Here is a 72,089-nt window from a genome sequence, read left to right as displayed (position 1 = left end):
CTAAGGGCATACTTATAAGAAAAACATATTATAAATACTTGATATACCTTTAAGAGTGTTGAGTAATGCACCAAAAGGCACACACAAAAATGTTAATAATGAAATATTAAAGGGACACTATAGTGACCTGAACAACTTTAGCTTAATGAAGCAGTTTTGGTGTATAGAACATGCCCCTGCAGCCTTTTAGGAGTTAAATGCCTTTGTTTATGAACCCTAGTCACACCTCCCTGCATGTGACTTGCACAGCCTTCCATAAACATTTCCTGTAAAGAGAGCCCTATTTAGGCTTTCTTTATTGCAAGTTCTGTTTAATTAAGATTTTCTTATCCCCTGCTATGTTAATAGCTTGCTAGACCCTGCAAGAGCCTCCTGTATGTGATTAAAGTTCATTTTAGAGATTGAGATACAATTATTTAAGGTAAATTACATCTGTTTGAAAGTGAAACCAGTTTTTTTTCATGCAGGTTCTGTCAATCATAGCCAGGGAAGGTGTGGCTAGGGCTGCATAAACAGAAACAAAGTGATTTAACTCCTAAATGACAGTGAATTGAGCAGTGACATTGCAGGGGAATGATCTATACACTAAAAAAATATATATATATATGTATATATACAAAACAAAAGATAATCTTGCACTCCTCTTGTATGAATGTTGAATGCCCGGTGCTTGTCAGCCAAAATTCAAAAAAATATATCCAAGATAGCACTCCAGGGACTTATATAAAAATTAACTTTTATTACCTTCCAGTAAAAACAGCGAACATCCGATGTTCGCTGTTTTTACTGGAAGGTAATAAAAGTTAATTTTTATATAAGTCCCTGGAGTGCTATCTTGGATATATTTTTTTTATATGTATATATATATATATATATATATATTTATTTGTAGTCGGGGACATAAGATAATAGTAATATAAGATAATAATAAGTAAGCACAAGTCGGTTGTGTTGTGCCGGAACCGATGTATGGGGTAGACCTGTAATAAAAGAGGGCCTACCCATTGAATTGTAATAAAGGGTAGTGGTGGGAGGGAGTCCGGTAGGGTGACAGTTCTGTCATGGAGGGGGTCTGAGTTTTAAAAGCAGGTAACCCCTCCCACAATTACAGGCTATGCCTTCATTGTTGTAGTCAGGGACATAAGCCGTAACAGTAAGATAATATAATAATAATTAGAAGTAAGCACAAGCAAGTCGGTTGTGGTGTACTGGAACCGATGTATGGGCTAGACCTGTAATAAAAAAAGAGGGCAAAAATGTATGTATACAAATAACTAGACATGTGCAATTCGTTTCGGTCTGAATTAAAATTCGGCCGAATATCATGTAATTCGGACATTCGGGTGATTCCGAATGTCCGAATAGTTGAATTGCCGAAGTGCCGAATTGCTGAAGTCCCCGAAGTGCCGAAATTACCGAATTTCCGAAGTGTAATAGTGCCGAAGTTCCGAGGTGTCAAAGTGCCAAAGTTCCGAAGCACAGTATTGCCTAAGTACGCATATACGTGAAAGAAGAAGAATATTACATTGTATACAATTTTAAATAAAAAGTATACAAACATAGCAAGGATTCAGCTTTAAGCATTTGCAACACTTACAACAATCAAGTAACACACTTTCATATAAAATGTAAGTTACTTAGCCAGTCAGTGTAATGACAGGAATGAATAAGTAGATAACTCCCTAATTCCCACGGTATTAGGGAGCTATCTACTAAAAGGCTGAAAGACCTAAATTGCCTTTCAGCCAAATTTACTAATACTAAGTAAAGATTACTTAGTATTAGTAAATTATGCCCCTACTTGCTATACCGCGAGTAGGGGCATGTCTATTAAACAAAAAAAGGGTCCTCCCTCCCTGAGCAGGTGGGGACCCTAAAGTAAAAAAAGGGGGGAGGACCTATTGTCCTCCCCACCGGCCCCCACCCCTGAGCGGTGGGTGGGGGCCCTAAACAAGAATAAGGGGGGACCTAATGTTCTCCCCCTGGCCGCCACCCCTGGGCGGTGGGTGGGGGCCTCAAACAAGAATAAGGGGAGGACCTAATGTCCTCCCCCCTAGCCCCCACCCCTGAGCGCTGGGTGGGGGCCCTAAATACAACTTGGGGGGGGACCTAATGTCCTCCCCCTGGCCCCCACCCCTGAGCGGTGGGTGGGGGGCATAAACAAAAATAAGGGTGGGGGGGACCTAATGTCCTCAGCCCTGGCCCCCACCCCTGAGCGCTGGGTGGGGGCCCTAAATACAACTTGGGGGGGGACCTAATGTCCTCCCCCTGGCCCCCACCCCTGAGTGGTGGGTGGGGGGCATAAACAAAAATAAGGGTGGGGGGGACCTAATGTCCTCAGCCCTGGCCCCCACCCCTGAGCGGTGGGTTGGGGCCCTAAACACAAATTGGGGGGACCTAATGTCCTCCTCCCTGGCCCCCACCCCTGAGCTGTGGGTGGGGGCCCTAAACAAGAATAAGGGGGGGACCTAATGTCCTCCCCCCTAGCCCCCACCCCTTAGTGGTGGGTGGGGGCCCTAAATACAAATTGGGGGGGACCTAATGTCCTCCTCCCTGGCCCCCACCCCTGAGCGGTGGGTGGGGGCCCTAAATACAACTTGGGGGGGACCTAATGTCCTCCCCTCTGGCCCCCACCCCTGAACTGTGGGTGGGGCCCTAAACAAGAATAAGGGGGGACCTAATGTCCTCCCCCCTAGCCCCCACCCCTTAGTGGTGGGTGGGGGCCCTAAATACAAATTGGGGGGGACCTAATGTCCTCCTCCCTGGCCCCCACCCCTGAGCGGTGGGTGGGGGCCCTAAACAAAAATAAGGGGGGGACCTAATGTACTCCCCCCTGGTCCCCACAACTGAGCGGTGGGTTGGGGCCCTAAACACAAATTGGGGGGGGACCTAATGTCCTCCCCCCTGGCCCCCACCCCTGAGCGGTGGGTGGGGGCCCTAAATACAAATTGAGGGGAGACCTAATGTCCTCCCCCCCCTGGCCACCACCCCTGAGCGGTGGGTGAGGGCCCTAAACAAAAATAAGGGGGGGACCTAATGTCATCCCCCCTGGCCCCCACCCCTGAGTGGTGGGTGGGGGCCCTAAATACAAATGGGGGGGACCTAATGTCCTCCCCCCCTGGCCCCCACCCCTGAGCGGCGGGTGGGGGCCCTAAATACATATTTAACCCCCCTCCCCCCAGGTGACTAGGGGTCCAAAAACCCCTAGTCACCCTCTCCCCCAAAAAATAAACTCCTACCTACCCCCCTCACCCTAAAAATAATGAGGGGGACCGTTAACTAAATAAAAATAGAGCCTTGCCACGCCCTGCAATTAGGCTCAGAGCACTCTGATGGGTTTAAGCCATCCAATCAGAATGCTCTGACAGGTAAATGAAGAGATTGACAGGTAAGTCTCTACATTTACCTGTCACAGCACACTGATTGGTTGGTTTGAAATCCCTCAATCAGAGTGCTCTGTGTCATTTTACACAGCGTGGGAAAGTTCTTTGGAATTTGACTCATAACTCTCTGATTGGTTACTTAATCCACCAATCAGAGTGTTATGAGTCAAATTACACAGCGTGGGAAAATTCCGAAGAACTTTCCCACGCTGTGTAAAATGACACAGAGCACATTAGGTCCCCCCCTATTTTTGTTTAGGGCCCCCACCCACCGCTTGGGGTGGGGGCCAGGGGGGAGGACAAGAGGTCTCCCCATTTGTATTTAGGGCCCCCACCCGCCGCTCAGGGGCGGGGGCCAGGGGTGAGGACATTAGGTCCCCCCATTTGTATTTAGGGCCCCCACCCGCCGCTCAGGGGTGGGCGCCAGGGGGAAGGACAATAGGTCCTGCCCCCTTATTTTTGTTTAGGGCCCCCACCCACCGCTCAGGGGTGGGGGCCAGGGGGGAGGACAATAGGTCCCCCCCTTATTCTTGTTAAGGGCCCCCACCCACCGCTCAAGGGTGGGGGCCGGTGGGGAGGACAATAGGTCCTCCCCCCTTTTTTTACTTTAGGGCCCCCACCCGCTCAGGGACAGGGGACCCTTTTTTTTTTTTTTAAACAGTGAGCAGCTCACTATTTAATAGACATGCCCCTACTCGCGGTATTGCGAGTAGGGGAACAATTTACTAATACTAAGTAATTTTTACTTAGTATTAGTAAATTTGGCTGAAAGACCAATTTAGGTCTTTTAGCCTTTTGGTAGATAACGCCCTAATACCATGGGAATTAAGGAGTTATCTACCAAGTGGCTACAACAAAAGTCCCGAAATGCCGAAGTTGCCGAAGTTGCCGAAGTTCTGAAGTGTCTAAGATCCGAAGATCCGAAGTGCCGAAGTTCCGAAGTGCCGAATTGCCAAAGTCCCGAATTGATATAGTCCTGAATTTCAGAATGCCGATCCGAGCCGAATATTTTCCCCATGCACATGCCTACAAATAACCTTTATTACATACATGTTACAAAGCTAAACCTTTAAATGCTAATCTCAATTCCTGTTCTGGTTGTGGAATATAACTGGTTTATGCTGCTGATTTCCAGCATCCGAGTCTTTTAATTATATGAGCAGGGACATTGTAGCTGAAGCAGCACCAATTCTGAATAAGTGGCCAGAAAAAGCCAAGGGGCACAAAACCGAGGCTAATGAAAAGAGTTCTGATGTAGGATATGAAGTTCGTAGTGGTCAGGTTGCCACATAACGGAAGTAATGGTGTATAAGGGTTAAGATCGACTAGAGCTGAACAATATGTGTCCAGTAATTTAACAGGACACCATTGATTACTGGTGGGATAATAGCATACTTTAGTAGGGGGGCCTAACTGGTTTGTTTTTGTGTGATTGATGGAAAGTACGTAATGCTCAGTATCTTTTTGTAGGCTCATAATTCTCAAGTGCCGTAAGAAGCCATAAAAGGCTTGATAAGCTGCTGTTTTCATTAACAGATTAGTGTTCGTTTAAAATGGTCTGGTGTCCAGAATGTCTGGAAGTGCACAAGATTTAGGCCTGACAATAGGAAGTCTGGTAGTGGGTTTGTCTAAGCGTTGTATGCCTTTCAGTATATTCTTAACGGGATAGGTAGACATGAAAGGGTTTGTGCTAGGGTAGGCACTTAGGATGTGATGCTGTATTCCTGTGAGGTAGAGTTTTATGGTGTGTAGTGATAACTTTAAGTTAAGGTGGCAAAAGAAGATAAACGCCACTATGGAGTCTAGAGAGTGTGTGTCGCTTATCTGGTAATCTAACATGAATTTGGTCTAGAGGGTGAATGCTCTTTTGTATGCCCATGATGTATTGGTAGAGAGGGCAGAGCTGGACAGATATCTGCTGTGTGTAAAGAGGTGTTCTAGCCCAGGGTGTGGTCCTGGTATGAGGGGGTGCGGACCGGACTAATGTTAGCTTTAGGATTGGCTATGAAGAAAACCTGCACATTAGATCGAGAATGCGTATGCGGCTGTATTGTACTGTTCTGGGACGTGTATACAAGTAATGTGAAATTGCAGCGTAGCCGCTAACCAAGTCACTTGTCGAATTAGTCTCATAATGGTAAGTGATGAGGATCTGCCCTTATTTATGTCACAAGCTGCTTTATCAGAGAAGCATTTTACTGCTTTCCCTTCCCATAGGTGCCCTCATACTTTGGAGGCTGCCACTATTGGATAGATTTTGAATAGAGCAGTTGTAGTGTGAAATGAGGGTAGACCATGGATCTCAACTGGCCAGAAATCTCAACCAGGAGTCACTGCTGCTGCATCGGTCCATATGAGAGTCTGAGTAGGGTGAAAGAAATCTAAGCCACATGTGTAGGTCTGCCTTAGAGTGTGCATCTAGGGTTACAGTGCTTTTTTCAGTATTGAGAAGTTGAAGAAGGCACAGCGATCTAGAAATAAAGTCCTGGCCCCTGTGGAATAATTCTCATGGCGAAGTTCAGCACGTCCAGTAAGGATTGTAGGTCTGTTCCGGTACACGTGCCCTTAGCCAGAAAACCTTCCATCGACTATCTGATAAGCTGTACCTTCACCATAGGTAAAACGGCTTGTAATGAGAATGTGTGTAGGTGGATTCCCAGGTAATTCACATTAGTCTTAGAGCCTACAGTTGTCTCTTGCGACAGTGGATCTCCTATTGTGGAGAATAAAGCCAATGTTTTATGAATGCTAATGGGAGTGAACTGAGGTAATTCTATAGTGAAAAAGTTGTATAGATAATGTAAGACTGAGGGGCATTCGGCAATGTTGAGGAGCAGCCAACATAACGTGTCGGCAAATATGTAAAACAATATTTTGGCCCCAAAAGTTAAACAAGTTGCGAAGTAGTACTTATGTTTCCACGGAATGCAATTAAAACGTTAGTTTTCCCTGACCAAGCTCCTGCCCCGGCCCTCAGAATGACATGAATAGCATCATCAACTGTGGTGTATTGTAGGGAGAACTCTTCAGAGGGAATTAATGAGTTGATGCTAGGGGTAGACAAAGAATGTCGAGCCGAAAAAAGTAAATTAGCCTTTATTTTTTTATTGTTGAACTTCCCAGTGGCTATAACTATGGGATTGATACACCAGCTTGAAAGGGGGGATTTAGAGAAAGGACCTAATATGAACCTGTTTGCTCAACTCTTTCATTAGTAGCATCTCTGTGGTGACAGGGTCAAGAAGGGCAGAAAGTATGTTAGGACATTCGTGACTACCAGTGGGGAGTGTGACCAGGCCAATCGGTGAAAACATTAACCGAGTAGGTGATGAGATGGGTGTGCCTGGAGGTAATACACCAGGTTGTTGATGCTAACTTCGGTTAGTCATTGTTTCTGGTACAGATTGTTAGGACAGCTAAATCCACAACTGCCAGAATTAAAGTTGTTGCAGATTTGAACTTTCCCTAGCTATACTATGGGTCTACCCAATGGAGGCACACAACGGTTTTTGATCAGCAAAATGGCGACAGAATAATTCTGTATCAAGCCTACTACAGTTGGTGTGGGTATTAAATTGGGTGAGGGATGCCGCTGCTTTAGCCAAAAAAGATTTATGAAAGTCATAAAACGAGAAACCACCATACTTGTGCATGTATAAATCCAGCTCTTCCCAATGGTGAGGAGAAGTGGAGACGATTAAGTCACGGTAAAGCCCAAAGGCAAGGACAAATTCAGGTATGGTAAGTTTCAGTTACCATAAATTCAGGTATGGTAAGTTTCAGTTACCATAGTCTGGGGTCTCTGGCTTTCAAAAACAACCAACGATTACCATAGAAGTATGCTTTGTTCTCAACCACATCCTGAGAGGCTATAAGCAATGAGAAGTTTATGTCCTTGTCTTCCAGGATATCTTTGCAAATGGTCAGGGGCACAAAGTGGGCGGGCGTGATGATGTGAGTGGAAGTGCTATGTATTGGGTTTGTGGTGGTGTCGTTACCGTAAGAGGGAGCTGGAGTGTGAATCTCTATGGGTGCGACTGCGGTCAATGGTTGAGGGGATTCCAGTTTTTCGAGACTAACACTGATAGTGCTAATGGAAGCAAGAAGGGACAACATTAAACCCTTGATTTCCGTATAGTGGTCGGGTGGAGGGACTACACCCAACTGTGGAGTACAGCTGCTGGTGATAGCCTATAGAGTTTGGCTTTGCGAGCTGTAGCCGGGAATGGGACCCCCATGCGTCGTACCCCAGCCGCAAGCCTGGTGATAGCCCACGAACGTAGGGAATACGGGCTGGATGCTTCCAGATTCTCCGAAGGAGTGCTTGAATCGGCCGGGGTCTCTGGTAAAGTGAGATCCTCCTCTTGTTCTAGAACTTGCAACATACTAATAATATAGACATGGGTTAGGAGGACTTTGGTTATGAACGAGTGCCTGTGTCAACAGGCTCTAGCCAAGCCCATGGCGAAAAATTATCTGGCCTACCATGACGATTAAGCCCTGCTAGTGCCAAGTGGCGAGAGAGGCTCTAACTATGAGGATGGCCGAGTGGGCTGGGGGCCACAAATGCTGTCATAGGGACGTTGGCCTCTCGGTGACAGTAACAAGACCAAATATAAGGGGGCATGACATGGTGAGGCCCTGACTAATAACAGACAATGGTTAATGTTAGGCTCAAACTACGCGTTGGGCCGAGGGGCATATAGCTCTGATGAGGATTAGTGTTGGCCTCACAGGAGTAGATAACTTTATAACAAGACTAGGGACAAAAATGCAAGTAACAAACAGCCAGCTGACCAAACCCCTAAGCTATAGCAAGATAGGAGTAGAATGTAAGATTGAGACGTACCTAGCCTGATGAAATAGAAAGATTCTGTTCAGACAAGGATGAATGCTTGAGAACAAAAAAAATGTGTACGGTTAGGTTGTATTTGGGCCTAATTCTAGCCCCTTATTGTGAGAAACTTACCTGTTGAATGATGACCGTGATTCAAAGAGAGTTGCATTTAGTAGTTATCTAAGGATAAAACTATAGTTATCCTCTATCAATATAGCAAGTATAGAATGGCAAAATATCATAACACTAGATATACCTGGAACGTGAGTAAAGCAATAATCCAATGAATTCCCCAATATTCTGGGAAGGGAGTAGTAACAATATCACTAACCTAAAATAGAGTATGGACAAGTGTAATAAACATGTGGTAGCTCCCAAGTGTGATGTGTGAAGGAAATAAGACATAACCACAAGGAATATCCCTGGGTGTGCTAGAAATAATACCCCAGATATCCAGTTTACTTTGTGCTTGTCGCAGAATAGGGGAAGGGGTGGCAGGGCTCGCTATGTTTAGGAGTGTGGCCGTTGATAGCCATTGAAGTAACATTCTGCATAATCATGCTACTGAAAGTAAAGCAGGCATATTTAACCAGAAAGCTTTCAGTAGTTGTGGCTTAATTTTTCATGTGTGGCTTACAGTGAGTCAAGTAGGCCACTAAATACGGTCCCAGGCTGACATACTGAAGTACTGGCTACCAGTAGATAACTGGATCATTCCAGTATTAGTGTGTATCAGGCAACATAACTTAATCTAAATAAAGTTATGGTGCCAGGTGGTTCCAGGGTGCACTCTTACCTTCATGGGTTAAACTGTTCTCAAACGTTTTAACCCCAAAGTTGCCTCCACCACCGATCTCAACTCCTTCAGTCGGCATCAAGCTTCTGAAATTTCAGTTTTGTTGCTGGGCAGGGACGCCGCTGATTGGTTAAGAGCAGTCTGCTAACGATCTTAGCCAATCAGTGGCTCCCCATTCACAGACCAGGTTTGGTAAAGGTACATTTCTTTCCAAGACAGTTTTGTAAATGGAGCTTCACCGATTGGCTGAAAGCATCATCTAACCACTCTCAAACAGCCAGATGCTACCGAAAGGGGTAGTTGATATTGGCACTGGATCTGCCTTTGGGGTTAAAACATTTAAGAACTGTTTAACCCCTGAAGGTAAGAGTGCATCAGGGGGCCCCGTGCACCATCCCAACTTAATTTAGATAAAGTTTTTTTGGTGCGTTGAGTGCCCTTTTAAATGAAGTCAATGGCGTAGGACACTAGAGGAGACTCACTGTTAAATGTATTCTTTGCCAACTTCAACATAGATCTGTTAGCACTGATAAAAGCTTTGTACCAGTGTCTTAAATCAGTCCTTCTGATCAGTCTACTGTAGAACAATATAAGAAACCATTTACATTTAACTGGTCTTGAACATTTTGAACGATAACATTCTAAAAATAGAGAAAGAAGAGATCTAGCCTTTGAAGGAACAAAGACAGTTTAATCCATATTTCATAATTTAGTACTGTTGATTTTTTCCAAAGACACTGCTGATAGCAAAATAGTTTGAGCATTACATTTTATATACAACATTTAAGAGGATCACTAGTAATCAAGGGACAGTTCAATTATTACAGCACCTCATGAAAGACACTGGTTTATGATACCTGCCACATTTTAGCACTAAGCTTCAGCAAATGACCCCTGGAAAAATGAAGAAATTTAAATATAGACTGCAATAGGGGAAGAAAAGCAAAAGCTTACCTATTTGCAAATGTCCTGAAAATATAATAAACTGAAAGAGTGGCTAAAGCAAATCAATTTAAGTGAACAGGAAACTGGTAATTTGGTGAAATTGGTAACTATAGGACACATTTATAAAAGTGTAGCACATAGAAATACAGGAGGTGATCATTTCTAAAAAGAATGCAAACCACTATGGCAACCAGAGGAATGTCCCCATTAAGTCCCATTGGTTTCCACGGTGGTCCAATTTTTTTCATTACTTTTCAATTCGGAACATTTTTGTAAATTTCTTTCCACGGATTACCATTTTGAGTATGAGAGAAGAGGAGGGGGGGGGGACGCTTTGTGCTGTTAGGTTAACATGTGAAGGTTGTTAACTAATCTTCATACTACAGCTACTTCCTACATGTATATATCAAAGGGTTGTTTCTATAAGGGAAATGTCATTGCAGATTAATTTGTCTACTAATGTGACCAATCACACATCAAATTCAAATCACACACACCTGTGTGAAAAGCCTCAGCTTACTGAATGTTAAGTCAGAGTTTAATGAATAAGTCATTTTTTTATTGTGAAATCAAAACTTTAAACCTTGATTTGTAACACTAATTAAAGCAATACTGTAGCATTAGGAATATAAATGTATATTCCTAATTCTATAGTGCCCCGATTTCCATTTAGTTGAAAAGCCACCACCTGCTAGGAGGAGGTAGGAGGTAAATTACTTACCTATTTTTCCAGGCAGTACTAGTCTTCGTCGTTGGTCTCCCCTCCTTGGCTGAGATAATCGAGATTGATTATCTCAACCTATAAAATGCTATCCAAAGGTAAGCATTGGAAGGCTAGTGAATATGCATTTTAGTCTACTTCTAGTTTGCGGTCACTCACCACAACCCAGTTAGTGAATATTTATTAAAAAAAATCTCTGGAAGGCAGTCATGTTGATACTTATTTCTAACCTGATCTATTAATGAACAGAGTTATTTACTTAAGTGAAATCAAAATAAATGTCAAATTTAAGGCCAAAAACAACAGAACTGAAAGCATAGCTGATTGGGAGAATTTTTGCAATTCAGTTTTTTGGCCTTAAATTTGAAATTCACTTTGAAATTCCTGATAATTAACACTTTACTAAAGGGTCTGTAAATATGCACAACTGTTGCATCCACAGCTGTGCATGAGAAAGGTGAAAAAAAAGACTACATATTGTACATCAAAAGCATGGAGTGGAGAGGCTTGAAATGAGGAAACTAATTGTTTCATTATACAGCTAATCAAAAATCATGGCAGTTGAGCAATGGCTGTTGGGGGTATAAAAGCTATTCTATCTTGTTTATTATATTTGCTTCTGTAGCTACTGCATATGAAATAAACTGAAGCAGCAACTCCTAAATACAAGCATTACAGGACTATATTTAGGAAGGCAGAGCCTGTAAAATGGCCGAGTGTTGCTTTCTACAGGACCAAGAAACCAATGCCTATATATTCTGAAGCAGGCATGACAAAAATGCATCTCTCCAAGATACTGTATAAATACATTTCCCACAATGCTTTGCCAGCCTCCGTAATTTTACAACAGCATGGTTCTCTACCTTTCAACCACACCTGTTCTTCCAGGTGCTTGGAATAACCCACACTGCATATTTGTCCAGCACTGGTATTCAATATCCTAAAATGTATTTCTGGATATGTTCATTACTAATGCATACTATGTGTGGAGTGAACATGGGCCCTTTTTATTTACTGATTTGATAGAAACTTCCTGCTCTGCTTTTTAATATTTATTGATGTAATTTGAACATTACAGAGGAATTGCTTGGTGCCAGTGTTCTATTTATCTGCTATGTTAAAATTCAGCTTGGAATCCCAGATATTGGAGCACTCCAAAGTAGTGGTAGACTTAACGCAGTATAGGTCTATGAGGAAACTAAATCCCAACTAAACTTTAAAACTTGCGCAGCGTCCTGAAACATTTCAGAAATAGTTTGTTGTAAACATAAAAATGCTGAACCTAAGCAGTTAAAGGATCAGTCTAACTGTACATAAAGTGGTCTCTACGCCAACATTTTTTATGTACTCTTTACAAAGCATGCAGTCAATATTCAAGGAGGGATGTTGGTCATTCTCCACCGTTTCAACTTGCATACACAGAAGGGGGTTTAAAAAAATAAAAAAATTATACAAATATACACACACAACACATTTATACGAACTTGCACAAGCCTATGGCATTCTGGAATGCTCTCAGGGCCTAGATTAAATCTAGCTACACTTTTAGAGTGTACATAGATTTACATGGAATAAAAAAATACACACAATTACAGCGGATATATGAAAGTGCCAACAAATGATGAAACATACTTCATTGGAAAATAATGACCATCCCATATAACTAGAAATGCAACAGCTGCTGCTCAGATCAACTTAAAAACACATGCAGACCCTCCACTTCCCAGAAACATGATTTTGTTTAAAGATCATAAGAAACAGGAAAGCAGGACCATAAATGTATACGTATGTTTTCTTTTTCACTTATAAATTGTGCGCAAGTTTAAAAAGACACCCCCTCCCATGTGCTTTTTAGGGCAAGACAAACATTTGGACACACAAGGAGTTTGATATGAGAATCGAGGAAAATCTATCGCTCGTTTGAAGACACAATTAAAAGTGAGCACTTCCCTTGAAAGGCTAGATATGTCTTTTTTTTGTGTAAATAATGACATCATCTCATGTTACATATTCTGCATCAAAGACGTTTTATGGCTGGTAACAGGGTTGTTAAAAAAAAACATACTATCTTCAACATTAGATTACAAACAAACAATGAAAAGGAGTAACATTGTAACAGTCCCCCTGCCCCGACCCCAACATAAAATCTGTAGCTCCCTGGAAGACCACCAAGTACATGCTTCGCTAAGACACAAGAAAATGCATTGAACTTATATAACTCACTAGCAAGCTTGATGGGCACTAGATGAGCATTCAATGTTTTTACTGAAACTCGTCATTAGATTTGTCAAGATTACCAGTTCAGTAAATGGAATGCCATCTAAGAAACTAAATAGTTTTTATTAATCCAATTTGGTCTCTTAAGAAGTACACGTCTGACTTTTAGCTATTAAAGTTTCAACTTGAATGTTTCTAATGTTGATAAGGTTCTGTCTATTAATGTTTCACAAATCTTATTGCCGTTTGTGCTGTACGTCCCTGTTTTCATGGTAAGGGATTCACATTGCCAAATAATTGTGTATAATTTAAATGCCTTGCCCTAATGTGCAAGTAGATTTCGATCTTACTGGAAAGTTTGTAGTACCATCAAGAGGTATGTGCAATTACAGTTAGAGCTACTGGTGGTCACTGATTGTGTAGTTTAGTACATATTTCTAGCTCTTGTGTATGTAACCACACTTATACCATAAAATACCAACTGTCCATTGGAGAAGTTTAGTTACTTTAACTGGGGAAAGTTTTTAGGCAATTTAAGAAGCAGAAGAAAAACAAACAACAAATAGCCAATGGTATTCAATTATGATAGCTACATATAAACACTCACATTTAAGTGTTAGAATTCTAGGACTGCACTGTCTCAAGGGGCAAGACGTCCTAATAAACTATTATAAATCAACATGCTGGACTGAGACGTCACTATCAAGTCACATATTAGAAGCCATTTAATATAGGCACATTACATGACATGTGATCAATCATCCTCACCAGCTTATTGCCATGACAGCTCATGATGTATGAACAGGTTGATATCAAACCACTAGCATGGAGTTAATATGAAAAGTTCCTCTATTTTATATTTTGCATTAAATAGGTTACTAGGTACTTTAATAATGCATTCTCTCTTGCAAATATTCCTATCAATGTTTATGTGGTCATTTGGCTGGAAAAAAGGAAAAAGAAAAAACAAAACAAAAAAACACAACACACCTTTCGGAAGCATTACGTATGAATGACTGAAGTCAGACAAAACTGACTTCACAATGCTCACATAAAATGAAAGCACGGTGTCCGTCCATTATTATAGTAGTCTGTGTTTAGCTTTTAATAGAGGTGACCAGCTCAAAGCGTCAAGCAATCTAAAAGGTAACCGATGCCAAACTCAATACTACAGAACACTAGACTTTTCTATATAATTCACCATATGATAGTTATGTGCAAAATAACATCATGCAGAATCCGTGCATGAAAGAGGACACAGAAATAAAGAAGGCACAACAGATTTTTAAAAGATGGGGAATCCAACATATTCATATTCTGCCACTAACAATATGCAACCTGTACAAAGCTGGGTGCAAGAAAAGTTATGCTAGACATCTTTGTTTTGTAGTGTGTATTAGAACTCCGCATTTACTTTCAAACACCTGCATCAAAAAGTCCAGCATAAAAAAAACAAAAAAAAACTGCAGACCTTTTAGTCCAAAAATATATTACACCAAACATCATGCTTCATTACTCGAAGTTTGATAAGATTTTACAAGAAAAGTCTGTTGGGATTAAACCAACCACTTAACTAGCAACAAAGATGTACTGAATTTTAACCAGATTTAGATGGAAAGAAGCTAAGAGGATGGGAAAGTCTTGAAGAGCGTAATCTAAAAGAAATGTATAGAACTAAACAATTGCTAAAACAAGGTTCGAGGACCTAAAAGCAGAATCTCAATTTGTATGTGTGCACGGGCAAAGAAGAAAGGTCTCAATACTGATATCTTCACACATTTTCATTGCACCTACAGTTGTGATAGCCAAAAGGAAAAGGGGGTTATTTATAAAATTGAACTACTGGGCAAAGTACTGTGTGCAATCAATATTACCATTCTGTTTCCATACTAACCTCTTAATTTGTTTGAACTTTGACCTTCAACTGCTCTTTATACATAATTCCCAATAATATGATCCTAATCTCTGCGTTTCTAAAAACTCTACTAAAGTACAACATATATATTACACTGGAAGAATCAAACGTTTTGGTCTTTGTTCATGGGAATGTCAAGATCCATTGGACAAGGAACAAAAGCAGATTCCTCCAGAAAATAACTTCAGGTCCAAATGGATTTGTATATTGAGCATGTTCATGGCACTCTGGTTCCGAACGGATGTACTGCCTCTTTTTTATGTATATTTTGTATATACATATAGTAGTTTTTGTTCTTTATTTTGGCTTGATTAATTCCACTCAATGTTACTGTACATGAAAGCAAAGAAAATTGGACAAGGAAAAATAAAACTGCCTGAGATGGAGAATTTAAGCAGCCATTACAGATATAGATATATATATATATATATATATATATATATATATATATATATAGTAAATTAAAAAATAGAATTTACATTGAAAAGACACCATCCCAAGATAGCAGTTTTATACCTGAACCATATTAGCAATCTAACAAAATCATATTGCAAAAAGAGTAATGGCAAAAGATAAAATTTAAAAGGATTAAAATAACATTTACAAAAAACATGTTTAAACTTCGTAAAACCACAAAGTATGATTACAATTTGTTTCCATTAAGGAACGAATGTATGACAGACATTTGTTGATGATGTTATATGAATATACAATTCTGTCCCATAGCCGAAGAGTTTTTCCTTTATTCTGTTTGTCTAATTGTTGGATTATTAAAGGCGGTAAGCCTACAAGATGCTGTACACAAAATAGCCATGTTGGGCCAATGCTACCAATGATATGGTAGGTAAACAACTTTCTGGCCAGGAAGAAAAAGAAAAGAAAAAGGTGGGGGGGAAGTGGGAGGTGAGCACTTCATGCTTTAATTTACAAGATGAACTTCCCTAAAAAGAAACCGATGAAAATAGCAGCAATAACGACAACAAGTGATGGAATAGGGTTGCCTTGTTCTCTTAGCATTGCTTTGGATGACTTCTCTGTAACGGCCTTCCTCATCCGAAGGCTTTCATCCTTGAAAACAGGAAGAAAAAAAAAAAAGTGGGTTTTACTGAACAACAAAGGAATAAAATACATATTAATATAGAACTCAATGAATAGTGCGCATGTATATGCAAACAGCCTTTTGTCGTCTTTATCATTAGCAATAACGGAGTTATATATTATAGGAAAAAAAATAAAAGTTATGCACACAAACATTTATTTAGGAGTGTCCCTCCCACAAAAATAACACCTATTTTGAATACTGTAAAGCAAGACATTTATGATGAGCAATCCACTTTTCCTTTATGTCTCCAGCTAGAAGCTTCATCAAGAATAATATTTTATAAGATGCCTACCACAAATTAAGCATAGCAAAGCTAGAGAACTTACACAATCCAAATAGAAATTATAGTTAAAATGTAACCAATTGCCTAGTGCTCATTCAAGACTCCATAACTAAAACAGTGGTCTGAGGAAAGTGCCACAAAAGAAACTGAAAATTTGTATTGGAAAGTCAGAATGCCAGACCTGTGTAAGTACTGCCTCTGAATTGTATGACTTAATCATTCAGGACTTAATCATCAGTTCTTTAGCACATCTTAAAATTAGGTAAATACAACCTTAGATGAAAGGTAGCACATGACCTATTACATCAGGTCATGATTTATTTAACAAAAATAAAGCCAAAATGGAGAAGCCATGTGTGAAAAACCAAGTATAACTCATAATTCAATAGCTTGTAGTACCACCTTTAGCAGCAATAACTTGAAGTAATAATTTTCTGTATGTTTTATTAATATCTTACATCGTTGTGGAGGAATTTTGGCCCACATACAACGTTGCTTCAGTTCATTGAGGTTTGCTGGCATTTGTTTATGTGCAGCTCTCTTAAGTTCCTTCCATAGCATTTCAATTGGGTTGAGATCTGGACTTTGACTGGGCCATTGCAAAACTATGATACTTTCTTTTACAGCCATTCAGTTGTAGAGTTGGTGGTGTGCTTGCAAGAATTGTCCTGTTGCATGACCCAATTTTGGACAAGCTTGAGTTGTCAGACAGATGGCCTCACATGTGACATGTGAGGAGTTCACGCTTGACTCAATGACTGTAAGGTTCCCAGGTCCTGTGGCTGCAAAACAAGCCAAACGTATCACCTCTCCAAAGTGCTTGACAGTTGGTATGAGATGTTTGCACGGATATGTCCAAAGGACATTGTTCCAGAAGTCTTGTGGTTTGTTCAGATGCAACTTTGAAAACCTAAGCAGTGCTGTGTTCTTTTTTTTTTGCTGATGATCAGTTCAAGGGCATTTGATTAGCTGCATCTGACTGCTACTCAGCCTCTCAATTCCATTGGACCAGTAAGTTTGTACTTCGTTTTTCATTCATGGCTTCTCCATCTTGGCTTTATTTTTGTGAGGTGAATAACAACACATGACATATTAAACCATGTCATGATGTATTTAAGGTTGGATTTATCTAATTTTAAGACCTGCTGAGGTTCAGATGATTGTTATTATGCCCTGATCTGTAAAACCATACAATTCAAAGAGGGTGTATTTTCTTTTTCCCATGACTCTTCATGTACACATACGTACATACACATAGAAATAAAATAAGTCACAAGAATGGTGTCTTACTTTCAGAACTTGATTTTCCTCCGATAGTTTCATTATCTCAGACTGATATCTCTTACACTCCTCCAATAGTTTTCGTGTTTCAGTGTCATCCATGGAAGCACTGCCACCTTTTGGTCCAGGCAGACTAGAAAACATTTTGTTGGAGTCATGTACCTGTAAACAAAAATGTCAGGATTTATGCTAAGCAAACAAATGGCAAAGAAAATACACACTAGATACACATACTATAACAGAGACTCAGAGAATATCTGTCTGTATTTATTGATGAATTATTGTGTGCTTCTGTAAGCAAATAACATTACTTATCTTTCACTCACGAAGAAGCACAAACTTAAACTTTGTATTTAGATCTTAATCATGTTCTGGTATTTGAAACATATGTATGGCTGCAAATAGGTAATAAAACAGTCACTAACTGTATTTCACCATATTTGAGAAATACGTTTCTCAATGTGGACATGATCCTCCTCTGAAAACAAAGACTAATATTGCTACACTTATTTTCATAAAAGCATAATAAAACCAATGTATAAGCATACATCAGTGCCTTCTTTCAAATCATGTACCCATACGTCTCAAGGCTGTCTGTTAATCTCCATTTTTGTTAACAGCTGCTGAGTACCAGACAATATTTAGAAAATGCTCAAGATGTGGTTAATAATATATGCTTTCATTTGCCATTAAAATAAACTTACCGCCTTCTCATGTTCATGTGGCATATCAAACACGCATCTTAACTTTGAATCCATGAGATCATCCGGTTTTGCTTCTTTCCACTGCAGTAGGAAAATCAGAAGTTTAGAGGAACCACTTTTTATCTGCTACAAATCTATAAAGATTTAAAACAAACAAAAACTGCATTACGAACTTACGAACAGAGCCAATAAATAAAAATTCTTTATATCCTTGCAGGCCATGTAATGGTCATAAAAAGTATGTCCTAGAAATGGATTTAACGGTTGAACCAAAAACAAATTGCTGGAGCCACTTGAAGTGCAAATGAGCCATGTTCAAATGAGCCATGTTCATGTTCAAATGAGCCATGCCAAAATAAATAGAGTGATTTTAGGCTAGAATAGCATTTAATTCTAGTGCATCAATATCACACCCCTTACAGCTTAAAATGTTAACCCCAATTACCACTTCCGCTTTTAGATGTGGTCATGGTGATAAGAGGGGTTGTATGTGCAGCTTGAAACACTGCACATATAGAGATATTTGCCCTTTTGTGCAGGATGCATCCTCGGCACACATGACTTGCGCAGCCTAGGCTTCTGAGCCTGTAAGGGAAAGCATGATCTCCCCTCCATCTGTGTGCTCCCTGAGACACAGCCCTTCTGTTAATAGGATGTGTTTATTTTTATTTTAAACATCCCTCTCGCTCCCTTGCCCAGCCCCCCACTACTTCCTCTCACATGCACTGCGAGCTGGTAAAACGGTCTAATCAAATGCTTCTCTTTTTGAAACATTCAACAGGACCACGGGAGAGATGCTTTGACTACAGATAGAGCGTGGAAACAAAAAAAGCGCACAGTTAAAAAAAAACATCTTGTTAAATGTGCAAAGACTGGCATAAAGAATGTTAAACGGTTTACGACTTTTGAGTGAGTGTGTGTGGATGAGTGAGTGAGTGAGGACAGTGGGAATTGTACTATTGAAGAAATGTATGAGCTCGCAGCAAACTTCTATAGATGCTCTGTTTTGCAGATGTTCAATCACCCTAGGCATCGTTTGGTGGGGACGTTCCCCTGAATAGCGGAAGTTTTTATTTTAATTTTACCTTCAGTCTGTTGCACTATGCTTCAATATGATTTACTGGGGTGAGATAAGATACCATCACGTCCACTTCAAACATAGAAAGCAAAACATTTTTTTATTTTTTTTACATAGAATTAAAGATTACAAGGTGATGGAGAGTCTTAAACACAAATTGCCTGCCATTTTGTCAAATAGTTTAAAAAGGAACACTCTAAACATCATAACCTGTAAAGGCCATTGTAGTGGTTATGATGCAAGGAGTCACAGTAAGTTGTCAAACCATTTTAACACTGTAATTTGACTATGGTCCGCACCCATCGTCATAGCACCTGTATCTGTTCTACTACAGGATGATACTGCTGGAAAATGCTCATTGGTTGAGAAAATCTGAGCACTCAATCAATGAACACTGTCCTAGACTGGCATTGCTTTATTCTACACCTTACTAAAAATGATTAAATAACTTGGTGTGGGACAGTGCCAGGGCACCCCAGCACACTAATCCCTACTAGCTATAGTGCTTGTAGTGGTCGTTTAATTAACCATGTGATTAATAGCGCTACCTTTTGACAAGAAATCTGTAGAGATTTCAAAAAAGTGGAAACTTTGATTTTGGGCCAGGATTCCCTTGCTCAATCCCACATGGGAAAAATAAAATACAACAATAGTCATAAATCTCATCATAAATCTCAAATCTGAATCTTAGCCACACAAGAAAGCAGGGAAAAGACACAATCAATATTCCAAAAGTAACGAAAAGGAAAATAAATATTCTGCTTAGAAAGCCACATACATAACATTTGAAAATATATTAAAGATAAGGTACACAAGCAAATACTGGCTCTCATTCCTTACTTACCACAGCTTCCATATCCGTTGTGTTTGATGGCGCAAATATTGTCTGTACCATAAACTTATGTTTACTCTTTTCACTTGGGTCATATTCAAATGGCTGTAACATTACTAAAGATGACAAAAAACACCAATTCAAAACTACAGCACAAAACCAAAAACATTTTTGAAAATTTGCCAACAATACTAATAACTCACATTTTTAGTTTGGAATCATGAATTAAATAAGAGGCATTTTACTTTTTTTTGTTTCTTAAATTAAAACACTATGATAAAGATTAGTTGTAATGTAAATAGCAATTATATTGGCTTCCATGGTTATTGCCATAATGTAAGCGGTGTCTTGTTTGCTGAAGCTAACTCCGTTTTAGTGTAAAGGGCAACTTACTTCCCAGGATTTGTATTGGGTTTACTTGCATGGAGATTTAAAAAAAAAAAAAAAAAAAATATAGAAAGCTATACCGCTATCGTGAAACATGGTAGTTCCATCTTGGCTCACTGTCAATCATGATTAAAATGGATTTTAAAATGTAAGGAATACTAAGCTGTATTCCTTACATTATTCCCCCCCCCCCCCCTTAGTATCCTTCAGGTGATTATTTTAGGATACTTAACCCCATCCAGCACGTTCTCTCGATTGTATCCTCCCATTTTTTATTATTATTTTTGTTTTCTGTATTCCTATTGTAGGTATATTTTTATACAGCAATTATTAAAGGTTATGTTTTATCCTCTGTATATATGTATTGATATTTACTAGGGGGCGCCCTATTTTCTCTGACCCATCAGGTCTGCTTTTCTATTTCCAAGTCACCATAAACCCTGTACATAGGTGGTACTGTTTTACTCGGAAGACTTGAACGATGATATTGTCAGTGAAAGTGAAATTTTTATGCATTTTTCACACCAAAATGGCACTTACATGGACAATATAATTGTTGGGATACATTTTACGGTTTTGAAACACTAATATTTGTGTTCTGCGAAGTCTCCCGAGTATAACAGTACCTCTCATGTACAGGTTTAATGGTGTTTTCAAAAGGTAAAGAGTCAAATATAAGGCTTGCGTTTCAGTTTTTTCACATTGAACATTGGTTACGTTGCCTTTGAGACCGTATGGTAGACCAGGAATGAGAATCACCCCAATAATGGCATACCATTTGCAAAAGTAGACAACCCAAGGTATTGCAAATGGGGTATGTCCAGTCTTTTTTAGTAGCCACTTAGTCACAAACACTGCCCAAAATTGACGTTCAAATTAGGTTTTTGCATTTTTAAATATTAACACTAACTTTGGACCGTGTTTGTGACCAAGTGGCTACTAAAAAAGACTGGGCATACCCCATTTGCAATACCTTGGGTTGAGTACTTTTGCAAATGGTATGCCATCATGGGGGTCATTCTCATTTGTGGGCTACCATACGGTCTCAAAGGCAACATAACCAATCTGGCGAATTTCAATGTGAAAAAAATGAAAAATGTAACATGCTATATTTGACCCTGTAACTTCCCAAAACACCATAAAACCTGTACATAGGGGATACTGTTTTACACGTGAGACATCGCTGAATACAAATACGTGTATTTTATTGCTGTAAAAGCAAACCGTATTATGACATTCACAGTTAGAAGGTCACATAGAACTAAAAAATGTTTTTTACAAAATCTAATTTTCTTCCCTTTTTTTTATATTTTATTCATATTAAATTAGGTTTCATACCTAAATATTTTATGTTAAATGAAAGCACTGTTTCCCCTGAATAAAATGATATATAATAAGTGTGGGTGCACATAATATGAAAGAGGCGAATTACGCCTTAACAGACATATAGCGCAAATTCAAGTTTTTGTTTACGTTTTGTTTTGATCACAACGTGTACATTTGGCTCAGTCCTTAATGGGTTAATTTGGGAAGATTCAGAGTTTAATAAAAAACAAAGCCAAGCAGACCCAGGTTTGGGTCTCCAAACATTTTAATTTGAAACAATTTTGTGTCAGGACAAGTAGACTGTCATGACAGACAAGTAATTTAAGCTACAACTTTAGTCCCTTGGACAGGTAGTAGTAGAATTTTAAATTTATTTTAAATCCACACCACTGAGCAAAGAGAAAGCATACAGAGGAAAATTGAAAACTTTACTTTCTCCTCTTCATTTGCAATACTTGCTCAGTCTAAACTAGATAATGCTGTAAATTGCTAAATTAATATAAATTTAAAATAAAGTTATAGGTGATCGGCATAAATTAAAAGAAGTAACAATTAAGTGACTGAAGTCCCATGACGATTAAAGTGTGTTGCTCTACCTTTACCTAATATTTTTACCGTTACAATTATGTACAGAATATATATTACAAAAATGAAATTTGTTTAAATAAGCAGCAAACCTGTATTTGGTTTTATAAAACAATCCATTTTTACTACACTTTGGACTGTAAAAACTTTAAATTTCACAAAGGATGTTGAGTTTTCTAAAACCTTTCTAGAAATATATTAAAAAAAAGATTGAAAACAAACAAACAAAAAAACGGATCTCTCTTACTGCTGGGAGAAAACCTTACCAAGGAAAGTCTGGAGCAGGTTAAAATAAAAATTGTATCTCTTTGCTGCTGAATTCATTGCTAGAAAGACTTTCTTCAGTAAAACAAATGTCATCACTCTGCAATGTTCTGGTATATCAACAAAGGGATATAGTTTTCAGAGTACACGGTTTTCGCCTTTTGCTTCCAGTCTGGTGATTCTTTACTTTTGGCAGCATTGAATCACTAATATTTTTTTTAAAAAATGAATACAGCAGTAAAATGGCAAACAAAACCCACGCAACATATATAATATAAATAAATACTATAAAGTAGTTTACAATGGGGAAATAAGGGGTTTTAGATTCCCACATGAATCCAGATTACTAGCATACAAGACTTCAGTTGTCACTCAATATTAAATGCTATATGCACTTGAAATGTTGTGCCTTCTGTTAAATGCAAGTTACATTTTGTTTCATATAAAACGTTAGTAAAAGTGAGAAGCTATTTCAACAGTATGCCACCTGAAATGTTTCTTCCATATGCTGTTTGTAAAGTACTAGACTAGATCATGAAATGAAGAAATGCAATGTTACTGGTCTCTAAGGCACTTGTAGCCTAGCTCTATTGACATTTATTTCATTGCTGAATGGCATTAGTTTTTTTACATTTATAATACAAATCAATCACACCATAATGAGTTGGTTAATAATGGTCTCTTGTAACCAGTCTTCAAAGCCAGAATGCAACCATGAAGAGTTCATGATAAGAGCTGGGTTTTTACATTCAATGGATTATATAATAGATTTAGCCAACTAGACCTGCTAAATCATCTGATGTGATATTTAATCTGTTAACAGAGGAAGTGTTATTCTGGGTTTTACACATCTACAAATCCCCTTAGCCTACTAGCTGAAGAATCTAGTTTTGCTAAAACATGTTTTTGTTGTAACCCGATAGTACTAGTAGCAATAATTGCCTGAAACATTCTATTGATGCCATGTGCAGCAGCCAGCTTCAGTGAGTTGCTACAGGGGCTGCCTTCCTTACACACATAATGCATGGAAACTAAGAGGTTTCTCAGGTTTTCAGAGCAAATTGATACATTTATCCCAGTGTTCAGAACTAACACATATCAACTAGATTTGAGATTGATTTTTTAACTAGGAAAAGATTGGTTCCTGTAAAACTATTAACACCATTGAATAAAATATCAGTGTCCTATAACCTGTAACTATAGTCACCCAAACAACTTCGGTTCACGAAGCAGTCATGTCCCTGCAGTCTCGCTGCTTAATTCTCTGCCATTTACGGAGTTACATCCCTGTTTATGCAGCTATAGTCACGCCTGCCTGCATGTGACTTACAGCCTCCTTAAACACTTCCTGTAAAGTGATCTAATGTTTAAACTTCCTTTAATGCACAGTCTGTTTAATATAGAATTTATTATCTCCTGCACTGTTCATAGATTGCTAAATCATGGAGGTATGCTCTATATACAAAAACCGAAAGTTGTTTTGGTGACTATAGTGCCGCTTTAGCCTATTTGCACAAGATTCTGAAATTTCTTTCAAACTTATATTGAAGATTTTGCAAATTACATCATAGTCCAGTTCAGACAAGGCAATCCCAGGGCAAACACTGAAAATGAAAAGTAGATTTAGAAACACTGGGGTTATGTATAAAAAGTGCGGGCTCTGACATATAGTGCAAACACGGAAGTCACTAATGTTAAGTGCCTACTGGTTTACATTGGTGACAGGTCCATTTTTAATTTCAGAATATTACACTTTCTCTACATTGTTCTTTTTTAAAAAAAAAAAAGACTGAGAACAGTTGCAAAATAACGAGGTGTGCATTTTTACATTAAAATATATATATATATATATATATATACATACACAAAACTGAAGGAATTAGTCCAGTGATGTAGATGTATAAAACGGATAAAATTCGTATCTTGTAATACCTTTTTTTATTGGACTAACAGAATTTTTTTATGACAAGCTTTCAGGAGAAACTCCCTTTCGACACATAGAATTCAAAGTTGAGTTGTGATACAGGGGTTAAAGAAAGATATTTATGACCCTCTGCAAGAATGGTGTCTATTTTCTAACAAATCTGTATCTTATCTGCACTCATGTCGCTTTAAACCCTGTATCACAACTCAACTTTGAATATTATGTGTTGTATTAGTCCAATAAAAAAGGTATTACAAGATACAAAATTGTATCTGTTTTTTTACATACATACACATAATATGTATACATACACACACACACACACACACAAATGTATATGTATATGTGTGTGTTAAATGTAGGGATAGTATTACAAATCTCACAAAGTGAAACTCCAAAACAGACTTACATTCTAGGACAGAAAAATCTAAACAAACAATTTCTTTGGTAAATGCTTTAACAATAGATTTGCTTTTTTTATTATGGTAATTATAAAAAGGACTGAGGAATACATAGCATACTAGCACACTGATCAAATATGCTCAGCCTTTATTGTCACCATTGGAATTATAAATATAGTTTTACAAACCTTAATCAATGTTCCGCCCTTAAAGTCAATATATTTATAAGGCTCAGTCACAGAATGACAACACACATCACATGTGTTGTAATAGATAGTTTAGCATAAAAGTGAACAAAAATTACCAGAGACTGTTACTGTTGTTCCGGGGTCTATTGTGCCACTATTTGGTCGCACACAATAACGGCGCGGTGCTGTAGTTTTAACTTTAAAGCACACCCTTCTGTCTGATGGATTCCGAAGCTTGAGATTTGTGGTGACAACATCTGTAAACGGACCTGTAAGTAGAAAGTAATAATTGACTGAGTAAAAAATATACTGAACACATGCATTTCATTCTAGAAACATTGCATAACAAGATGTTAATGAAGTATGTGATCTCTATCATATCAAATACTGTGTGTGTATATATATATATATATATATATATATATATATATGCAGAAAAATGAAAAATCAAATCAGGTTCGAAACGTCGATTGATTTCTGTACACCGTATATATATATATATATATATATATATATATATATATATATATATATATATATATATTTTTGGCATCTTTTTATATGTAACAAATAAAAGTTATATTTTATAAAGACCGAGAGTGCCGGACCATCAACTCTAGCTTTGCATGTTTGGATGATCCAGGCCCAGCACCCGGCATTTCTATCCAGCCTGAAGTGCAAGGAGACCATGGATTAATATATATATGAATGAAAGATACCGGCACTCCAGGGGAGGCGAGGGGGGGGGGGACCTATCTTTCAAGATTTTTTTTATCCAGAAGACTCACACAGTGATATCCTTGGTGGGGATAATACCACCCAAGCGCTTTGGGATTGAGCAATACCTCCATTTGCGAGTATTTCTTGTTTTATTTTTATCCTTATTTTTAACATATAGAGAGCACTATATTCTGATTGTATTTCTTCTCCTGCATACTGAGGATACCTCCCTGCCAGGCTACGGCACTACCACTAAAAGCACAAAGAACAGCACCAACTAATAAGCACGAGGACACACTACCATATCCATAGACAGGGATTATTCCGTCCATGCGCATAAATCAGGAGCTGAACATAAGCTCCAGAAAACTGTAAGTATAACCTTTGTCCTTGTTAAGATATCAGAACTCCTGACATACTACACTACATTACGTTCTCTGTTCGTATTTCACAGATTACCTTGGATTTGAGAACAACACCACAGGCGCTGCCCTCCCTGCACCTTTTTCTACACATCAACCATCTCACCAGAAAGAAGAGACTCTGGTTAGGGGAGTCAAAGCTGCCACACATCCAGAATACAAGCGCCAAAAACTCCACCTCCTCATACATCTATACTATATTGTTGTAGTTCTTCCATTAAATTTAGTAATGGACTCAATGGATTTGTTATTGTTAAAAAGAGCATAGTCTGCATATAAACTAATTTTAAGTTGTTTTTGTTTAATGGAGACTTTGATATTTTGATTACTTCTAATTCTCATTGCTAGGGGTTCTATTGACAAAATATGTAAGAGACGAAAGTGGACATCCTTGCCTAGTTCCGTTTTTTTATAGAAAACAATTCAGACAGAATACCATGGCCCATTGTTCTTGCTGATGAAGTGTGATACATAGACATAATTGCTTGCAATATCCAATCCTGGATACAGAAACTTTGCAGAGATGTTCTTATAAATCCCTAACTGACCCTGTCATATGCTTTTTCAGCATCTATTGACAAGGCCAAGAGGGGAATCCCTGGTCTCTTTACTAGATCCAATATGTTAAGCAGTCGTCTTACATTTGAGCATGAAAATCTGTTAGGCACAAAGCCTATTTGATCTGGATGTATTAAATTGTTTAAAACTTGTTTTATTCTATCGGCAAGAATGGCTGCAAATATTTTAATATCGGTGTTTAAAAGAGAAATCAGAAGTTTATAAAAGATATTGCTTGATCCATCTGGTCCTGGGTTTTTTTTAGATTGAAGTTCGGAAATACTTTGATCTAATTCTTCCAAAGTAATAGGAAAGTTTAGCATTTTTTTTGTGTTTGTGAAAGTTTTGGGAATTCTAAATTTTGAAAATAGTTAACTATCTGATGCTTGAGAGTAACTATTATAAAAGATTTATGCAACTTAAATAGTTATCTCCTGAAAGCATAGGAAAAGCTTTCAATAATAAAGTTTTATTGTTTAGTATCAGTTTAGAAATTTTGGATTTAGAATCATGTTTTTCAAGTCTGTACGATAATTTATCCGCTCTATTTCCTTTGGCATAATATTTGATTTTCATTTTATAGAATTGATTTTTGTCTTAGTTTGAGATTCATTTGTTCTTGGATTCTTAAAATTTCTGAGTAAGTTTGGTTTGATGAATGTAGTTTATTTTCATTAGCTAAATTTGAAAAAGTTATATATAAATCGGCCATATTTTTAAACAAACACTACCTCGTATCGGGGCATGTCATTTTTGTTTGCTGGAACTCAAGCCTGGCAAAGAAGCTACATAAATATAGCAATTTAATGGTGAAGCAGTAGAAACAGAGCAGGAACCAGAAGTGTTTATTGTCCAAGCAAAGCTGCCTTAACACCCCATGGTGGTTGTGAAACGGGATTGCAAGAACCACATGCAAATATAAACTAGCCCATGGAATAAATGGACACATTATTGTAAAACTCTAGTAAATATACAAATTGTATCACATACGGTATGTGTGTATGCTCTTTCCCACCAGGGGTTACCACAGTGTGGCAGGGTGCATTATCCTGCTATAAGAGGCCACTGCCATGATGAGGCATAAGTGGTCTGTAAAACTCTAGGTAGGTGGTACAAGTCAAAGTAGCATCCACATGAATGCCAGTACCCAAGGTTTCCAAGTTTTCCAGCAATTTGAGCTACAGGAGCTAGTCTGTGTGATCGGAGCCTTTGCTCCCCAAGTGCATCAATGAGCCTTGGGCGCCCAAGACAACCACATCGGTTACCCATCGAATCCCCATTCGGTAGAAACAAAGTACCGAACAAGTGAAGCAATATACTGGTGAAGTTAAGTGTGGATGGCTAATATTACTGTCTGTTTTTACTGCCGAACGGAGACCGACCGCAGGGCCCAAACACATGGAACCCTTTTCGGATACCACCTCGTGTGCGGTCGGTCAAACTTCACCCTCCACCTAACTACCGAACCCCTGGTCCGATCTGGGTGAATTTTGGATATAATAGTCACCCAGATCAGGGCTACCTGGCGGTACCCTAATATTGATGTTATGTACTAGTTTAGGGGTACATCCAGGTTTGGGGTAAATGTACAGTACTAGTTAAGGGGATTATGAGTCACTCTGAGGGGAGGGGATGTGTGGGAGGTAACAGTTACATTATTGGTTACTGTCTTAATTGCTGTAAATCCCTCCCTTGCATGGGAGCATGCTTTATAAGGACCCCTGGAATAAAGATAGTTAGTTCTGCTCCTGAAACTGTGTGTCGTCCAGTTATTGGGAGTGCTGTTGGGATACTGCTGTATTATTTTACCTGCTGGAAACCCTGCTTGTGGATTTACTCTTGCCTTGTTCCTGAGCCTCACTGGGATCTTAAGTAGAGAATAGCTGTGGGAAATCAGCTCTCCGCTACACTGTTATTGACTTAATCTGTTATTGGTTTTAATGTTGTGCTGATCAATGTTGTTCAGAACTTTGAAAAAGTGTCCACACGGAAACAAGCTTTTAGTACGCTCTGGAAGTAGATGCAACTGGTCCATTGTTGGATGATGCTGGTGTCAGTATTTAGAAACACAGCAGAGGTAAGTATGCTTTACATTTGCCTCCACTACATTCTTTAGCCCAGCGTTTCAATGGCGTTTATTGGGATGTGGTTGGAGGAACACTCCAGGCACCAACAGCTTAAAGCTACACTATAGTGTTAAGGATACAGCTTTGTATTGCCAGCATTGTAGTGTCTCTCTACCTCAACTCCCATCGACCTCCACCCGACAGCAAAAAAAAAAAGGGTAGGGAGCGCCTTATACACATGCGCTGCAAGTGCTGCATGTGCATTAGGCCTTCCCCATAGGAAAGCATCATCTCAAGGGTGACAGTTACCCTTTATCAATTATTACTACTTTAACTCACAACATATAGAAGATAACTAATGAATAAAAATGAAATCATTGCAGGCCAAAAGTGAAGGGGAGGGGGGAAAAAAAAATAAAGAACCCTGTAGTTACCGATTTATTACATATATACAAATCTGAGAAATAGAATTTTAACATTAGCAATGAAGGAAAACATATCTACTTTTCAAATACATAAATCCTGAGTTGGACTAAAACCATTTCCATCCATTCGCATTCTGAACAGATATTTCCTCTTGGCTCGTAATTTCAATTGTTGTTCATCCAATCTGATTTACGCACTTGGTAGTTTGTAGAAGTATTATTTATCTGGCACCATAAACTCCAATCCACTTTCAAAAAATTTTTTACTACAGAGAAAAATATGCTGACCTAAATGACACATTTAATTCTTAAGTTAACTTTGAATCTAGCGGACAGAAAGATAATGTTGAAATAGTTCTAACCCTGATTGACATTTACAGTAGTTAAAGGACCACTATAGTGCCAGGAAAACACACTTTTTTTCCTGGCACTATAGTGCCCTGAGGGTGCCCCCACCCTCAGGGACCCCCTCCCGCCGGGCTCTGGGATGAGGAAAGGGTTAAAACTTACCTTTATTCCAGCGCCGGGCGGGGAGCTCTCCTCCTCCTCTCCGCCTCCGTTCCCCCCTTTCGGCTGAATGCGCATGCGCGGCAAGAGCTGTGCGCGCATTCTGCCGGTCTCATGGGAAAGCATTTACAATGCTTTCCTATGGACGCTTGCGTGCTCTCACTGTGATTTTGACAGTTAGAATCACGCAAGCGCCTCTAGCGGCTGTCAGTGAGACAGCCACTAGAGGATTTGGAGGCTGGATTAACCCCATTATAAATGTAGCAGTTTCTCTGAAACTGCTATGTTTATTAAAAAAAAAAAAAAAAAAAAAAAGGGTTAATCCTAGAGGGACCTGGCACCCAAACCACTTCATTAAGCTGAAGTGGTGTGGGTGCCTAGAGTGGTCGTTTAAACTCTATGCAACAGTAAGAAAATAATTATCCTGATTTCACCAACTCATTAAATGTACCCAGTGTGTAAATGTGTGCATACCATAGGATTTTATTAGAGTTCATAAAAAGTGCACTTTAAAGTAACACTCCAAACACCACAACCACTACAGCCTGCTGTAGTGGTTATGGTGCCAGTAGTGTCTTGGTTGCCATCTCCATTGAAAGGAGTCAAAAAGGTTTTTTGAAAGTTTTCACTTCTTACCTGTGGTCCACCTGGTGCCACTTTACACCTACTCTACAAAGCAGAAAGCCAGATGCTCCTGCTCGGAAGCTTCTTTTAGCTAATGAGGTCAGAGCTTGGCTCGAGAGAGCTGAGAGTTTAAGCCAGCCCTCTTGTGCAGGGCTAGCTCACAGCTGATCGCGCTTAGCCAATCAGCCCCGCACCATCAGGCTTAGCTCAGAAAGGAAAGCTTCTGGCTCTCAATGAGTAGCAATTCTTTTAAAGTTCAATTCATAACAGCTATACCATGGCATTGCCCAAAATTTAACCTAAAACATAGCACTGACTGGGACAAATAGATTATATATATATATATATATATATATATATATATATATATATATATATAAGTTTTTTTTATATAAGAATAAAAAAGAAGAATTTAGGCTACGTGAAAAATTACAAATAAACACCAGAACCTTATCTTTAGAAATGTCATTACACCATTAGTCTCTTAAAGCACCAGGACCACTAACACTTAATGGAGCGGTTCTAGTACAAAGTCCTTCTCTAGTGGCTTTAACTCATGAGGGAGCATTGGATTAGCGAAGATCACCTGAGATGATGATGATCTCCGTCAGGGGAGGCGCAGTTGCCGGAGCAAGAATGGCGTGCCAGAGGACTTAAGGCAAGTAAAACGTATTTAACCGTTTATGGGTGGCCTATAAATCTAAATAGTAGTGGGGAAAAATACAATGTTAGGAAAAGATGTTTGCAATGCTAGTGTTCCTTTAAAGAGGCTCCTCTCATATTGACAGCTGCCTCCCTGGTGATTAGTTTACAAAGAGCACAGACAGCATCAAGTACACACCTGACAATTAGCAACAGGTTTCAGTACAAGCTCACTCAGTTTCTATTCAAATGGTAGAAACAAGTTTTGTCCACTTTCCAGATCTAGAACAAAGGGTTAATGGATAGCACTGGCTCAGGGTGAATTCTTAATTATGAAGCTTTATGGTAGAAGAGAAAACTGTCATGTATCTTAAAATGTGCTGCATATACTCAAGCAAAAACTCAAAGCCTTTTTAGTGGCACTATAGATCGAATTATGCTCCTATAAGATTAGTAATCAAAAGGAAGATATTTTAGCACTTTGGGCAGAAAGTACAGTTCGTAATGAGCAGACTACTGTAAGAGTACAGTAACTGATGGCCTGAAATCAAGCAACTCAGACAACTTATAAGGAGAGTAATCCCACACAGAGGGAAACACCAAGTTTGGCAACAAAGTAAAGCAGCAGGGAAACACTTTGCCATATGATTAAAATAGCTCTGTGTAAAGGTCTCAATTTGCAGCAGTGCTGTGTCTACAGAAGTCAAGATGTGTTGCTGCTCAGACAATTCAACAAACCAGTAAAGGATAATTACAGAGAGAGACACTATCAAAGTGCAATACAGCCGGACGTAAAATTTAAAGGGACAGTGTAAGCACCAAAAACAACTTTAATTTAACGAAGTGGTTTTGGTGTGTAGACCATGCCTCAGTAGTCTAACTGTTCAATTCTATGCAGTTTAGGAGTAAACTATTTGTTTATGCAGCCTTAGCACCTCCCCTGACATACATACACACTAAAATCATTTCCCTTAGTTTAATTTTTTTTATGTCCTGCTCTGTTAATTACAATTTAGAGCCTGAAACAGCAAAACCCAAGCATTGGATTCCCCCTCGCAATTATGTCATTAGTGGACTAGAGAGAGACCATGCTGAAATTGGGTGAGTAAAGGTTTAACTCTTTGATTGCAACAGGTGAGGAGGTGGGTGCAGAGGGACATTACAGGGTTAGAAATTCAAAGCTATATTGCTAACACCATAGTATTCCTTTAAATCCCTGCTCATAACGTTAGTGGCCCCAAGCTGACCGATGAGCTATATACAGCACTCAAAGTGAGCGCAGCAAACAATCATTTAAATCCTTTTGAAAAAAAAAATTAATAAAATAAAATGCCACTTGTGAGTAGAATACGCTCAGCCACACAGTGTTTTTGGGCTGGCAGATGCTCAAAGGAGTCATTCCAAGGTCTGGACAGACTTCGACAGTCTCCCAGCATGACCCTATGCCACTTGAGATCAGTGCTGGGTTTTGTTGGCTGCCCAGTGCCAATCACAGTGTAATCAGCGTTACAGATAAATGCAGAGTGGGGCCAGTCGCAGCAAGACCACTATAGTGTTTGCAATACAAGTTTATGTTCCTGAAACTAGTATTCCTTTAGTTTACGGTTGAACAATGCAAATTCCAGGTTTTGTTTTGTTTCATAACTTGTACAATGGTCTTTCCGCAAGAGAGATTCTGTTTTTAGTTACAAATTAAAATTTACCCACAATTCTCAAACAGACACCATGGGCAGAGGAGACCAAAATATCTTAGATCAACTGCAAGAAGAATTATAAATATAAAAAGAGGTAGTGTAATTATTACAATGCAAGGGTTGGAAAAAAAAAAAAATTAAAAAAACAACAACAACAACAATTGACAGGTCAGCTTTAACCCCTTAAGGACAGAGCTTCAGAAGCTTGTCTTTCACTTAATGACAACTGCATTTTTTGCATTCTTTGCTATTTGCGTTCAACTGCAATTTGCATTTTACTAATTTATTGCACCGACACATATTATATACCGTTTTTTTAAAGGACAGAAAGGGCTTTAATTTGATGTAACACACACACACATATATATATATATATATATATATATATATATATATATATATATATATATATATATTTTTATTTATTATAAAAAAAAAATGTGAAAAAAATTAAATTGTGTTTTTTTTTTTTTACAGTTTTTGCAATAATAATGTGTACATAATTAGTGCAGATTAAGGAAAGTAATTCAAAATAAATTCATTTAGTTCTGATTTACAGAATATATAATGTGTCTGGGATTTTAAGTTTTTTTTGGTAGTTACAGATCACAAAGCACAAGGAGTAAAATAAACTTTTTATGTGGAGCGATTTTAGAATTTGGTATGTTTGTCTTGTAAGCTTAATAGCCATAAAAGAAAACAAAATTGCCACACAAAAGTATATATTTATATAAAGTAGACACCACAGGCTATTTACCTAAGGTTGTTTTGACACTTTCTACGTAGCCATTTTACCGCCAACCTCTGCTAAATATTGGAGTAAAATTGTGTTTATTTGGGGTTTTCGCACACAAACGTATAACAAAGAACTTCTCATGTGTATTTTGTAAAGTTGGTGTGTGCTATTCCTGTACAAAGTTTTATTATGTGTTCAGTTACTTCTGCTGAGTACAACGGTACCCCCATTGTATGTCTTTGGCACTATTTCGTGAAGCTACAGTGCCATATAGGAGACCTGTCCTTTTCAGTATTCACAGTAGAATTTTGAGAGACGGATTTAATGAGCCTATGCTTCCATTTGGGGTATTATAACAGTTTGACTGTTCAAAAAAAAAAAAAAAAAACACTAAGGCCTACCATTTGTAAAAGTAGACACTCCAGGGTATCTCATAAAATGCATAGTGTGCCTTAACATGCCCCCATTTTTTCACCAATAGATGCCAAAGTATGTGGCATAAAATAATTTTGTGCATTTTTTACATATGGATTGCATTTTTACTGGGCATTTTTTATATTTCACATGTGCCACTATGTTCATACCCCCCAAATTATGTTCAGCTAAGTCTTCTGAGTAAAATGACACCCCCATTGTATGTCTTTGGCACTATTTTGTGAAGCTACAGTGCCATATGGGAGACCAAGCCATATCAGTTTTTACCGAACTTTGAATTTTGACGCTGGGCCTATGTGCAATTTCCAAGCATCTTAGCAGGTTTTAAATTCAAACTACCCCACAAAGGCCTACCATTTCTTAAAGTAGGCACCCCAGGGTATTTCAAAAGGTATATTATAAACCTTAGTGTAGGATCATTTTTTCTGTTAGTTTCTAACAGAACCTAAAGTTAGTTTCCAAGTCTAGTTGCAATTAGCATTTTTTCTGCCTTTTTGACACACACACTTGGAGATGTTACTGTATATTTTGCTATCCTTATGTGTGCTACGGCAGTATAACACCTAATATGTTGCTCAGCTATGTCATCTTAGTGCAATGATACCCCCATGTGTACCTTTTTCAGGGTTATGTGGATGTTGAAGGGGCACATTGGAGACACACCACTTCCATATTTTTCAAAAGTGGATGCTGGGCCCAAGTCTCGTTTTAGCAGCTCAGGACTGCAAATTACCTCTCAAAGGCCACATATATTTTTAAGTATAAGCAGCTCATCAATTCAAATTATGAACAAGTGCATACTATTTGCTGTGAAAAGGGGGAATAGTTGGGGTAAAATTATCCGGGGGTTGTACCCAGTCATCTGCGTCCCGGGCAAAGCTGTCATGGATTCCGAAACCAAAACACAGACAGACCACAAAGAGAGAGAACACAGAGAGAGAAACTTGTAATACCGGTCCTTAGAATGGCCAGGCTATACAAGCAGAGAATTGTCAAGGTACAAGCCGAGGTCAAAGGAGTAAAGAGAAACGGAACAACGAAAGGACAAGCAGAGGTCAAGGATCAGAGAAGACAGGATAAGCGGGAGACAAAGCCAAGATTCGGTAACCAATCAGACAGATGACTAAAAATCACACCCCAAAACTGGTCTACTTATTCGGCCTGGGTGTGAAAATTTTTAAAACAATGGCCAATACATAGGCCGGGCTGAGAAGGGCAATCAGGGCAGTAATAGCTGGTCTCAACTCTTACGCCCCTCTTGTAACACACCCTGCACCTTTTCTGGGGGTTCTGTTTTTTAGGGGTTGGTGGAATCTTAAAGCAGAAGTGACCTGCCTCCATTCTTCTGCTAGGCTCCACTGATGGTCTCCTTGTGTGGCATTCTAGCAGCTTAGAAATTAGCTCAAACTGGAAAGAAAGAAAAGTGCTTTTCAGCCCAGCATTTTGCCTTTTTAAAAATGACAAAGGCATTGTGGATTGCCATCTGCATCAGGTATATGCCCACTTTTTTATACCATGCCCTGGTCTTTCTCATGATCAAATATGGTGCATCAGTTGATCGGACAGGTCAACGCCCCCCATATGCCGATTATATTGCCGTATGCAGACTGGCACCCGTTTACATTCGTCTCTGCCACGAACTGCGACCCTCCGAGTGTTTTCACCATGGATGGTGGTTAAGATGAAAACATCCTTTTTATCCCTGTACTTGAGTGCCAGCAGTTCATTCTGGGAAACCTGTGCGACTCTTCCGAATAGTGCCACAGGCCACGGTCTCGAGGCAGTACAAAATTTTTAACAGTGGGATGCTATTATAAAAGTTATCGATGTATTGATGATAACCTTTGTTAAGTAGTGGCATTATTAAGTCCCAGACAATTTTCCCACTTGTCCCTACTATATCTGGGCAACCTGGGGGATCAAGGTGGCTATCCCTTCCTTCGTATACACGGAAGGTGTATACGTAGCCACTGCAACTTTCACATAGTTTATAAAATTTGATCCCATATCGGGATCTTTTGGATGGGATATATTGTCTAAACCCCAGTCTTCCCTTAAACTTCATTAGGGACTCGTCAATGGAAATGTTTTTATTGGGGGTATATATAGTGGCAAATTTACTGTTAAAGTGGGCAATTAAAGGGCGTATTTTGTAAAGAAGATCATGCTGTGGATCACCTTTTGGGGGGCACTTGTTATTATCACTAAAGTGTATAAATCTTAGTATGTCTTCATATCTTTCCCTCGTCATTGTCTCGGCAAAAATGGGGGTATTGCAAATAGGATGTTTAGACCAATACATCCTAATTGTGGGCTTTTTAATTAGCCCCATTAACATGGTCAGTGCCCAGAATTGTTTCAATTCTGGCACACTGGCTTGGTTCCATCTCTCTTTCCTGGAGATAAGAGAGTCTGGATTGCGTGCCAGATATTGCTCCGCATAGAGATTAGTCTGGGTGACAATCTCCCCAAAAATCTCATCCCCCAAGAACAGCTGCATAACATCCAGCGCACTATAGGCAGACAGGTCAGCCTGTATGCCAGGATTGGCTGTAAACACTGGGATGTCTGGGGAAAAATTATTAGGGGGTACCCAGTCATCTGCGCCATGTTCAGCATTAGGGGAATCGTCGATTTCCCCTGATGGTCCTGCAGTATCTGGCACATAGTCCCTGTCCCCTGCGTCACTCCTTGAGGCAGTGTCTCCTCTGTGCTATACTTTCTAAACATTGTTAATACAGCTAACAAAACTAAAAAAATTTTTTATTTTTTTTTATTCCCTAATTCCCACTAAATTCCGCCCACCAAAATAACTAAATCACAAATTAATAAAATCAAATAATAAAATTTAACCCCTTAGGGTTAAAAAAAAAACCTAAAAATTAACCCTTGAAAGTAAAAAAAAAAAAATAGATCACAGTAAAGTACTGTGACCTGTATATTGATCACTGCTAGCAGTGATCAAGCAGCAGGGAAAGGGTTATTTTGTTTCTTTTTTTTTTAATAAAAGGGAAAGGGATTAGGGACTTTTTTTTTAACTTAGCTATTCTTCTGGGACACAATGTAGCACCGATCCGTCTCTTTCCACTTCACAAACCCACTCGAGGTGGAGGAAGGCGGATCAGATATCCCAGCAGCATTGTGACCGCTGTGACTGGCTGTCACAGCGATCACCTGGGCTGGGATATCGGGATTTGCTGCTGCTGATCTGCCCCTGACTCGGAGGCACCCAGCAACAGCGTTAACCCCGCGATCGCTGGTACTGCGGCGATTGGGGGTTAATTTTAACGCGTGACGGACGAGGTCCGTCACTCATCATTAACGCTTTCCCGAGTGACGGACCTCGTCCGTCACTCGTCGTTAAGGGGTTAAACATGGGGATAATGTACAATTTACTCGCATGCAATTCTGGTCCTCAGCCATAATGGAACAATAAACATGCCCCTGTCTGCCCAAAGTTGGTGGGACCTTACAATAATTAGCCACCAAACCTGTGATCAGCAACCGTGAAAACTGTGCCATAAAGTAGCAAAAGGCAAAGGACAAATTCTGATCTTTGGAACTTGGAAAGATAGCAATCATGCACTTATTTACTGAAATTCTATGGCTTAAATTTGATCTAAAAAAATTATCAAATAGGAAAGCATTCATTGATATTGATTGTTTGCTGAACATTCCCATGTTAATGAAAATTCAAGTGTTTTTCGTCAGTGACTAAGGTGGTTCGAGTTATTTTTCCTTTTTTTTTTTTTTTTTTTTTTTTTTTAAAACAACAAACGATGAGAGAATTTTAGCCTAAGACAATGTGACTTGCTGGATGAAAATCCAGATTTTAATGCTCAACCAAAAATGCCAAACCAAACATTCTAATGACTGCCTTCACATTAGAACCCTTAAGTCAATGTGTTCATGTACCATTTTTAAATGGTTTGAAGTACTCCAGTGCTGGTGTAGGGGTACAGAGTACATTTCCTACCTTACGTCAAAAGGATAACAGGAGGGGGGGAATGGCAGTGCAAGGATTTACCAGTTTCTAGTTTTCAAATGTATGTTTGTCCATGCTACCTGCAGTTTCATTGCACAATATGCATTTAGATTGTAAGCTTACGGTCATTTATCAAAGGGCAACAAATGTCTGATGATAGCCCACACAGACCAGGGTTCTCTACTCCCCGTCTACCACTATGTCTAATTATATCATTCGGCCTATAACAATACATTAGATTAATGGGTACAGGTTTAACATTTTTGAAAAGGAAACATTTTGATTGAAATTAAAAGTTGATGCTCTTTCAGTAATGGTCATATTGAAAAGCTAAATTTTGCACTGCTTCCTCTAAATAGTTTGGGTTTGTTTTTGTTTTTAAAAAAAAAAAAAAAATAAAGATACTGAGGGGAAAAAAACAATGCACATAAAGAAAATAACAACTTTAGGTAAGCAGAGGTTAATCACGGACTATACACTGATAAACCACAACATTAAAACCACCTGCCAAATATTGTGTAGGTCAACCTTGTACTGCCAAAACAGCTCTGATGTGTTGAGGCATAGGCTCCACAAGATCACTGAACGTCTCTTTAGTATCTAGCACCGAGATATAAGCAGCAGATCCTTTAAGTCCTGCAAATTGTGAAGTGGCGACCTACATGGATCGGATTTATATTTCCACAACATCCCACAGATCCTCAATTGGATTGAGATCTGGAGAATTTGGAGGACAAGGCAACACACCTTGAAATCTTGACCATGGGCCGCAAACCATTCCTGAAAAATGTTTGCCGTGTAGCAGAGTATTATCCTGCTGAAAGAGGCCACTGCCAAGAAGGATGTACATCAAGCAGTCAAACATGCAGGCCACAGTACATATATTTGCAGCCCGCCTGCCCTGGGGCCACTTTCAGCGGTGACTGCGACTAGCAAGAGAGGAAAAATATTTCCTGATTCTTGCTCTCCCGGCCACAAGAGGGCAGAGTGGCTGTGTGACTGCTGAGCAGAGGGAGGGAGGGCAGTGTATTAAAGTATAGTGGTGGGAGTGGGGGCAGTCTATTAAATTAGAGTGGAGGGAGGAGGGGCCGTGTATCAGATAAAGGGGCAATGTATTAGATTGGGTGAAGGGGGCAGTGTATGGTGGGGTGGATGAGTGGAGGGAGGAGGGGCAGTGTGTTGGATTTGGTCTGCATGGAGGCGCTGAATGCTCCCATGGAGATGCTGATTGGTCGCACAGCTTTTTGCCACGCATGCACAATAGCCTCCCAATGCTTTCCTATGGGAAAGCATTGGATTGGCTGAGATCATCAAGTTTGATGTTCTCAGCCAAAGTGAAGAACACACACTCAGGACTCAGACTCATTATTTCAGTCCCATTACCAAACATTTCTTAATATGTCAAGGTAGTTGGACTGAAACGTTTATATGTAAATGCATTTCTTAAAATAAATTCGCTCTTTTGTTTATTTTGAAGCCCTGCAAGCGCCAGGACGCCAGTGTCAGTTAGGCAACTTTTTTAATAATGTACTTTTCTAAATATACCTATGTTTCTATGGAAACTGAAGTTTTTTTTTTTCAGGCCCACATAAAAGTAAACCTTGTTTATTTGGACCATCTTAGTTTATGAGTTTGACATGCTTGATGTACATGGTCTGCGTAATTCATCAGACCTGGCAACCTTCATTTGCTCAATGGTCCAGTTCTGCCATTCACATGCCAATTGAAGGGGCTTTCGGCGGCGGTTAGGGGTCATCATGGGCACTCTAAATGGTGTGCATCTACACTGCCCCATACACAGCAAAGAGATGCACTGTCTGTTCTGACACCTTTTTTTTTATCATGGCCAGCATTAAATTTCAGCAATTTGAGCTACAGTAGCTCTTCTGTGTGATCACACCAGACGTTTGTTCTCATTAATGAGCCTTGGGCACCATTGACACTGACAGTGGTTCAATGGTTGTTCTTCCTTACCCCACTTTTGGTAGTTACTAAACAATGCATCTCAGGAACACCCCACAAGAGTTGCTGGTTTGGAGATGCTCTGACCCAGTCCTCTAGCCCTCACTATTTGGCCCTGGTAACAGTCATTCAGATCTTTTCACTTGCCCATTTTGCCTGCTTATAACATATGAAATGCAAGGACTAGCTGTTCTTATGCCAATATATCCCACCCTTGACAGGTGCTATTGTAACAATACAATCAAGGTTATACACTTCACCTGCCAGTGGTTTTATTGATGTGGCTGATCAGTGTATTTCCGTGCTTATGTTCTATGGTGGTGTTTCCTTAAAATCGGCCTGCACAAGAATCCACTCAACTTTGGCATTGAATAACAAACCAGCAGGCAATACAGTTACGGGGCTAGACATGAGATTATTGTGCAAACGTGCTAATAACAGACATTATTTGGGGGAATCGGGAATATCTACAAAAAATTTTTTTTTTTTTTAAAAAGGATATACACAACTTTCATAGTAGCAGGGTTAAAAACAACACACATGAAATTTTGTCATAAATTTGTGGCTATTTTGATCTAGCTCTATATTTACAAAAGGTGCAGACACTTGGAAAGTAAGGGAAAGGGGAACAGCACCACATTCTACAGTGAAAGCGCAAACCAGCACTGTACTGTATGTTAAAGTGGAAAGCTTTGCACTTTGGATTTTGGTCATTGTGTCAGTAAATGTAGAAAAAGCTTTCACTTCTGGTGCTGGAGCCTGGAGCTATAGGCTCCTGCCGCCAGAGACCCAGTATTAAATTCAAAATATAGTTGTGCTGCTTGGTTCAATAAAATATAGCACAGAATGTATCAGAAAACAATGTCAGGGCCATTTCTCATAACTCAATTTAACTAAAACATGCTTTTTTGTTCATGTGTACATGAGGGGGCAGCGTGTGTACATGAGGGGGCAGCGTTTGAATGTGTAGGGTGGTATTGTGTGTGGCAGGGAGAGGAGCAGATAAAAGCAAATATAACTTTTCTTCTATGTTGTTTTTAAAAACAAATATATTGTATATTCCCCCTCCCTCCTTAACTGTGGCCTGGGAGGGGGAGACATTGCTTTCCATCCCTGGTGGTCCAGTGGGGAAGCCCTGGTGGTCCCAGTGGTGAGAGTGAACTCTAGTCTGCAGCTCAGGCTAGAGTTCACTCTTGCGAAAGCGGAGCGTTGCCATGGTATCCGCGGCTACGCTCCGTGGTCGCGAGAGGAGAACCCGACGGAGCTGCAGGTAAGAGCTCCCCTGGGTCCTCTTTCCCTCCCCTGCCGGCTGCCAGCAGAGTGCCTGCGGGCTGGGGAGGGAAATCACTGATCTCCCCTTTCAACCACTGTCTGCACTATCGGTATCTTTACAGGCAGATACCGATATTGATGAAAATGCAGAATATCGGCCGATAATCTCGGCCACACCGATAATCGGTTGATCCCTAGTTAGAAGCAATACACATTAGTCACCAGATCACACAAACTTTTTTTGACAAATGAGAAAAGACAAACTAATCTTTTTCAGCTAAGGAGCAGATATAAAATATCTTAAGTGATGATATGCAGCTATATTCAACATCTGGTTAATACAACCTGGTTGTCCCTAGGTTCTAGTCCCTAGAGTCATTGTCTAATAATGCTACTGTGAGCTGTATTTTTCTCCAAGAGCTTTTGTGGCCTAAAGAGTACGCAAGGGCTACTACTCTTTGAGGAGTGAGATGGTGTTTTCTTGGAGACATTTAGGACGTTGTGACAATGCTTGGTGAGGTTACATATGTTGAAACAATAACAAACACCTTCTGTGAATTTAAAACATCGCTTCTCCACATTAATGGTACTTGCTCAAGCTCTGGCAGTGAGGTCTGAGCTTGTACTTTAAGAAATTAATCTAACCCTTTTTCCAACTTTCTCTCTTCTTGTTTTAAATCATCTATTGGTAATCGTCACTTAACCCTCCACCCCATTTTTTTTTTGCCAAAAACCTGTAAAATAAGCAAGCATATAAAACATATATTGAACCAAGTGCGGGCCAACCTCTCATTATTCCTTTCCACAAGCCACGTCAACTTACAATTTGCGGTCCAATCAAATGCAACTCAGAGAAGCACTGTCGAAACCTGGGCACATGCGCAAAGCATTCGCTTTTTCTGATAGAGAAGCATCAAATTCAATGCTTCTCTATCAAAAACAGTGAATGCGACACTGCCCAGTGTGTGCACTTACAAGTGGTGGTATGAGCAGAATGACACCTCAAATTGTCGCTAAAGTCAGACCCCAACTCTCCATTTGCTGAGTATGGGGAAAGAGGGAGACAGGGAAGGCGACACAGATGGTAGTGGACAGTCATCATACAGGGAGGAAGTGAGAGCAGGCACCTGGGAGAGAAGGGGAAATGGGCAGGTAAGTCCCCACCGTTAGAGAGGATTTTGTGTCCTTGGTAACTTCACCAGTCTAGGGTTGGAAGAAGCAGTTTTAGCAATGCCATTATCTAGCAATAACACTAAAAACAGTCTAGTCTAAGGAGAGGCTATTAGCCTTTAGAAGGGTGTTCAAAAAGACTAGTCACAGCTGTCAGCCCACACTACAACCACAAACAAGTGTTTTTTTTTTAAATGAAGTTTCTTTTAATGTATCGTAATGACCTAATCTCCGTGTGTAACGTTGGTAGGCTCTTTTGTGGTTACGGGTGCAGTGTTTTTAGTGGGGATATGCACCGTTTGCTGCTCTTGGATTGAGGGGATAAGTGTGCCGTGAGAGTTGGTCCCACCATGGGCGGAGGAGTTGCGAGAGAGGACCCTTTATCACTGCCAACCCGCGTATCATTGGTGTGCTGAGATTTTGCCAGCTTTCTTGCGGTGTCCTAGTGGCAAGAACTGGGATGACCTTTTGCCCTATGCAACAAATGCGGGGCTTAGGTGAGTACTGTACATAGTTTTGTGTAGGTGGCTATAGGATGTGTTGGTTTGGCGTACCCTTGTTGGGCTGTTTGATATAGCGGAACATCCTGTTACCCTTATAGCTGTACGTACATTTGTGTGTGTTTATGTGGAGTTTACTAGTGCTGTTGACATACAGTGCTGGAGCATGTTGTGGGGTGGGTATGCTTCATCTATCGTAGTGGTTGGTATCCTATATATGAGCCGTGTGCCTTGTCATTTGTGTATTCCGAGGATATTCCGCACCGCGCCTGTGTCACAGGCGGTGGTCTCATTTGCAGTGGCATAGTGTCTCAGTGTGTATGTTAAGGTAGGAAAGACTGATGGTCTAAAGTTAACTTAAAACTAAACTTTGCCAAAAAACTGTGTGTAACATGTTAATTTCTCTACGAGGGTTTCGGCAGTGATTCATGTCTCACGCTCCGTTGTAGTCCCCATTCCATCCAGTTGTTCAGGTGCAGTCCACTGTGCTGCAGGCTGGCTGTAGCCCCCTAGGTGTGAATGATTTTGCTGTTGCAGGGTTCCATTGATGGGAGGTTCATTCTGCCGCTGGGGCAGGCCTAGAGTCTCCAGCAGCCTGGCCGCTTCTGTAAGGTCATGGATGTCCTGTTTAACAGTATCCTTTAGGATCTGCAGTCTATGCGCCATTCGCCAGAGGTATGGTATCTTATGGCGTCTGAGTAGTGCCGTGAAGGGTGCCAGGGATCTTCTCCATGCCATTGTATATCCGGACAGATCCGCATAGAAGGTAAGATGCACGCCTTCAAATCCATATGGCATACGATCTCCGACCGCTGTCATTATCGCGGCTTTGTCTTTTCCAGTCGGAATGCAGACCACCATGTCCCTGTGGGCCCTCCCAGGTGCCTTGGGAATGCAAAAGGACTCCTCGATGCCCACCGCTTTTCCTAGTCTCGGGGGTAGCAGCTCTGTAAATCGTCTCAGGAGGTGAGGCAGTTCCTCGGCTGGTAGGTCTTCCTTGACACCTCTGATTTTTACGTTTAGTCTGCATCTTGTGTCTTCCATCATAGCGAAGCGTTGGTCGTAGGATTTGTGATGCAATCGGTCTCTCTTGCCTTGGAAGGATGTAATTTGCTTAGTGTGTTCCCCGGTGGTTTCTTCTAGGGTGCCCAGCCTGCCCGTCAGGCCTCATATGTCCCCGGCGGATCTTTGCGGTGTCCGCAAGTATAGTGTTATGGAGAGTCGTCAGGAGTGACGTTAGGACCTCTGTGGTGACCGGCGCATTGTCGTGCCCCTTAGCTACCGGTTTAGCAGGCTGCGCTACTGGTATTTCGACTTCATCTTCTTGGTAGAAGTCATCAGACCCCTCCGAGTAGTTCTCGGGGTAGTCGGCCATCTTGGGCCTGACCGCGCTGCTAGCCTGTCTCAGGAGGTCGCCAATGTGTAGGCCCAGACGTGGCTTGTCAGGCTTTAGTTTTTTGATTGTTCATCCCATCTCTGTGCCCGAGTATCAGGAGGCACCACTGAGGCAGGAATGGAGGGATTTCTTGTGCAATTAATGTGGAAATATCACAGTTTGTCGGGAGCACTCATGAAACGTGTCTACTCGGCTCAGTTGCTTAGCTCCGCCCCCGTGTTTTAAATTTTTAAAAGTACACCATTGCGTTAGGAATACATAGTATTCTCTTTAAATTCAGGAGATGCATTGAAGAAATGGTATTACTCACCTCTTTTCCAGTGCTGAGGTAGATCCCTGTAGGTGCTCGATCCACCCAGAGCAACATCACAAAAGTTTTGTCCTTAATGCCCCAGCCAGCTCGTCCAATAAAATGAAGGATAGCTGTGAGTAACAAATGTGAGTATTCTTACAGAAGCGCCTTTAATGGCTGTTAGCAGCGGAATAACGCTACAATGTAAGCATTGCCGTATCTATTAAAAAGCAGTGGCTTTATATAGCAGAGTTAAAAATAAATGATCATTGCACCCAGACTACTTCATTGAGTGATCCTATAAGTTTTTACAGAAATCATAAGCTACATTGAATGATAAATTACACATGTCCAGTAACAGAAAATGTGTTGAAAACAAAAATAAAATGCCCAACCCCCACCACCCAAAAAAAAAAAAAAGCTGTATGAAACCTATGAAGCAGTCTAACATAAAAAATAATATTTTAAAGAGGCATTATGGAGAAAAGATTTCTAGAGAATAGGTTGGGCTAAATCTTTGTAATATTCTAAACATGTTTGCATGCCCTCATTTTCTGCGGCTATGTAAAGTGTGTAGCAGGTTTGCAGCTAGCTGTGCTATACATAATCTACAAACCTTGCTCTGCAGTTACCAGTTGAAAAGATATACAGAAGACAAATGGGTATCATGCGTTCCTCTACCTGTATACTTATCTGGATAGTACTCACATTACGTGCTTTGAACACTAACACAGGTCTTCACTTCTTTAACTTTGCATACCAGTGATGTAATCTTCTAAATCTAACCTCATCTTATGGACACACTTTGCTTAGTGGCCTCACACAGTCATTCCCTTCCTTTAACCTTGTTATGGGCCTCTGGCGCAGATTAAACTTTGAACTCGTAGGCTGTTTGTTGAGGATTTTAGGTTTCTTACTTATTTCATTGTAACTGTGGCATTCTTTTGTTTCAATTCTCATAAATCTTACACTGTCTGGTTCTCATTTTACAAACTATGCATCATAATTTAGCTTATTTTTCTATTACTTATATGGTGTAGATATATTCAGCAGCACTAAAGCACCCAGACCACTTCATCTCAATTAAGTGGTAAGAGTAAAGTGTCTCTGTAGTTTTACACCTGCAATGAAAAACATTGTAGTTTTGCATAAATTGTAATGTTTACATTGCCAGGTTAAACACACCTGACAGCCACTAGAAGCACTTACTCTGCAACTCTCATGTGACATTCAACGTCCAACATCATTAAATTGGATCCAATGCTTCCCTATGGGAAGTATTTGATTGGACTAGCATGCAACGTGTTTGCATTCCTACCGCTATACTGTTCCTTTAAATGCCACAAAGCTGTTTGCCTGGTTTTAAGTACAACCGGTTTCCATTGCTTGCTTCTATTTTCAGATTATTTAATTCTGGCCATCAGTGTGTATTTGTGTAAACCTTCAGCTTAAAGGACCACTATAGGAACCCAGACCACTTCAGCTCAATGAAGTGGTCTGGGTGCCAGGTCCCCTTCGTTTTAACCCTGCAGCTGAAAACATAGCAGTTTCAGATTTACTGCTAGGTTTACACTGCAAGGTTAATCCAGCTTCTAGTGGCTGTCTCCTTGACAGCCACTAGAGGCACTTTCACAATTTACACTGAGTAAATCGCACTTTTTTGACGCTGGACGTTCTCACGGACCTCCGACATCAAATAAGATCCCCATAGGAAAGCATTGAGTAATGCTTTCCATAGGGCGGGTTTTTATGCGCGCGCGCCCCTCTGGCAGCGCATTCGGCGGGCTTTGTATTCATGGTGTCTTTCCTATATATTCAAATATTTTGCTGGTTTCTTCAGCTTCCTTCATCATGCCTTATTTAACACCTTAACAACAGAGGCACTTGTTCCCGTTCAACACATAATTATGATTTTTTTTTTTTATATATATATATATATATATATATATATATATATATATATATATATACACCTTAAACATTAAAGCAAGATTGTGAAAGCTGCTTACCTATCACAAAAAAAAGCTGCAACACTGCTCTGACTGGCTTAACCCCTTAAGGACACATGACATGTCTGACACGTCATGATTCCATTTTATTCCAGAAGTTTGGTCCTTAAGGGGTTAAAGGGACACTCCAGGCACCCAGACCACTTCTGCTCATTGGAGTGGTCTGGGTGCCAACTCCCACTACCCTTAACCCTGCAACTGTAATTGTTGCAGTTTTTTATAAACTGCAATAATTACCTTGCAGGGTTAAGTCCTCCCCTAGTGGCTGTCTACTAGACAGCCACTAGAGGTCACTTCCTGCATCATAGCACAGATTATCTGTGCTCCAGCGTCGCTCTATTCCCCATAGGGAAGCATTGAAATTCATTTTCAATGCTTTCCTATGGGGTGCGTCAATGCGCATGCGCGGCATTGCCGCGCATGCGCATTGGGACTCCTCGGCCGGTGGGCGGGATCAGTCTCGCCCACCGGCCGACGGAGGAAGTAGGGGGAGCGGCGGGGGAGGTGCAGGCAGCGACGTGGGACATGTCGCTGCCTGAGGTAAGTGAGTGAAGGGGTTTTCACCCCTTCAGTAACCGGGTATTGGGGGGTGGGAGGGAGAGGGACCCTCCAGTGCCAGGAAAAGGGATTGTTTTCCTGGCACTGGAGTTTCCCTTTAAATATTTGTCATATAGAAAATGTGCACTTTTGCTAGGTAAATATGTGAACTAAAATAGAATAAAACAATAAAATGAGGCGAAGTAAGAAATATTAGGCACAAACAGCACAGAAAAACTACCTTAAAATGAACACAACACTTATTACACATTAACACCCTTGAGCCAGTAGGTGTCAAGGTATTCTGGTGGTGCCAATAACAGTCTCAGAAGGGTCTAAGCAAGATATATAGAGAGGAGATCTTGGGTTTCATTGGATAGAGAAGATTGTGTGTGATATTTAGATAGATGTGCTTAGCATTGACATCTATGGTGTCAAGTTTCTTTCTTATTGCATTATAGGTCTCTGTGCTGACTTTCACTCTGAAAGTGTAACTGTGTTCAGTTTATGTGCCTCCTACCTTGGTGATTCTGTCAAAACGTGTGTGTGTTATACAATGGTTCACGTTGTCAGAGGGAGGTTTATTTTAAACTATATGCACATACTTATATAGCGCCAACAAATTCTGCAGCGCTTTACAGTGGGTGGATAAACAGACATGTGGTTGTAACCAGACAAGTTGGACACACAGGAACAGAGGGGTTGAGGGCCCTGCTCAATGAGCTTACATGCTAGAGGGAGTGGGGTAAGGAGACACAAAAGGTAAGGATAGTAATAGACTAATGACAGTTGCAAGAGAGGAGTCAGTTGGGAGCTATTTACAGTTTAAGTGATACGCTTTTATGAAGAAGTGGGTTTTTAATGATTTTTTTGAAGGAGTGGAGACTGGGTGAGCATCTAACGGAGGATGGAAGTGAGTTCCACAGGAACGGTGCAGCCCTGGAGAAGTCTTGAAGGCGAGCATCAGAGGTGAGAGTACGGACAGAAGATAGACATAAGTCTTCAGCCGAGCGTAAGGGCCTACTTGTAATACATATGTAATAATACCCAATAAGTAAGGAGTAACTGTTATATCTTAAAGTAACACTCCATTCACATAAGTGCTTCATGTGACTGCAATCTTATTTTATTTCAACAGTTGGAAAAGTGCTGATTTCAAGAGAAATATGCATTTTTATAAGTGGTGGTAGAAACAACTCTCTGAACTACCACAGAGCTACCAGAAGTGGCAGGAGTGTTGGGCTAGAGCGCACACGTCTGTACTACAGCTCATTGAGAAGCATTGTAAAACCACAGCTATGTGGCAATCACCGCTCCAGCACAAAGGTTTCTCAATGAGAAGCCTCTGATTAGTGTATTTCCCAGCTCTTGAGTCAAGCTGTTTAGTAATGGTTGAAGCCCTATTCACTGAGCTAAGTTTGGTGGTGTAAGACTTAATTTATTGCCTGAGAGCAATCAGCTGAAGCCCTCGGTCAATAAGCTAGTCCAGCATAATAGGATTTTGCTCAGGAGAGGTAACGGAAGATCCTCAGCAGGAACTAACAGTGGTAGTGATTGTTGCAGTTGGGAGTGTTCCTTTAATGTAGTGGTGTTGGAATGCGGTCACTGCAGTCTGATAAATGTAAGCACTGTATCCAATTTGGTTGAGTATGGCAATTACAGCCCCAATGCTTCTCTAAACGCAACAGTGCACTAGCGCTAGGCCAGATGTCAGGATGATCTCACAACAGATGGAGTAGTTACAGTGTTAATACTGGGCTGGATTAAATGGGTACTACACCCATTTAATCTCATCTAATTGGTTATAGCGCATGATGTTCCATGACACTTTCTTTCCATTCAATATTAAACTATTTTCATGTTGAATTAAAGGGACACTATATTCACCAGAACAACTACAGCTTATTGAATTTGTTCTGGTAAGCTGAAGTGGTCTGGGTGCCTAGAGTGGTCCTTTAACATTAAAGCCTAGTGATAACTTCACTGGCCACTCCTCAGATAGCTGTTAGAGATCCTTCCTGGGTCATGGGTACCTAAAATGCTTCCAAACATTCAGTAACTCCTCCCTCTGCATGCAGACACTGAACTTTCCTCATAGAGATTCACTGATTCAATTCATCTCTATGAGGAGATGCTGATTGGCCAGGGCTGTGTTTAAATCATGCTGGCTCTGCCCCTGATCTGCCGCTTTGTCAGTCTCAGCCAATCCTATGGAGAAGCACTGTGATTGTCTCAGGCTACCACTTCTGATTTCAGCAGACTGTTTTTTTGAGGCAAACAGCATGCAGATCTACAGCTTCAGGCTTGAATACAGTAAGATTTTGCTATATTTATGGAGGCATGAAGGGCATCTAGCGTGGTTTTAACACTATAGGGTCAGGAATACATGTTTGTGTTCCTGACTCTATATTGATCCTTTAAATTCCATGGCAGGCAGAGCAGCTCCCACTGTCTATATGGTTAAGACATAAATTACACTTCCTAAATCATACCAATTCATACCAGCAATGGGCAGCTGACTAAATAGGCTAAAAGTGGTCAGCTGACATTCTCACCCATTCACTAAACCATTGCTACTCAGTCTAATGCTTCTTCGTAGGACAATGCAGCACAGAGTTAATGGGATGCTAGGACTCTCATTTAGCTTTAAAGGGAATCTCCAGTGCCAGGAAAACAATCCGTCTCCTGGCACTGCAGGTTCCCTCTCCCTCCCAGTCCCCAATCCCCTTCATTTACTTACCTGATGCAGCGACGATGTCCCTCGTCGCTGTCTCCTCCTCCGTGCCGCTCCTCCTATTGATTCCGTCGGCCAGTGGGCGAGACTGATCCCGCCAACCGGCCGGGGAAAGCTAATGCGCATGTGCGGCAATGCCGCGCATGCGCATTAGCGCTCCCCATAGAAAAGCATTGAAAAAGAATTTCAATGCTTTCATATGGGGAAATAAGCGACGCTGGAGGTCCTCACATAGTGTGAGGACGTCCAGCGACGCTCTAGCACAGATAATCTGTGCTATTATCCAGGAAGTTCCCTCTAGTGGCTGTCTAGTAGACGGCCACTAAAGGTGGAGCTAACCCTACAAGGTAATTATTGCAGTTTATAGAAAACTGCAATAATTACACTTGCAGGGTTAGGAGTAGTGGGAGTTGGCACCCAGACCACTCCAATGGGCAGAAGTGGTCTGGGTGCCTGGAGTGTCCCTTTAAAATATCAAATCGTTTAGCACTGAATGGAAGAACAGCACCAGGTCCCTCCAGACACTATAACCACTTAAGACAAAGCAGTTACAACAGGGTTTTCCTTTAAAACCTGATTCATTTACTCACTAATTCCTTATCTTCATGTCATCCTGTCTTGATAATCAAAAGCACAAAATGGAAATAAATAACAAAATACCTATTTTCCATTAATTTCTGAAACATTTCAATTTTAATGAATATTTATTGCAAGGTCCCTTTAAAATGATAGAGGGAGGATAAGAAATTAAAGCAAAACCAGGTATTCTTCCAAAGTCTACTTGCTATGCAAATTAAAGTCCGTTTGAAAGCTGCTTTGACCATTTGTAGTAGTCCAGGTAACACTGTCCATTGTTGGATTGCAATCGCCTATCCATTATGCAAACATTTCCTGGATGGTTGTCGTCGATAAGTGTACATGTTCAGAACAGCTCCACTCAAAATATCTGTGATAAATAGCATTAAACTGAAATCTTAAAAAAATTTTTTTTTTTTTAAAAAAGACATTAAAGGAACACCATAGCATTAGGAATACAAACAGGTATTCCAGTTTAGTTGTGATCCTCCATCCTAGTCAGAAATAATAAACCATAATGCTTACTTTTCCCCCCTCATCGCACTGATGCCTTGCCTCCTCAGCTGATGATCTGCGAATCCAATAGGTAAGCACTTGGAGGCTAGTGCGCATATGCGTAAAATCGCACTGCTGCGCCAATCAAATGCTGAAAATAGAATTAGCTTTGTTCTCACAAGTAAGCGCCTCTAGTGTCTTTCAGGAAGGGAGCCACTAAGTATGTTTATCCGTGCAACAAAACATTTAAGTATCTACTAAACGGCAATGTTTTAGATTGCAGAGTTAAAACTAAAGGACCACTGCACCCAGGCAACTTCATCGCAATCAAGTGTTCTGGATTCCTATTATGGTCCTTTAACAAAGCTATTCACTAAACTTTAAAATGACCAGAAATTCAAAGTGAATTTGAAATATTAGGCCACAGGGCCTTCATTAGAAAAATTCTCCATGTGAGCTTTGGTTATTTTGGCTTAAAGACTCATGTTCACACACTACAAGGTTATTCAATTCAGTTTTTGGGAACACTACGTAAGATTTTAAATTATAGGTCAAAACATACAAGCCAGCCATGTTAATATTGTCCAAAACTGTTAATTCACTAGGATTCCTAACAATTCAAATTTTAGTGAATAATCTTTTAAAACAAGGATTTAGGAGAGGGATTATCAGATTCTCATTTCTTGGACCAACCATGAAAAAGTGTATTGCTTGTTACACTATAGAAGGATAGAAAAGTTTTAACATTCAAGATGACATGTACTATATATCCCTTAATGCTCGAGAAGGGTTCTGCCAACCTATTCAGAATTTTGAAAACAGTGTTTTAGCATAAGGGATAGGATCATAAATAGTTATACATAAATTAAAACTCTGAACTGGGAATCAACATCACAAGTTCAGAGTTATGCAAAAAACAGTTTAAGGCTGTCACACCATCTGTCATTAAAATTAACATAATCACCATCAAACCAATATAATTTGAAAAAATTAGAAAGCCAGATCAATGACGTACCAATTACATGAACCACAGCAATACAAAAGGACAACCATGTACCCCAAAAAAGTAATCATTGGCAAAATTAGAATACACTAATGAACCAAATCTATTACCCAATGCACGACTGTAAAGTTACACGTCAACAAGACTTTGTAACAAAATTACCCAACAGTAAACAGACCAACCGCTGTACAATGTACAAAATATTTTAGGACAATCAACTCAAACGTTTCTTTTACGTAAACTCTACATATATACAAATGTAAGATAATCCATGTATGTAATTATATGTGACATTATACTCAAGTACTCTATAAATTTAAACACCCAACCAAAGCACACCAAAAACACAACAAAAGTCACCAACCTTCCTTAACCCTTTAAGGACCAAACTTCTGAAATAAAAGTGAATCATGACATGTCACATGTCATGTGTCCTTAAGGGGTTAATGTTCTTTAATAAGACCTATATACTTCTACATCTCCAGCATAATGACTGACAGCACACATCCAATACCTGTAACATTGCTGTAGAAATATCAGGCTGTATAGGCCATGGCTGTGCTGACCTTTGGCACTTCACTTGTGAGTACAATCAGACTAATGTGCCAGCCACCCATCTAAGCTACACACACCCCAACACCAGCAATGATGCTCTATAGCCAATACAGCTAAAACAATACTGCAGCAACGACCTCCAGGCAGAGAGGAGCAGGGAGCTCTCCAGTGGAGCTCCAGACAGAGGAGCAGGGAGCTCTCCAGTGGAGCTCCAGACAGAGGAGCAGGGAGCTCTCCAGTGGAGCTCCAGACAGAGGAGCAGGGAGCTCTCCAGTGGAGCTGCAGACAGAGCTCTCCAGTGGAGCTGCAGACAGAGCTCTCCAGTGGAGCTGCAGACAGAGCTCTCCAGTGGAGCTGCAGACAGAGCTCTCCAGTGGAGCTGCAGACAGAGCTCTCCAGTGGAGCTGCAGACAGAGCTCTCCAGTGGAGCTGCAGACAGAGCTCTCCAGTGGAGCTGCAGACAGAGCTCTCCAGTGGAGCTGCAGACAGAGCTCTCCAGTGGAGCTGCAGACAGAGCTCTCCAGTGGAGCTGCAGACAGAGCTCTCCAGTGGAGCTGCAGACAGAGCTCTCCAGTGGAGCTGCAGACAGAGCTCTCCAGTGGAGCTGCAGACAGAGCTCTCCAGTGGAGCTGCAGACAGAGCTCTCCAGTGGACCTCCAGACAGAGAGCTCTCCGGGGGAGCTCCAGACAGAGGAGCAGGGAGCTCTCCGGTGAAGCTCGGCTCCCTATGATGAGGCCAGCAGTTCTGACAGCTAGGCGGAAGGCTGTCACACAATACACACAGCACCCTCAACTCCTCCCCCGACACACACCGTGCCCGGGCCTGCCGAATGTTACCTTTAAATTTCAGCTCGTTGGGGGGGTCGAGGATCAGGATCTGTTCGTGCCTGGACATGACGGCCCCGCCGGCTGCAGCCATGCACCTCGCAGCTGGGACACGGGCAGCGCTCGCAGTGAGGGGGAGCGGCGGAGGAGGATGTGGCCTCCGGGGTGCAGGGGGCAGAGGGCCCGGTGGGGAGGCAGAGCAGACCGGCTTGACGGTGACCGAGACTGCGCAGTGCCGGTGCGGCGGAGGCGGTGGTGGTGGCGGCGGCTCCGGGTTGGCGGTGTGGGCTGCGCAGTCTGGGTGCTCGGTCTCGCTGCCTGCGCTCTGTCACCGCTGACTCAACACACAGCTCAGTTGCGGCAACCGCGCAGTGCCCCCCCCAATCACGTCAGCGGCGGGAGGGACAGAGTGTTCGACGTCAGCGCGTACTGCGGTCACGCCCACTCGTAGCCACGCCCACTTCTGGTTTTATTTATTTATTTTCATTCACAACAACTTTATTAGCAGCGCTGTAAACACGGGCTGTGAGTTGGATGTTGGCCTTCCCGCAGGGCCTACCCGACATGGCGGCCTGTGAGCAACAGGGAGAAATGAGGGAGCTCTGTAACGTCTCTCACAAATACCCCATTGCCGTTCCCAGCGGAGTGTGACCACATGACAGGTGCAAATTGCAGGGGTCCAGCCCCAACCAGCTGACATCGACTGGAAGAGGCCCGGAAATGGCAACCTCATATCAGAGCTACCTCACAGCGCTGTCATAGTCCTCCACATCAGAGCTACCTCACACCGCTGTCATAGTCCTCCACATCAGAGCTACCTCACACCGCTGTCATAGTCCTCCATATCAGAGCTACCTCACAGTGCTGTCATAGTCCTCCACATCAGAGCTACCTCACACCGCTGTCATAGTCCTCCATATCAGAGCTACCTCACAGTGCTGTCATAGTCCTCCACATCAGAGCTACCTCACACCGCTGTCATGGTCCTCCATATCAGAGCTATCTCACACCGCTGTCATAGTCCTCCATATCAGAGCTACCTCACAGCGCTGTCATGGTCCTCCACATCAGAGCTACCTCACAGTGCTGTCATGGTCCTCCACATCAGAGCTACCTCACACCGCTGTCATAGTCCTCCACATCAGAGCTACCTCACACCGCTGTCATAGTCCTCCATATCAGAGCTACCTCACACCGCTGTCATGGTCCTCCACATCAGAGCTACCTCACACCACTCTCATAGTCCTCCACATCAGAGCTACCTCACACCGCTGTCATGGTCCTCCACATCAGAGCTACCTCACACCACTCTCATAGTCCTCCACATCAGAGCTACCTCACACCACTCTCATAGTCCTCCATATCAGAGCTACCTCACACCGCTGTCATGGTCCTCCACATCAGAGCTACCTCACACCACTCTCATAGTCCTCCACATCAGAGCTACCTCACACCGCTGTCATGGTCCTCCATATCAGAGCTACCTCACACCGCTGTCATAGTCCTCCACATCAGAGCTACCTCACAGCGCTGTCATAGTCCTCCATATCAGAGCTGCATCACACTGCTGTCATAGTCCTCCATATTAGAACTACCTCACACCGCTTTCAATCTAAGGATAAAAAGTATATGCAAACAAAAAGTATAACTTGAAAGAAAGGAGATCTACTAAACGGTGCCCAGGGGATCCATTATTTGTCGTACTAAATTGGATCTAGGTTCCAGTTCCCCTAGTGTCCAACTGACGGGAAGGTAGTGTCTCAGACCGCAGAAATGCATCAAGGAACGGCTGCCCCAATATCTCGGAGCATGGGGCCAGCCGAAGCAGGGACGACTCTCTCTCAAACTGATATAATTCTGTAACGGCTAGAGATACCTGGTTATTTAAATCATTCTCTTCTTCACTTGTGAGCTCAGCTTGACGTAGAAGTACTCTCAACTGATGGCAAGTCTTCTTTTAATACTTGCTGAGGTTTAGGTGGAGTGACAGACCTCATGGCAACTGATGAGTCATAGAAGGAGCTTCATTCATCTTTGGAACAGGTACCTGATGTGTGAATGCTACCTTCTTGTTCGGTTTCACTCACTTCCTTTGGAGTTTGGTTAAGCGGCTGATTTGAATAATCTTCGACGCTTGGTTCAGGTACAAGTGTGGTAGTTGGTATTTCCTCTTGCAGCAGAGAAATTGTTCTACCAGAGCATGTAACTTGAAGAACGGTATTAGACTTACAAAGAACTATAGAGTCTTCTTCAGACTGTGGGTTCTGAACAAGCCCGGTCTCATTTAGAGCCTTTTCTTGGGCTTGATCCATCACGGGTTTGTCACGTTGCACCAAGTCTGACTCTTTATCTTCCATTTGAGGATAAGTCTTCTTTACTTGGCAACCACTCATTTTTCACAGTAGCGGTTGTAAGAAAGGTGCCAATCTTCGATTCCCCCAGAGGTAGAAGGGTTAAAATTGGAATCATCAAACCTCTCCACATCAAAGTCGTGAGCTGCCTTTGGCACAATAACCTCCTCTTCCACTGGTTGCTCTGAAGCTTTCACCTTAGGTTTTTCAGCATTCTCAGACAGTGTTTTGAAAGAAGTAGGTTGTTTACCCAGTTTCCTACGTGGTGGCCTTTTGATAGGAGGAACACCTTCAACGAGATTGGTTTCCAACATCAATGGTCCAGCTTTGTCGTAACTTGCATCGCCCGGAGCAAATTTTATAGGTGACTCTTCCAGTTTCGAGTCTCCAGTATTAGATGACTCAACCATGTCTATTTGATTTGAGCCAAATTTGTAGGATGACTTGGGAAGAGGTGGAGAAATAGGAACCTCTGATTCTATAGTCAGTATTTGATTTGACACTTACAGTATCAAATGCATTGTCCTTTGTGGGACAGACTCCCAGATCAGATCCAGTCTCCTGGTCAAGGTTACTGGTGGTCTCCTCAATTGGCACTGTGAGGGAGGAATTAGTAACTCTGGTTGTTGTCTCCGGTGAGTCTGTTTCTGCTTCGTGGCTGGGCCGACTTTGCTTGAGACACTCTCTGACCAGACTTCTACCCTCCTGAACGGTGTCGAGAGCGTTCATCTTGGTAGTCAGTATTCTCAGTCTGGGAATAGGCGAGTGGATCTTGCAGAAAAGAGACGGTGGTATAAGGGTACTATGGGTCTCTGGTACCGAGACAACATTAGGAAACTGCAGTTGCATAGCAGCTTTGGAGGACCTTCACATTCAGACTGCTTGTCCTCCAAAGCTGCTATGCAACTAGCACCCAGTTCATCAAAGACCTGGTCCATGAGGGGATCGCCAGTGCTATCTAACCCCTCAACATCTTCGTCTTCAGTTTGGGCTGGAAAGCACTTAGCTTTCAATTCACGAGGAACTTCGGTTTTGCTGTCGGGAGGATCAACAAGCCATTTGTCCAAGTCAGAGTCAGGAGGATTAGGGATGCTATGCAAATTAGGAAAGGGAATGTAAACATCATTATCAGACATAAAGACGCACATCCTTTCCTGTACTAGATCAATAAGAAATTTAATTTTGGGAATCAGGACAATGTAATTATTGTGCATAACTCTTAACTGTTTCTGCATAAATGATAAAGATTTGTTGTGTGATGTTTCTTTAAGAGACACACAAAGAAGTTCATTCACTCTATCACAGGGGGCTTTCTCAGCCATTTTTTGCAATTAGGTAGCTGAGAAAGCAAAGGGTCATTTTTGTGTGTGATAAGTTTGCAGTTCAGTGAGAAGTCCACATAATACAGATTTTTGAACGTGGAAAGAAACAGTTATAGTAGACAAGCATAAGGTAAGAGGCCTTTTCTATCTGCCGCTGGATATGTTTTAACTGATCATAACAAGTCTTAATGAGAGGATACTTTTGCTGTGAATCAGCGTTAATATTTTATCCATCGTGATCCTGGACATTATTCTCTGCTGGTTCCAAATGGCCAGATCATACTGTAATGACATGAAGGGGTGCTGCCCTGGAGCAGCACTGTCACTTTAAATGTGGGAACCAATATAGCAAAGAAATAAATGCCCAGACACAAATGAATAGGATAAAACAAGAATTATATATATTTACAGGGAACCAAAGGAGAAAGCAAAACTATATATACACACACACAAGGCCACAAAATATATACAGTAAATCAAAATAAGCACGAATTGTGCAGGCAACAAATACTGTAACAGTCCTTTGGTATAATGGCAGGATTATGCAGCTATCACGAGTATCAGGTAGGGCACAGATCCAGAGTCACAAGACTAATATAGTGACATCAAGATCAAAAGTAGAATAAATGAACAAGTCTGCAGGGACAGGATCACTGGTAGTAAAGCCAGGACCACGGAACCAGAACAAAGGATCGGAGGACACAGCAACGAAGGACCAGGAGGAAACAAGGAGAACACAGGAGCAAAGACCAGGAGGCGCAGGACACATGACCAAGTCACACTATGCAGGAGCCAGAAACCCAGGGAAACAGGAAACAAAAGGCAATGATCTGGCAAGGAGTGAGGGGAGAACCCAAACTAAATAGGTGCTAAACAAGGACCAGGTGAAGTGCTCAATGAAAAGAAATCAGGAACAGTGCCAAACAGAAACAGTGGTGAGTATGAGTACTGCATGAGGGCAAATCAACTAAGGACTAGGTTTCCTTACAACTGGTGGTAAGCTGAGGGATTCGAATCCTGAATGGATGTTCTGAACCTAGCAAGGGAATGAATGGCTCAGCAATACAAGCTACTTAAAAGATCCACGCTAAAAGATTTACTGGAAGCTCGAAGCGTAGTGTCAAGTAACAAGACAAAAGCCACGTTAATTGCGGATTTAATACAGAGCGATGGAACCAGTAATACAGAGTTAGAGCACGAGGAAGAAACCGAGATGCAGAATGATATCAGATGGATGCTCAGTGTATTGGGACCCAATCCATCAACAGAGGCAGTTCTGCAGGTCATGGCACAAGCCAGGCAATCGCAAAAAGAGCGAGATGATCGAGACAGACCGTTACAGGGGGATTTGTTACACTCCCCGGGAAGTACAAATGACCTACCAAAGAAGGTAAACTATGCAGCGTTTAAAACTTTTAATGCTAATGACATGGAAATTGACGGTTATCTATAAGACTTTGAACATCAATGTGCACTGGATTAGACTCCACTAAATGGGCTGCAGTACTTAGCAGCAAGCTATCAGGACGAGCAGCAGAGGCATTGCGAGCAGTACCTGATGGGGACATACACAATTATGGCAAGGTGAAAGACATTTTGTTGGGCAGATACGCTGTAACCCCAGAGGCATACAGGAAGAAGTTTAGGGAACTTCGGAAAGATTCTCACACTGAATGGGCTTTCCGGCTACTCAGGGCAGCCCGGAATTGGATGCAGGGCTGCCAAGCAACTACCCTGGAGGATGCCTTACAGCTCATACTATTGGAGCAGTTTTTTAATCACACAGCAGACGATATAAAAGACTGGGTAAAGGACAGAAAACCCAAAACTGTGAAGGAAGCCGCCACACTAGCGGATGAGCACCAGGACAACCAGAGGCGAGAACAGGGGGTGAGCAGACCAACCTTTTAAACACACCTACCCAGTACCAGCAACTCCTGCACCACCTATAGCCTCCGTAAGTAATCCTCCACAAGGCCCAGAAGCAACACCCCGACCCCCTGCAGGGTGTCATTACTGCAAGCATCCAGAACATTACAAGAACCAGTGCCCTCGTTTTAACCGAGGAAGCTGAGAAAGGCAACCACCAGGAAATTGACGGTTATCTATAAGACTTTGAACATCAATGTGCACTGGATTAGACTCCACTAAATGGGCTGCAGTACTTAGCAGCAAGCTATCAGGACGAGCAGCAGAGGCATTGCGAGCAGTACCTGATGGGGACATACACAATTATGGCAAGGTGAAAGACATTTTGTTGGGCAGATACGCTGTAACCCCAGAGGCATACAGGAAGAAGTTTAGGGAACTTCGGAAAGATTCTCACACTGAATGGGCTTTCCGGCTACTCAGGGCAGCCCGGAATTGGATGCAGGGCGGCCAAGCAACTACCCTGGAGGATGCCTTACAGCTCATACTATTGGAGCAGTTTTTTAATCACACAGCAGACGATATAAAAGACTGGGTAAAGGACAGAAAACCCAAAACTGTGAAGGAAGCCGCCACACTAGCGGATGAGCACCAGGACAACCAGAGGCGAGAACAGGGGGTGAGCAGACCAACCTTTTAAACACACCTACCCAGTACCAGCAACTCCTGCACCACCTATAGCCTCCGTAAGTAATCCTCCACAAGGCCCAGAAGCAACACCCCGACCCCCTGCAGGGTGTCATTACTGCAAGCATCCAGAACATTACAAGAACCAGTGCCCTCGTTTTAACCGAGGAAGCTGAGAAAGGCAACCACTGCAACAACCCATGGCAGCCGCCCATTGTGTCCAACAAGAAAGTCCTACCAGCTCCCCTAACCAAGAGGAGCAGTGGAGTGTTTTGCATGAGGGCAATCCAGTGCAAGCTGGGGGCGACAACCGGGACCACCACACTCAATGGATTACAGTAGATGGCGTGGGGGCCCGAGCTCTGAGAGACTCTGGGGCCACACTAACCGTAGTACAACCACACACTGTCGTAGCCGTAAGGGTGGCTGGGGGTGCCATACACAAGCTACCCACAGCTAGCGTCCTTGTCAACTGGGGTTCTGGATCTAAACAATCGGAGGTTGGCATTATGCAGGAACTGCCGGCCGAGTTCTTATTGGGGAACAACGTAGGCTGTTTAACCTTCCAACTCTCACTGGACACCACTTCAGAAGCCTACCCGGTTACCACCCGAGCCCAAGCCAGACTGGAAGCACCGCTGCACTCCAGAAGAAAACCATGAAGGAGCTGAAATACCCCCTTTGCCCGACCCCCCCTTACACTTTCTGGGATACCCACAGGGTGTTCTAACAGGAACAGAGAACAGACCCCACATTAGAAGGCTATAGAAAGGCAGTAGAGGTTCCCCGGGGTGACAGCACCCGCAAAAAGTCTGAGTGGTATAAGGGATTGTGGCGAAACCAACTTCGCCACTGTGAACTGGAGAAGCCTGGTTGCTAGCCTCCTGCCCTGCGACTATGGCCCCTCAACATATTGTACTGGAAAAACTATATTTGGGCAGGTAATAATGTATATTACTGCTACTGGGCCTTTAAGGGCCATCCGTGGATCTATGGTGACTTTTGGGATACTGTACCTTTAAGACTGTGGAGCGTATTACAGTAATCCTGCCTTTAATACTTTAATGTCATGTATGTATTTATGTATGCAGTTAACCTGGGTTATATATATATGCAGTATTCATCTGATTGTTCGGTAGAATCACTCCATTCATTATATTGAGGAAACTACCGAACAACCAGACCACCCAGGACTAAGTGTGCCTCCAATTACCGTTTGCAACAATGTTGCAAACGGGTAATTGGCAATCAGTGCAGTGTGGTCTTTGTCCTCTGGGTGGCCGCCATTCGGGAAACAAACACGTGGCGGCGGCCATCTTTAACTACCGAACAGCGGTGTTTTGCCGTCGAGTGTCTGGAACTGAAATCGGACACTTGACTAGGCAAACACCGCTGAGACCTCCATACTTCCAGAAATTCGTATGGAAACTACCGAATGACCCCCCGTTCGGTAGAAAGAACCCCACAAACAAGGGAATTCATTCAAACCCTCTCCAGGCTCTATAACACAGGCAATTCGTCTGTTTTCATTCCCTTGTTTGTGACCGACCGCAGGGCCAAAATGCATGGAACTGATTTCGGATACTTTACCCATGCGGTCGGTCAATACTTTAAAGTCCCATAACTCCCGAACCGTTTATCCGAATGGGCTGATTTTAACATATGTTGTCCCTCCAGACTAGGGCTATCTGGAGATATTGGATTTGTGGATGTACCCCAAGTATTTAGGGTACATCCAAAACTTGGGTAAAAATATGTCCCTGTTAATTGTATTAACAGATATGTTGGAGGGAGGAGATGTGTGGGTTGTACCTTAAACTGGATTGGTGTACTGTAAACCCCTCCCTTGCATGGGAGAATCTCATATAAGCCTGTGTGTGAATAAATCAGTGTTGTTGCTGTTTAACCCTGAAGCTGGAGTGTGTCTCTGTAACGAGTATATACCCCTACACGCAGGATCCAGCCTAACAGAAGACAGTACAGAGGAGAGATGCGTCTACCGGACCTTAGAGTGGCCGGACTCGACGTAATAGGATAAGACAGAGTCAGGAACGATCCGAGGTCAAGGGCACAAAGAGACAGCGTAAACGAAAACTAGCCGGGGACTGGTACACAGGAATCAGCAAGCCGGCAAACAGTACAGAATAGGATAAAGCGAAAACGAAGTCAGAATACAAAGCCAAGGTCAAATACGGAGAAACACAACTGAACACAACAAGCACTAAAGGGAACTGTAGCAGAAACCACGATAGGGCAAGGAACTAAGGGAAAAGGGTAAGTATAAGTAGCCTTCAAACTAATGTGAGTGGCTCCTGTCACTTCCACTCCCCCAACAGGTAAGTGTATGGGGTGATTGGCATGACAGGAGCCAATGGGAGCCTTTTTGCAATTTAGGCTCCCACTGTCTCTTTAAGAGCGCGCCCGAGATTCGCGGCGCGCTCTTAGCTGCAGGCGGGACACGTGACCGCTTCTCGCGGTCACTGCCCGCCTTCCTGTCTGAACAGTCGGACGAGCCGCAGGACCGCGCGCGGCTTGAAGAGAGGACCGCGTCCGGCCCCCGGATAAGGTAAGTACCGCTACAGTACCCCCCCCTGAGGACACGCCCTCCGGGCGGGCAGGACCAGGCCTGGCAGGAAAACGCGAATGGAAAGAACGTACAAGGCGGGGAGCATGAACAGCATCCGCAGAAATCCAACTGCGCTCCTCAGGCCCATAACCCTTCCAATGTACCAAGTACTGAAGCCGACCCCTGAGAAAACGAGAGTCAATAACAGCAGATACTTCGAACTCCTCATGACCCTCCACAGAGACAGGAGGGGGAGGGGGAGTATGCCGGGTATAGCGGTTGTGTACGTAAGGCTTCAACAAAGAGGTGTGAAATACATTGGGTATACGCAGATTCTTAGGCAGACCCAAGGCATAAGAAACGGGATTAACCTTATGTATAATGCGATAAGGACCAATGAAGCGGGGAGCCAATTTCATAGAAGGCACCCGGAGGCGAATATTCCGTGTGGAAAGCAAAACCCTGTCCCCCACAACATAGGAAGGAGCCGCTCTGCGATGCTTGTCAGCCTGAGCCTTCTGGCGGGCAGCAGAGTCCACCAAAGAACGCTGAACCTGCTCCCAAGTATTACGCAAACCAGCCAAATGCTCATCCAGAACTGGCATGCCCTGTGAGGAGAATGCAGCCGGAAGAACAACGGGATGCTGGCCATAGACAACGTAAAAAGGGCTTTTGCCGGAAGAATCATGAGTGGCATTATTCCGAGCAAATTCAGCCCAAGGAAGCAGGTCAGACCAATTGTCCTGATGGTGAGACACAAAACAACGGAGGTACTGCTCAAGAGACTGGTTGGCACGTTCAGCAGCTCCATTAGACTGGGGATGGTAAGCGGAAGAAAATGAGAGGGAAATACCCATCTCCGAACAAAAGGCTTTCCAGAACCTGGAAACAAATTGGCTACCCCTATCGGATACAATAGATAAGGGAATACCATGTAATCGAAACACTTCTCTAGCGAAGATAAGAGCCAATTCCTTGGAAGTGGGCAACTTGCGAAGAGACACAAAGTGAGCCATTTTGGAAAACCGATCTACTATCATTAGGATGACTGTGTTACCATTCGAAGGGGGTAATTCAACAATAAAATCCATTGATAGATTAGACCAAGGTCTCTCGGGAACGGGCAACGGATGCAACAGCCCACAAGGAACTCTACGAGAAGTTTTCATACATGCACAAGTAGTACAAGCACTTATATAGTCAGTAACATCCTTACGTAAGGTATCCCACCAGAAATACCGAGAAACGGCTGACACTGTTTTGGAAATACCAGGATGTCCAGCAGTCTTAGTATCGTGATAAAGTGACAGAATATCCCGTCTCTCGGGAATGTCAACGAACAATTTATCATTAGGCCTCTCGCTAGGTGCCATGCCTTGTTTCGCTTGTATGGCCTGCAAGAGGGACGAGGAAATAGACAATATAGTAGTTGCTATTATCCTGTCTGGGGGAATGACAGGAGTGACATCAATCTCCTGTTTGTCAATAGTCTCGAATTGTCTGGACAGAGCGTCCGCTTTGGTGTTCCGGTCACCTGGCCTATAGGTGATTATATAATTAAAATGAGACAAGAACAGTGACCACCTAGCCTGCCTTGAAGACAATCTTTTAGCTTCGCTAAGGTAGGATAGGTTCTTATGATCTGTAAATATGAGAATAGGATCCTTAGTTCCTTCTAGCAAATGTCTCCATTCTTTGAGTGCTAAAATGATAGCAAGGAGTTCGCGATTACCCACATCATAATTCCTCTCTGCCTTGGACATTTGTTTAGAAAAGAAGCCACAAGGATGCAATGGCTTGTCAGGAGACTCTCTTTGGGATAAGACAGCACCTACCCCTATATCGGAAGCATCAACCTCAAGTATATATGGCAATGAGGGGACAGGATGCTGTAAAATAGGGGCAGAGGCGAACGTAGTTTTAAGAAAGTCAAAAGCCTGAAGTGCCTCAGTAGACCAGACACGTGTATTGCCATCCTTTTTAGTCATACGAGTAATAGGCGCTACTATAGACGAAAAACCTTTGATAAAACGTCTATAGTAATTAGAGAAACCCAGAAAACGCTGGATGGCTTTCAGACCTTGCGGCAGAGGCCATTCTATGACTGCAGCGAGCTTCTGGGGATCCATCCGAAAACCCTCGGCGGAAATCAAATACCCTAGAAACTGGACCTCGGACTGGTCGAATAGACATTTTTCTAATTTGCAATAAAGACCATTAGCAAGAAGGGTCTTCAGAACTGTCGTAACATGTCTGTGATGAGTGTGAATGTCTGTAGAATATATTAAAATGTCATCCAAGTACACAATAACAAATGAATGAATAAAGTCCCTTAAGACATCATTAATAAATTCTTGGAACACTGCTGGGGCATTGCAAAGCCCAAATGGCATGACGGTATACTCATAATGACCTGACCGAGTGTTAAAGGCTGTCTTCCATTCGTGGTCCTTTTTAATACGTATCAAATTGTATGCTCCCCTAAGATCTAATTTGGTGAATACCGTAGCATGTTTGAGCCTGTCAAACAATTCTGTTATTAGAGGTATAGGGTAAGCATTTTTGATGGTGATCTTGTTAAGACCTCTATAATCAATGCAAGGTCTTAAATCACCTTCTTTCTTTGATACAAAGAAGAACCCCGCTCCAGCCGGAGAAGAGGATCTTCTAATAAATCCCTTGTCTAATGACTCTTTAATGTATTCCTCCATGACACGGTTTTCTTGAACCGATAGGGGGTACACCCTGCCCTTAGGAGGTATAGTACCAGGCAACAAATCAATAGCACAATCGTAGGGTCTGTGAGGCGGTAATTTGTCAGCTTCTCTTTTATCAAAGACAGTCTTTAAAGTTAAATACTGAGAGGGTATTGTCGTAGATAAAGGAGGAACAGTAGGAACGTTAATAGAATTCACAGGCGTGACTTCAATAGTACATGACTCATGGCAGGCTTCACTCCATGATTTTATCTGCCCTGTCTCCCAGTCAAAAATGGGATTGTGGGCACGTAACCATGGATACCCTAACACCAACTGTGAAGAGGGAGAGGTGATGACCTGGAACCGAATGGTTTCATAGTGTAGAACCCCTGTGTACATGTGTAGCGGTGCAGTCTCGTGAGTAACAACAGGAGATATCAATGGTCTACCATCTATGGCCTCAACGGCCAAGGGTATCTCCTTCTCTCTGATGGGAATATTGTTTCTCTTTACAAAACCAGAGTCTATAAAGTTCTCGGCTGCCCCAGAATCAACCAGGGCGTCTATGTTTTCAACTATACAACTCTCTCCCATATGTAAAGAAACAGGGAGAAGCAATCGGTTAGGAGGCAATGTAGGAGACTTAGAAATCACACCCAAGGCCAGTCCCCTATAAGGTCTTAGGTGCGAGAGTTTTCCGGGAGCAGAGGACACTCCTTTACCATATGGTCTCTCTTACCACAATATAGGCAGAGTCCCTCCCTTCTCCTATGTAATTTCTCAGTATCTGAGAGTTTTGCAACCCCTAATTGCATAGGTTCCTCTTCAGATACTTTAACACTCTCCGGTATATTAACTCTGGGTTGAATAGGTGTAACAAAACGTCTATTCCTGTTCTTAGTATAGAGCCTGTCACGAATCCTATTATCTATATCGATGAGGTAGTCAATAAGGTCCTCTAAGGCAATAGGAAGCTCCTTAGCTGCTACCTCATCCAATATAGAGTCTGATAAACCTTCCATGAAGGCCGTAGTTAACCCATTATTGGTCCAATCGACCTGTGAGGCAAGGGTACGAAACTGTATAGCGTAATCAGCCACAGACCTAGAACCCTGTTTAACCCTCATTAATGCTCTAGCGGCATTCTTAGACCTTTTCATAGTATCAAAAGTTCTGCGAAAAGCTGTTAGAAAACTGTGAAAGTTATGCACCATAGGTCCATTAGCCTCCCAAATAGGGTTTGCCCATTCAAGTGCTTTGTCGGTAAGTTGGTGCATAAAGAATCCAACTTTAGACCTCTCTGTGGGAAATGAACGTGGATACATTTCAAAATGAAACTCTATTTGGTTAATGAACCCTCTGCATGTCTTAGAATCCCCTCCGTACCTAGGAGGAGGCGTTAAATGTGCTGTAGCGTTAGGCATAGTCGATACTTCAGGAAGCAGGGGTGCAGGAGGGTTAGGTGCGGTTGCTGGAATGGTTCTAGTTAAGAGCGTCTGGAGAGCCTGAGCTATTTGATCCATACGGTGATCCTGCTCTACAAATCTAGCCTCATGGGTCGCCATCTGTTGAGCTAAATCTGCGGGGTCCAGGGCCCTATCGTAATGTAACGAGTATATACCCCTACACGCAGGATCCAGCCTAACAGAAGACAGTACAGAGGAGAGATGCGTCTACCGGACCTTAGAGTGGCCGGACTCGACGTAATAGGATAAGACAGAGTCAGGAACGATCCGAGGTCAAGGGCACAAAGAGACAGCGTAAACGAAAACTAGCCGGGGACTGGTACACAGGAATCAGCAAGCCGGCAAACAGTACAGAATAGGATAAAGCGAAAACGAAGTCAGAATACAAAGCCAAGGTCAAATACGGAGAAACACAACTGAACACAACAAGCACTAAAGGGAACTGTAGCAGAAACCACGATAGGGCAAGGAACTAAGGGAAAAGGGTAAGTATAAGTAGCCTTCAAACTAATGTGATTGGCTCCTGTCACTTCCACTCCCCCAACAGGTAAGTGTATGGGGTGATTGGCATGACAGGAGCCAATGGGAGCCTTTTTGCAATTTAGGCTCCCACTGTCTCTTTAAGAGCGCGCCCGAGATTCGCGGCGCGCTCTTAGCTGCAGGCGGGACACGTGACCGCTTCTCGCGGTCACTGCCCGCCTTCCTGTCTGAACAGTCGGACGAGCCGCAGGACCGCGCGCGGCTTGAAGAGAGGACCGCGTCCGGCCCCCGGATAAGGTAAGTACCGCTACAGTCTCTTTCTTGGGGGGAAAGGGGACTGTATGCCGACTGCCAGGAGTGTAAGCTGTCCATATTGCTTTTCCTGTTCGGCTGCTTCCAGGGTTAGTGTGTCTGCTGTTCGAGAGTTGGTGAATTCGTGCAGTTTGGGAGTTCGGGAAGTTGGTGCTTATGGTAGCTGCTGGTCTATGGAAAAGGGGATTATCGCCTAAACGGATTTTTCCCCTTTTATGCTGAAACGGTCCGTTACAATTGGTGGCAGGCGGCGGGATCGTTCCTACAACCAGAGGGACAGCTACAGACAACACCACTCCTGGATTACAAAGTGAGGGCAACGCCAGTACCCGTACAGCGCCCCTATCTACAAGGAACCAACTACAGCAGAGCAAGCATGGCACCCAGCTACACTCAAGAGGCGTATGACAGAGAGGTCACCAAGATACTGGCTTTATGCGGACCCAACCCCTCAGAATATAGAGTGCATCGTGTGAAGCAAGCAGTGCAAGAGTACTTGCCGTGGGAATCAGAGCGGGCCAGGGGGTTTGCAGACCTCCCTCCCCAGCGGCAATGTGTGGCCCAGGGAGCTGATGGTGTTGTCCATCCTCCCCAGCAGCCGTGTGTGTCCCAGGGAGCCGAAGGTGCAGTCCTTCCTCCCCAGCGGCAGGCTGAGTTACAGGGGGCAGAGGTTGTTGTTCCTGCCCCCCAGCAGCAAAGTGATATGCCAAGAAGGCAGTGTGAAGTGAAGGGAGAGGAGAGCAGCGTCCTCCCTCCCCAGCGGCAATGTGTGCCCCAGGGTGCTGATGGTGTCGTCCATCCTCCCCAGCAGCCGTGTGTGTCCAAGGGAGCCGAAGGTGCAGTCCTTCCTCCCCAGCGGCAGGCTGAGTTACAGGGGGCAGAGGTTGTTGTTCCTGCCCCCCAGCAGCAAAGTGATATGCCAAGAAGGCAGTGTGAAGTGAAGGGAGAGGAGAGCAGCGTCCTCCCTCCCCAGCGGCAATGTGTGCCCCAGGGAGCTGATGGTGTCGTCCATCCTCCCCAGCAGCCGTGTGTGTCCAAGGGAGCCGAAGGTGCAGTCCTTCCTCCCCAGCGGCAGGCTGAGTTACAGGGGGCAGAGGTTGTTGTTCCTGCCCCCCAGCAGCAAAGTGATATGCCAAGAAGGCAGTGTGAAGCGGAGGGAGAGGAGAGCAGCGTCCTCCCTCCCCAGCGGCAGTGTGTGCCCCAGGGAGCTGATGGTGTCGTCCATCCTCCCCAGCGGCAGTGTGTTCCCCCAGGGAGCTGATGGTGTCGTCCATCCTCCCCAGCAGCAGTGTCTGTCCCAGGGAGCAGAAGGTGCCGTCCTTCCTCCCCAGCGGCAGTGTGTCCTGCAGGGAGCAGGGACAGTCAGTCTCGCACCCCAGCAGCCGGACAAGAGAATGAAAGGGGAGACAGCTAGTTCCCCTTTCCACCAGCAGAGAGAGTGCCAGGGAGAGGAACCTGCTAACCCCTCTCCCCAGCGGCAGTTTACCATCCAGAGAGAGGAGCTTGTTACACCCTCTCTCCAGCGGCAGCCTAACCCACCAAGGGGAGATGTTAAGCCCCACATCTGTGCAGATGGGACCGAAGTCTCTGCACTTCCAGCACCAGGGGTAGGGACGGTCGGTCCTACCCCCCACGACAGAGCTGTGTATCCCAGGGGGAGACAGTCCGTCTCCAGCAACCAGGCTCCAACCAGACTACTCCGGTGGTAGTGCTGGCACCAGGACAGAGTACCGCTGGTCTCTGCCCACTCAGCAACCCACCAAGGCAGCCTACCGGTCCCACCCACAGCCGTGGTGAGGCACCTGGACATGGACAAGATTCTCCTCTACCCAGGTGTGGTGGCCATTTATTGTGGGTGGGCTGTACTGTTTTTTCTGCTTTGCGGGCGGGTTGCTGGACTAACCAGGGCACTGACCGACAGGAGGTCAGGTACCCTGTTAGTCTAATTGGTAAAGGGGAGAATTGTGGCGAAACCAACTTCGCCACTGTGAACTGGAGAAGCCTGGTTGCTAGCCTCCTGCCCTGCGACTATGGCCCCTCAACATATTGTACTGGAAAAACTATATTTGGGCAGGTAATAATGTATATTACTGCTACTGGGCCTTTAAGGGCCATCCGTGGATCTATGGTGACTTTTGGGATACTGTACCTTTAAGACTGTGGAGCGTATTACAGTAATCCTGCCTTTAATACTTTAATGTCATGTATGTATTTATGTATGCAGTTAACCTGGGTTATATATATATGCAGTATTCATCTGATTGTTCGGTAGAATCACTCCATTCATTATATTGAGGAAACTACCGAACAACCAGACCACCCAGGACTAAGTGTGCCTCCAATTACCGTTTGCAACAATGTTGCAAACGGGTAATTGGCAATCAGTGCAGTGTGGTCTTTGTCCTCTGGGTGGCCGCCATTCGGGAAACAAACACGTGGCGGCGGCCATCTTTAACTACCGAACAGCGGTGTTTTGCCGTCGAGTGTCTGGAACTGAAATCGGACACTTGACTAGGCAAACACCGCTGAGACCTCCATACTTCCAGAAATTCGTATGGAAACTACCGAATGACCCCCCGTTCGGTAGAAAGAACCCCACAAACAAGGGAATTCATTCAAACCCTCTCCAGGCTCTATAACACAGGCAATTCGTCTGTTTTCATTCCCTTGTTTGTGACCGACCGCAGGGCCAAAATGCATGGAACTGATTTCGGATACTTTACCCATGCGGTCGGTCAATACTTTAAAGTCCCATAACTCCCGAACCGTTTATCCGAATGGGCTGATTTTAACATATGTTGTCCCTCCAGACTAGGGCTATCTGGAGATATTGGATTTGTGGATGTACCCCAAGTATTTAGGGTACATCCAAAACTTGGGTAAAAATATGTCCCTGTTAATTGTATTAACAGATATGTTGGAGGGAGGAGATGTGTGGGTTGTACCTTAAACTGGATTGGTGTACTGTAAACCCCTCCCTTGCATGGGAGAATCTCATATAAGCCTGTGTGTGAATAAATCAGTGTTGTTGCTGTTTAACCCTGAAGCTGGAGTGTGTCTCTTTCTTGGGGGGAAAGGGGACTGTATGCCGACTGCCAGGAGTGTAAGCTGTCCATATTGCTTTTCCTGTTCGGCTGCTTCCAGGGTTAGTGTGTCTGCTGTTCGAGAGTTGGTGAATTCGTGCAGTTTGGGAGTTCGGGAAGTTGGTGCTTATGGTAGCTGCTGGTCTATGGAAAAGGGGATTATCGCCTAAACGGATTTTTCCCCTTTTATGCTGAAACGGTCCGTTACAGGGATTATTGTATCGAGTGACAGGAGGGTTGGGACACGGGGCCACCCAAGTCACTAAAAGACAGCTCGTAGTACCCCGTAAGTTATTAAAACTCAGTCACGACATTCCCCTAGCAGGACATCTAGGGGTTAAGAAGACGAGGGACCCAAACGTTCTTCTGGCCTAGGATTACGCAAGATCTTAAATATTATTGTAGAACGTGTGACATATGTCAAAAGATAGGGAAAAGGGGTGACCACCAAAAAGCCAAACTCCACCCTTTACCCATTATAGAAGAGCCGTTTCACAGAGAAGCGGTAGACTTAATAGGACCCCTCAGCCAACCCAGTCAGTCCGGCAAAAAGTTAATCTTAACTGTGGTGGACTATGCCACTACATGCCCTGAAGCAGTAGCCCTCTCGAACATAGAGACCGAGACCGTAGCTGAGGCCCTAGTTAAAATTTTCTCCCGGTTAGGTTTTCCCCAGGAGATCCTGTCCGATCCTGTCCCAGCAATTGTGGCAGAGTTGTGGAGTGAAGCCCCTATTCAGCGCCCCCTATCACCACCAGACCAATGGGCTCTGTGAACGTTTTAATGGCACGCTCAAGCAGATGCTAAAGACCTTTGCAAAGTCCTGCAGGAATTGGGAGAAGTATCTACCCCACCTTCTGTTTGCCTACCGCGAGGTGCCCCAGGCATCCACCGTGTTTTCCCCCTTCAAACTCCTGTTCGGGAGAAAAGTTTGGGGCCTGCTGGATCTCATACAGGAGCACTGGGAGGGCAACACAGATGATGGGGGAGTCCCTATCGTCCAGTAGGTTCTGGAGTTTCGGGACCGACTACGGGCTCTCACCAAATCTGTTCGGGAGAACCTGCGGGCGGCCCAGAAATGCCAGAAGAAGTGGTACGATAGAGGCACTAGAAATAGGACAGAAGGTATTGGCTTTAAGGCCCGATAAGAAGGACAAGCTGCAGGCGGCCTGGCAGGGACCCTTTAAGGCAGTGGAGCGCATAAGCGATGCCACCTATATTGTGAGCAAGTGTTCAGATGAAAGGCTGACCAAAGCTTTTCATGTGAACATGCTCAAGCCCTATTTCGAAAGGACTGAAGATGTGGGCGCAGTATGTGCCCCCTCTTCTGAGGATAGTGAGGGACTTCCCCTCCCCGATTTATTAGACACCTCCCCGTGTGCGACTGACCTCTGCTGTGGCGCACCGTGTAGAAACCCAGGGAGAAACGCCTTTACGGCAGCAACCATATTGTATCCCTGAGGCAGTACTTGAAAATATACTCGCTGAAATAAGGGATATGCTCAAGTTAGGGTTTATAGAATCCTCTCAGAGTCCTTGGGCTTCGCCGGCAGTACTAGTACCGAAGCGCGACAGCACCACGCGCTTCTGTGTAGACTATCAGAGGCTCAATGATCGCACAATAACGGACGCCTACCCCATGCCCAGAATAGATGAGCTTTTAGACCGTATGGCTGGGGGGAATTACCTGACTACCTTGGACTTGTGCAAGGGGTATTGGCAGATGCCCTTGGAGCCTGCGGCCATCCCCAAATCGGCGTTCGTCACTCCATTTGGGCTATACCAGTTCAAGGTTATGCCCTTTGGGATGAAGAATGCCCCGGCTACTTTTCAGAGGATGGCCGATAGGCTCCTAGAGGGGTTCCAGGACTTTGCATGTGCGTATCTAGACGGTATTGCCGTCTACAGCCGCACTTGGGAAGACCACCTGGGGCACTTGTCCAGG

The 72,089-nt window shown here is 42.5% G+C and overlaps 1 protein-coding gene across 1 annotated transcript; it reads right to left on the bottom strand.

Moving 5' to 3' along the window:
• Positions 1 to 15,374: 15,374 nt before the first annotated feature.
• VAPA (VAMP associated protein A) lies at positions 15,375 to 53,711 on the bottom strand. The gene is made up of 6 exons (XM_063451572.1): positions 53,322 to 53,711; positions 25,286 to 25,438; positions 20,107 to 20,210; positions 18,185 to 18,265; positions 17,490 to 17,642; positions 15,375 to 15,882 (listed from the first exon to the last, which is right to left on the bottom strand). The coding sequence occupies exons 1-6, from the start codon at positions 53,401 to 53,403 to the stop codon at positions 15,739 to 15,741; spliced, it is 717 nt and encodes a 238-aa protein (XP_063307642.1). The 5' UTR covers positions 53,404 to 53,711; the 3' UTR covers positions 15,375 to 15,738.
• Positions 53,712 to 72,089: the final 18,378 nt, after the last annotated feature.

Source organism: Pelobates fuscus, chromosome 4 (assembly GCF_036172605.1).
Source record: "Pelobates fuscus isolate aPelFus1 chromosome 4, aPelFus1.pri, whole genome shotgun sequence".
NCBI classification, from domain to species: Eukaryota; Metazoa; Chordata; class Amphibia; order Anura; family Pelobatidae; genus Pelobates; species Pelobates fuscus.
Note: the sequence above shows the minus strand (reverse complement) of the source record. Positions and strands in the feature narration are given on the sequence as shown.

Excerpts from the sequence above, each read along its gene's own strand:
- VAPA (XM_063451572.1), bottom strand. The coding sequence starts at position 53,403 with ATGGCTGCAGCCGGCGGGGCCGTCATGTCCAGGCACGAACAGATCCTG. Across the intron at positions 20,211-25,285 it reads AACAACAGTAACAGTCTCTG|TAATGTTACAGCCATTTGAA; the intron begins GTAATTTTTGTT and ends TGTCATCTTTAG. Across the intron at positions 15,883-17,489 it reads AGGAAAATCAAGTTCTGAAA|GATGAAAGCCTTCGGATGAG; the intron begins GTAAGACACCAT and ends CCTGTTTTCAAG.